At 36.4% G+C, this 72,089-nt stretch overlaps 1 protein-coding gene across 1 annotated transcript; it reads right to left on the bottom strand.

Moving 5' to 3' along the window:
- Positions 1–33,871: 33,871 nt before the first annotated feature.
- On the bottom strand, positions 33,872–59,892 carry LOC139741290 (adhesion G-protein coupled receptor G6-like). Its single transcript, XM_071651880.1, has 10 exons — positions 59,758–59,892; positions 58,685–58,831; positions 58,197–58,283; positions 45,784–45,861; positions 44,364–44,756; positions 43,689–43,841; positions 39,322–39,446; positions 38,341–38,624; positions 37,793–37,859; positions 33,872–34,457 (listed from the first exon to the last, which is right to left on the bottom strand). The coding sequence occupies exons 1-10, from the start codon at positions 59,890–59,892 to the stop codon at positions 33,872–33,874; spliced, it is 2,055 nt and encodes a 684-aa protein (XP_071507981.1).
- Between the last annotated feature and the right edge of the window lie 12,197 nt (positions 59,893–72,089).

Below are 72,089 nucleotides of genomic sequence, written 5' to 3'. Positions count from 1 at the left end.
GTGAAATTCGGATCATTTAAATATTCAAATGACACACATAAGGCCTTCTTGGGCCAATATTTTCAACTCGAACTGGATGTAATTGATACCCCCACCTAAAACTTAGAGAGTTAGCTCAATTCATGATATTCTTGTATGCCTTTTGTTGAAAAAAAAGTACAATGTAACAAAAGTTGTTACCATAGCAAGATTACTCAACAGTGAGATCAGTGTGCGACTCATTTTAAGATTACACTGGTTACATGTGCGAAACCTCAAGTCAAATGCTAGAAAACTGAGGGAGCTCACCCAATTCACAGTATTTTTTGTTTGATTTTCATTTTAAAAGATGGTTGCCATTACATTAGCACTCTGTTCAATATTTCATGCCAGATGCTCAGAAACTGAGGGAGATTGCATAATCAACTGTTGTGTAAGTTTTTAATTTGAAAATGTCACTGCCATGATAACACTTTCTTTGACCGATACAAAAGATGACATTTGCACATTAGCGCACTACAGTGGTCACGTGCCAAATTTCAAGTCAAATGCCTAAAACATGAGGGAGTTATGAGTCAATCACAATATCTTCGATTGCTTTGTATTAAAAAAATAAGTTAGCATGGCAACGAATTGTTTAACATTGACGAGAAAAGTGTTTTGCACATCTAGAATTTATCTTGTCACAATATATAGGTGTCATATCTCAAGGTTATTGCTAAAAATTGAGAGAGTAAGCTCAATCCACTTGTAGTTTATATGATTCTCATAACAAAATACCATTAACTTGACAACATACTACAATATTTGACAATGACGAAAAATAAAATTTGCACAGGTACATAATACAGTGGTCACATGTGCCAAATTTAAAGTCAAATGCTCAAAATCTGAGGAAGTTAGCTGAATCCACATCGTACTTGTGGATGATTTGTATGAAGATGCTGTTGCCATGGAAACGGATTTATGACCCCCACAAACAGTGTCTTGCACGATAACATATTATCATAGTGACCATATGTATCAAATTCAAATTTAAATGCTAAAAAAAAAGAAACTAAGAGAGCAGCGTGATCCACAAAATTTTGTATGATTTGTTTAAAAACTGCAATTGCCATGGCAACAGATTTCTGGACAATCAAATTTCAGCAGAATTGATTTAAAACTGAGTAGCTTGATCCACATTCTGTATTTGTAATCTTTATGAAAATTTGATGTTACCATGGTAATGCATTACTCCATACTGACACATGTAAACTAGGACATGTAAAAATTACAAGGTCGTTGTTAAATGTCCCCTGGACTAAAGGTAATCACCTCCTCATCAAAAACTCTCATCGACTAATGGAGAGTACTGCTTCATCAACTGTATACAACTTGTATCATCAGTCTCTATCTCAGTTCCTCCATAGAACTGGACTTGGAGTATCTTCACAGTTTCATTGTCACAATGATGATTCTTCAAGTGTCTTCTAAAACCATTGAACGAATCAAATTATGTCCGTACACAGGCCCCCTGGGCGCAATTTATTGTTTGTCCATCACTCAGTCCATGTTCGTATGGCAAACACTGAAAAAAAAGCAGTTTCAGTGGGAACTCCTAAAGAATGCATCACTTCATTATCTATTTGAAAGTTTAGATCTCGGTTCACGAACTCGGGGTAATTCCAAATGTCCAAAGGTTGATGAGAGGTTTTGCATACCGTAGACAAAACACATATTTAATGTGCTTTGAACAATGTGTCGAAGGCACTCTGAATGATATCACCAGGGCAGGGTAGTACCAAGTGGTCAACAATGAAGTAATTGGTACACATGTATGTTATCCTTCTGACGTCCTCTGTCAAGCAAGCTGCATCTTCTGATCTTCAAGCAAGCAAGCTGCATCAAGAGCTGCATCTCTTCTGCTTTCCCTCTTCAAGTGGTGATCAAAACTAGCATCAGGCTGAAAATGTAAGGAAACAATGAAAAACAAACAGACATTGTATGAATCTATTACAAATAAAAACTAGACAAATTTGACTGTGACCTTTATTTCGATTCCATAATGCAATTTGATAGACTCAGTCATACATAGGCTTAACACATTTTGTTCACATTTATGATTATTTTAACAGATTTCAAGCTATCACACACACGGAGGGATGGACTACTCAAAACCATAACAATTCAGGCACCACTTCTTGGCAGAGGATAATAAATGGATCTTATTCCATTTTACTTAAAGATCACTATAATTTCACAATTAAAACTCACTTATACCTATTTTTTCTTAAAGAAGCTTTGAAATTTATCACTTTTCTCTTATTCGTGACTGATCAAAAAGCAACTTTAAAATTTCAGCCTACATATGGGGAAGACAATCTTTAAAGTTCAAGGATCGACTTTGAAGCATTCACGAGTAAAGTTCTCGTCGACATCAGGACATAACCCTGACAAAGGCAAGTGCGCAAAAATATTCACAACATCCAAAAAAAAAAAGTTAACCTGTGAAACATTGAAAAGCAAGTGATCTTAATAAATTACATAGTCCAACAACACAAAAAAAACCCAGAAAATTTCCCTTGACCTCTAATTTAATACAAAAACAGATCATAGAAAGTAGAAAATGCAAAATCAATTAAACTCGTAAAAATCAATTTCATTTTCAGAATACCAAAGTACTGTGAGTTCTAATTGCCTGTCCAAAATGACTCATAAAGGCTTGTTCAGATATGATGAGTCAAACTCCGGCAACATTTTAGTGCACAAATCAATGCGATATGAGATGGTAAAAAACAAACAAATAAACAGATCAAAATGCAACAAAACAAAACAAAAACACTGAGGCAAGAGGAATATATTTTGCCACACAGTGGCATGAAGTTATGGTGCAATCAAGCTCAAAAGTAAGTGAAGATACAATGTCATGAGTTTATCTTTATCTTATTTTTTTTTTTTAGTCATGTGCATTCATTAACATAATGAAAGTGGCGTGGTTCGGCGCACCATATCTGAACACTAAAAATGTCAGGGGGTTTGTCGCATCATATTTGAACAAACCTTATAGTCATGTAGACTTACCTTTTGAAATCGGATAAGGTAGTCTATAGCCAAAGCCACAGCAATCTTGCACAATCCTTGCGCCCTGGTTCACAGGTGGAAGCAGATAGAGTACAAGAAGGATTTGCAGGTTACTTACATTCTATGCTGTGTTGTAAGAAATGCATGTTATATACAATATATTCTACGACTCATTAACAAAGTATCCAGGTATCAACAGAAATTATCAGTGAATTGCACTGCATAATCAGGGAGCATTAAGTAAAACATATGATCCTTCATGTAGGATGAACCCATGGGTTGTTGTGTGACTTCTTTAAAAAAAAACAAGAAAAAAAAAGCTCTTCTTTATTTCATCAGCATCTCCAAAATAACAAAATTACATTACATATTGATTTGTGACTGTGAACTTTTATACATGTATTACAATTGAGTTTGGTGAAATCCATTCATCTGCCTTTGAAAAATCAAAGTCACAAGATATTTCCTGCATTTTTTTTTCATAATGAAGGGCTCCTGACCCTTGATTATTGACCTCATGACCCTTATCGACTCCAGGGAAACGTTTGATAAAATGTATTGTCAGATGCAAAGATTTCAGCTACTTATAACAGTTGTCACCAATGACAAGTTTTGTGGAACGCCCCCTGGATTTACATAGCCTTACCAAGTTTCATTCACAGATGATTGTTTTCAACTTGCGGCATGATACACAAGAAACGATATTGGATGGATAGACATCTAGAACATAAAAAAGGGGCTTTCAAAACCTATAGTATTGTGCATACCCTGACTGCTACCAGGTCTGGTGGTACACTATTTGATGATTGCTCCAAGTCTCATGAATCCACATCAGTTTTCCGCATGTGTTCTCCCAGCAATCTCAACAGCTTGACTGTGAAGGCTTTCCTCTTGCTAGCTTGACAAGACCTTCCACCAAAAACTGGCCACTGCTCAAAAAAGCTTGGCATCGTTGCCTGGGAGAAGGAGTGAGAAGTACTGTTCAACCTGCAAGTGTAAGGACCATGAACATACATAATTATCAAGTGGCTACAAGTCCACAAACTGTCAAACTGGTGCGCAAGGTGTGATGCACTGGCTTAGGATTCAAAGTACTGAACATCCACATAACTGCACTAGTGTATTTACTGTGGATGATACAAGTGCATGAAACAGATTTATCTTGTGTGCATGAAAGATTTGATCAGAACTGCAGAAAACAAAGGGTTTTGTTCAGGTGGCTTCAGATTAATTCAGTCGGTGATTCTATTATATATACCTACTTGAGATATGCTCATAATTTCAAGTTCGTTTTAATTAGCCACCGGGGGGGGGGGGGGGGGGCAATAATATCCTGCTTCCAGGTATTCATCATCTTTATGCAGTGTACATTTATGCAAATATTATTTGAGGAGAAATGGAAAAATCAAATGCCATTTTGCAATTGATCTACTCTCATTTTCAAGGTTTTTTAGATAGATAATAAAAGGTCTTTTTGCAATTCTGTCATTTTCAAGATTCTCAAGGGCACTATTGCCAATATCATTAAGTGTGGCAATAACATAAGTATGGGGAAGAGGCATATTCCAGAAGGGATTTTTTTTTTCAAGAGATTATTTCAACAAATACTACCATCAAGTAGACGTATATTCCCTCACCTGAATCATGAAAAAAGCGATGATACATGTATTCCATTTTGACTCATTTGTGAAATTTACGATCAGTTCTCAGACAGAGAACAACTGCCAGTTATTAATATGGGCTGTGATTCTGTTTCTCGCTACCCTTGAACTCGCAGTGAGTCGCACCTTACAATTAGATCTAGAGTCTATAGAGTCTTAACATGGACTCGGTGGAAATACCGGTTTTACATGCATGTGACGTCATCAACTTTATAAGAGCATATTCTTATATAATGTAAATTTGTAAGCAGTTAGCAAACTCATAAATAGTAGTACTCATATCAGAAACTAGTTAGTAGATTCTAACGTAAGATCCACGCGCAAACACTAGCGTCCTATATAGGCCCCTACGTTCCTATTGTACGTGTACACTGTAGCTACTGAAAACATCACGTAAACCTGTTGTGATAAACAAAAATCGGGTCGGGAGAACCCCCCACCCAGCCCCTTTAATCGGGTATTCACGCTCTTTTTAGAGCGATATTTGCTACTAGTACCTAGTACTAATTTAAACCTAACAGTTTGGATCTAGAACAGTTACACAGTAGGCCCTACAAAAAAATATAGTAGGCCTAGGGTCCTACCACTTAGTACCAGTATACCTACGAACATGTACAAACCTACGAACATGTTCAGACAAACATTGTTCGAACTTCTTCTTCGTGCACGTCAGTAGCGGGTAATGATTTGCGCGCTAACAAAGATCCGCATCAGAGCCTCAGAGGTAAGAACACTACATCAATAACAATACAAAATGCCACGGAACCTTTTATATTTAAAATTTGATGATATTTTTAAAATGCAATTATTGGACAAAGGAACCCTCAGCGAAATTCGGACTCAATGCACCACTGCAGCGCGTTGGTGTTATGGCCTATTACATGTATGTATGGCAAACACTATAGGCTACATGTACTTAGTATGCTGCGCTACATAGTATACTATAGTATTACGTGCGTGCAAAGACAAAGTTGTCTATAATGTGCGATGAAATCCGTGAAAATCATGCACATCGTTTATGATAGAAAATAACTGGTAAAGGAAATAATTACCTTAAAAGATACTTATCCCCGCTGACAGACTTAGCAAAGTCACCATCATAGATTCAATGTCATTTTTAGCCCCAGACGACATCGAAATCCTGACTATCGCGATGACAGACGTTGACGACTCCGCGCCACAGCAACAAATTTCAGGCATTGGCATGTGTAACCAATGAGATCATCGGACTGCGAACACGTGACTTTCTCTGGTGGACAACTAACACCGATACGGTGTTATTAGTGAAAACCCCCTTTTCATGACAAAACTATAACACCACTTGGGTGTCATTTTAACACCGAGAATCTAACACCCAATGAATGAGAGAATGTTGGTGTTAAATTAACACCGAAGGGTGTCAAATTGTGTCAATTTAACACCAAATTTAACACCCACAGTTTGACACCCGGTTGGTGTTACACTTTTAACACCGCATTTTTTTGCAGTGTATAAACCAAACAAAAAAAAAAATCGAAATATTATTATCTTTCATATTATTCCTTGTTACAATCCAGTTTATTGTGCCTGGGCAAGTGAAAAAACAAACATCGACAAACTTTCTATCATAGCCCTTTGTGGTGAAAATGTTAACCATTACTGCACGTTCGATTTTCTCTCACCTAATCACTTTAGAGCTGTGAATCGTTTGCAAGTCATTTCCTTGTAAGTCTGTGTTCAACTTTTTTTCTTTTTTTTTCTGTGTATTTATATCCGCCAACTCTGTTCTTGTTGTTGTTCTGTGAACATTTTTGTTCTGTGATGGCACAAAATATGTGGAAAGGCAAACCAGTAGTATATACAGATGATATTACATCATGTTGGGGTATACTGGGGAGAACAATTAACTGTATCCATCCCTCGTAAACTCACACACATGTCTTTATATCCGCCAACTCTGTTCTTGTTTTTGTTCTGTGACAGCAAAATGTTGTTCTGTGATGGCACAAAATATGTGGAAAGGCAAACCAGTAAATTATACAGATGACATTACATCATGTCGGGGTATACTGGGGAGAATAATTAACTGTATCCATCCCTCGTAAAATCACACACACAAAATGCAAAAAAAAAAAAAAAAAAATCAAAATTCTTTATTTCCACAACAAATACTATCTCTGACATCGCATGTACATTTGCTTGTTATCTTTAAGAAAACACTCTTATCTCCCATTGACAGTAAAAGAATGTAGTGCAACCACATCTTAATCTAACTTTAAAGTGAGGTGATATAACAAACGCTTGATTTTTTTTTCAGCTATCCGTATGCTTGAGACATGACACAGTTTCTCCCCTTTGCAGTTCTGAAAATGCTGAACCTGGTATACCAAGTTCCCGAATGGAAGGGGATTGTTACATATATATTCTAGATGCTTATAATTGTGTATGTTAATTTTAACTGTGATAGCGAAAATGGCCTACAAAACTGACCAATCTCATCCTTTAACATAGTGTATCTATACATAATAATTCTATTTAAATTCTTGATTATTAAAATGTAACTCCAAGTACTTAGCTGTCTTTTTTAGTTTGATACGCTTGCCACTTTTATGCTTTTACATTTTCAACATGCGCTTATTTAACACAGCTGGTGATCCTCTCCTTAGACATATTGTTTTATAGCCACTAAGACGAAATCCTTTCAAGCACATTCATCTTTTATTTGAATCACTTTGCTTTGGATATCTCGGCCATTTCAAAACAGATTTTCATCAAATAAACTTTGAAAATCTCTTAGAATTATGCGCTCTTTCATGTTTCAAAAGATGTTTCTCAATTTCTGACAAAAACAGTTGGAAACCTGAAGTCCCATATATCAACCAAAACTATACATCCCTTTAAGGAAAGCGCCTAATATCATTACTGCTTTACCGTATATAAAGTCTTGAATCGATGAGCTCCATCTTGTTTAAGCCCTGCAGCTGTTACGTGAAAAGTCACTTACGAAACTAGATAATGCCCTATCACGCTCATTGTTCATCTCCGCACCTTCACAGAAATGCTTGCAGAATACAAAAAGTACATTTTCCTCTTTTGCCAGTTCTCTTTTCAACAATCTTTTAAGGTTCATCCAAATATATATAACTGTATTGAAATGTTTAAAAACAAACTCCATCAGTTATTCTAGAATTAGTACCTGCCATGTGACGAGCAATTGATAGCTCTATCTTCGGCACATTAGTTTGTGTTCGTTACTGTATCACTTTAGCTGTAATTGCTTATTGCTTTTGTAATGTACTTTCGTACCGTCATTTCATAGATGAACTTTACTTCTGAAAATCTCATTTTTAAAAAAAATCTCTGTATGCATGTTTTTCTTTCTATAATACAACTTAATAAAGTACAGAAGCACTCTGAGAGCGCAGACCTCCGCCAAGCAGCTTATTTCCACCACTGATCTTGTTCTTCCATAGAGATCAGTAATGTCCGCCCATACGCTTATAGAATCCATAAAAACTCCCGGATCGCTCCCGAAATTTGATACTGGTAATCTGTTCCTTGCGCTATTCTCAACCTTTTTTGTAAGTCTCATCCAAATCCGTTTTCAACTTTTTAAATTATTTTGCACACGGACAAACCAACGCCGATGAAAACGTAACCTCCCTTCATAGCGGAGGTGATAGATTAATGATCAAAATGAATGAATATGATGACTTGTGGTTGATGGCTCATTCAATGTATATTATACTGTGGCACGTCACAGTGGGAGGAACACTGTTTTGCCACAGTTCAGTTGTAAAGATTGGATGACGCTTGCCAAACATATGCATGGTATGTCAAATAATTTGACCGGTTTAGACTTCATACTGTAGATGATTTTCCTTTTTCAGTTATTGGTATCACAGAAACTTGGCTGCATTCTACTTCAGCAAATCTATTTAATTTAACAAATTATCATATGGTTAGAGCAGACCGTGAAGGAAGAAGAGGCGGAGGCGTAGCATTTTACATTCATGAAAACCTGCAATATACAGTAAGAGCTGATATTTGTTTTGAAGAATGTGAAGTATTATTTGTAGAAATAGAACGTTCCAAGAATAAGAATACGATTGTCGGTTTGATTTATAGACCCCCGAATACTCATAATGAATTATTTTTGGAAGATTTGGAAAAATGCTTTGCAGCGTTTTCACGTGAAAATAAGCGAATATATCTAATGGGTGATTTTAATGTTAATTTGATATGTGATTATGACAAAGATAGAAACTCTGAAAAGTTCCTTCAATTGATGTATTCAAATGGATGTTATCCACATATAAACAAACCAACAAGAATTAATAATATTTCATCCACTTTGATAGATGATATTTTTTCCAATATTTCTGATAAAGAAATTGTTAGCGGTTTATTATATTTTGATATATCTGATCATCTTCCCATATTTGTTATATGTTATGATGAGTCTTTTGTTGAAAACTCATCCAAACCTGTAATGTATAGAAAGGAAACGCCTCAAAATATTGAATCATTTAAAGCAGATTTGGCATCTGAACAGTGGTTTGATGTTGATGTGATGTGAGTTTGATGTGAAAACCTCTTATGATAATTTTGATACAAAAATACAATATTATTATGACAAAAATTGTCCATTGGTAAAGTTTAAAAAGAATAATAAACATGGGAAGAGGCCTTGGATAACAAAATCGATATTACGTTCAATACATACAAGAAATAGGCTTTATAAGATTTATATAAATGATCCTACTGATTCTAATTTGAGAAAATATAAGATATACCGAAATAGATTAACAACAGTGATAAGATATTCACGAAAAGTATATTATTCTGATAAGTTGAGTCAAGTTAAGTCAAATATGAAGGCCACATGGAAAATTATAAATGATTTGGTTGGGAAGAAAGAACAACAATTACCAAAAAAAAAACACGATTGTATTATTGATCAGGAAAATGTAGCAGAGGCATTTAATTCTTTTTGTGTTAATGTTTGTCGTAATGTGGCAAAAACATTTGATGATGTAAATGAAGATTTTTTGAAATTTTTGCCAGACCCTATTTCCTCATCGTTAATTTTAAACCCTACAAATCCCACAGAAATTATTAATATTACGAAAAAGTTGAATTCTAGTAAGGCAAGTGGATGTGACAGTATAAGCACATTAGTACTCAAACAAATTATATATCAAATTGCTGATCCACTTACTCACATATTTAACCTTTCCATACAGTCTGGAAAATGTCCCAATTCTTTAAAAATTGCTAAGGTAAACCCAGTGTTTAAGAAAGATGATACTTGTCAAATTAGTAATTATAGACCAATTTCTTTTCTTCCTAGTATTTCCAAAATTCTTGAAAAAATGATATATGATAGGTTTTATAAATTTTTTCAAAATCATGCAGTTCTGAATTTACATCAATATGGTTTCCGAAAGAATTATTCTACAGATTTGGCTTTGGTCCAGCTGTATGATCAAATTACAAACGCAATGACAAATAGAAAACATGTTATAGGAGTTTTTATGGATTTATCTAAGGCGTTTGATACGTTACAACATGATATTTCACTTAAAAAGTTACAGTTTTATGGTGTCCGCGGTGTTGCACTTTCGTGGTGTAGGGATTATTTATCATGTAGACAGCAATATGTTATACACTGTAAAAACATCGGTGTTAGATTTAACACCACGGGTGTTAAATCTAACACAGATCAAACTTCAATAAAGGACCACACCCACAGGTGTTAAAAATGCACTGTGATGTTGTTGAAAAGTGTTCACCTGACACTTCGTGGTGTTAATTTGACACTTTACCTGGTGTTATTTTGACACTGTACTGGTGTTAATTCAAAAATGACACCACATGGTGTTGATTTGATATTTGTTGGTGTTAATATCACTGGTTTAACACCCGTCCAGCTTCAATAAGAGACCACACCAGCTGGTGTTACTTTGGTGTAAATTTATTTTCACATTTTTTCAAAAATCTAGTATGTTAATGTAAAATTCTTGATCGTCTTGTTTAAATTAAAAATCAACAAGAAGTGCAGTTACTAAGAAACTCTTCAAAAAACAGTTTAAAATTTGGAAATGACACCCGGAGGTGTTAATTTAACACCATAAATGAGCACCGAAAATTTAACACCAGCTCGGTGTTCAATATCTAACACCGGACTTTTTGCAGTGTACATAATGACATGTCATCAAATTTTTTACCGATGAAATGTGGTGTGCCCCAGGGCTCAATATTAGGTCCCCTTCTCTTTTTGTTTATCAATGATATTGTTAATTCGTCGTCTATATTATCATTTATATTATATGCCGATGACACGAATATTTTTTATTCCCACGATAATATAGAAACGTTGGTATCTACACTTAATGCAGGGTTACCAAATGTTTCCAACTGGTTTAAGAATAATACATTATCACTTAATATTGATAAAACAAATTATATTTATTTTAAGCATATGAAAACTCACACAGATGATCTTGTAAATAATATTAGGATTGATAATGTATTTCTTGAACGTAAAAGTTCTATTAAGTTTTTAAGTATTTTTATTGATGAAAAACTAACCTGGAATGATCATATACGTTATGTTACAACCTGTATTTCTAGAAATATAGGTGTTCTTTCAAAGATGAAAAGTTATCTTCCTGAACATACTCTTTTTATGCTTTACAATTCTTTAATCCTACCATATATTATGTATTGTAATCTAGTGTGGGCTACAAGTTCAAAAACTAAACTCAACCCTATTTATTTACTACAAAAGAAAGCCATTTGCATCTGTACTGGATCACAATACTCAGCCCACACCAGTTCACTTTTTTATCAGTTACAAACACTGAATATATTTGATATAAATACATTACATTCTTTGCTTTTTATGTATAAGTATTTGAACAACTTACTTCCAAACATTTTTCACGATTTCTTTAAACTGAATTATACCGTTCATTCATATCCCACTCGTAATTCGCAAAATTTTCATTTAGTAAATCCCAGATTATTAATTGCACAAAAATCTATAAGACACAATGGACCAAATCTTTGGAATACACTCCCAGATTATGTTAAATCGTGTAAAACTTTATATTCTTTCAAGGCTAGATTGAAAACTACATTACTGTCAGATTACAATCTATGAATAAAGCATTTGAATATATATTTTGTTTTGTATGATCACATTTCTTTTCCTGTAAATTGGATTTAAAACTACAATAAATATACGCAATGTTTATGTGTCTATCATTTCATTTCATTCCCATTATCTTCAGCATCACCACTATCACTTTCATCTTCATTGTCACATTTTTCTTCATCATTACCCTGTCAACATCATCATACATCACCATCATCATCATCATCATCATCATATTTCACGTTACTCTTATTCGTACCTATGCACTATACATATATAAAAAAACATAATGTATTTACAGTGTTTTATATTTTGTAGTATTTCTCCATTCCGCAAACAATATACTTTTTTGTGTATTATGTAGATAGGTCCCTGGGCTGCCACGTGCTCAAGCTTTTGCTTATAGTGGCAGTCCTTCTTCCGCATAATTTCTCAGATAATTATTTGGAAAATTGGTAATACGATTTATAATTTGTTAATGAAATTAATTTACACATCGATTTTCCTTCTTTGAATCATGTACTTGTAATCTGCTTACTGATATTCCATGTGATATTACTGAAAATAATTTTGATTTATGTATGAAATTGTGTTGGAAGAAAAATAAATCAAACAAACAAACAAACAAACAAACTTCTTCAAAACTGAGTTTACGGCCAGACGAACTATGGTACTATTATCATTTTAGTTTGTTTTTCTTTTTCGCTATAATATAGAAAATGGTAATTGAAATAAGGAATAATCCATTTAATAATCTGTTCCTTCCGTCATTTTCGACATTTCCTATAAGTTCATCCAAATCCGTTTGCAACTTTTTGAATCATTTTACACACGAATAAACCAACACCGATGAAAACATAGCCACCTCCCTTGGCGGAGGTAATACATGAATGATCAAAATCAATAATATGATGACTCGTGGTTGATGGTCCATTGAATTTATTATTGTATGTCACAGTGGGAGAACACTGTTTCGCCACAACTCAGTTATAAAGAGTGGACGACGATTTGCAAAATATATGCATGGTATGTCAAATAATCATGTCGGTTCATAGACTTCTTCGAGAATAATGAGTTTCGGGCCAGACGAACTACGATACTATTATTTGTTTTTTCTCTTTCTCTCGATAACAAATGTACATGCATGCATTGATCCTGTATAACCTGTGTTAACAATGCAGGGTTAGAGAACTACATTTTTTTTCTCCTGAGGGGACGGATGACAGAGAAAACAGGGGGATTTATGGAACACAGACAGACAGACAGACACACATACAAATACGTAGTCTACATGCAAATACGTACATTCCTCTGTGTGTGTCTGTGTTTCTGTATTACTTTTTCGGCGGGGGGGGGGGGGGAAGAGTTAGCTGTAAGAATTTGGTGGGAGAGCACGTAGCAGAATATACAGAAATATGAATATCAACAATGGCTGGCGCCACGTGTTGATTAGTGGGGGTCCACGTTATTTTTTTTTCTGATGCCACTTCCGGGTTTCATCAGCTGACAAGAAATTCAAACAAAATAATAATAAAGACCTTCAGCGCTGCAACTTCTGGTGAAAAAAAGGTCTACAGCCCAACTTTCTGACTCTATTTCCGGGTTTCTTCGGCTGACAAGCGACAAGAAAAAAAAAGACGTTCCCGCGCTTGTAATCGGCGGGTAAACGTCAAAAGCTTTACCACATTCTATGTTTTGTTTGTTTGTGCTTTGTTCTTCCTTTTTCTGGTGCCACTTCTCGAATGAAAAACGTGGGGGTACAAAGTGGTTACACTTATGTATTTCTATGTGTTGTAAAACAAAATGAACCCCTCCCCCCCCCCCCCCCCCCGCCGATTCCGCCGGCACTGTTAACTAAAAGAATGTTTATTTTCAAGTGCATAATGAGAGGAAAATTAAGGTTTTTGGTATGTATGCTGACCTAAGATGTAACATTGTGAAAACAGTCTATATAATAATATGTTAACCTGGAAACTGCAGTGAGTATATTGATGGTTTGCAGTGGTCTGATTAACCAGTCAAGTATCTTGGAGTGTTCTTGAATATTCATGGTGACAACTTTTGATAATTGAATTAGTTTAGAGAGATTGAAAAAAAAAAACCCTGAAACGAATAATCAATATGAGGAAAATAAGAAACTATACATATCATGGTAAGATGATAATCATCAAATCATTCATAATTTCGTGAATTATTTATATAGCAACAATGTTTACGATTCCCTCAAAATGTATAACTGATATTAACAAAGTTTCGTTTGCAATACTCTGTAATTGCAAAAGAGAAAAGTGAATAGAAGTGTAATAATTAATTCTCCAAAAGACGGTGGTCTTGGTATGGTAGACATTGAGTCAAAAATAAAAACACTCAAATTTTCTGATAATTATCCTCTCCCCTAAAAATATTAGTGATTTTTGGCTTAAAGAATGGCAAAACCCCCCACATAACACCTTCATAGGACAAGTCCACCTTTTAAACATGTGGATTGAGTAAATGCAGCAATATTAGTCGAACAAATCAGTGAAAGTTTGAGGGAAATCCGATAGACCGTTCAAAAGTTATGAATTTTTAAAGTATCTGCACAATGACTGCAGGATGAAAAGAATACTGCAGTGTATGCCACATGCGTAGAACGATAATAAGGAAAATAACAAAACTTTACTTTTTGAATAAAGTGCACATTATTTTCTTCGACTTGTTACGTGCGTATGTTAAGGGACTTCTGGAAGAGAGTAGTCGAGTGTCTTTGTTATGCGAGAAAAGTGACAATATGTGACCGTGCACCTCAAAACGAACATAAAGTCGCACACACTGATTTTGCGTGAGGACTGAAAATAAGTGAAATGGGTCAACATAGCCGAACTTGACTTTGTTCATATTTTCTAAAAGAGCGGGTCTTCTTTTACATTATGCTAAAATTTGGTATCATAAAACGGGCAGGAAAGTGTGTTTTTTAAGCAGTTTATCTCGAACATTTTTGGTAGAATAGTGTGATTAGGTGTGTCTTTAGAATCCCTTTTTCATTTCTGAAAAACCTTGTCCACACTCTTCACTTTCAACTCTAATAACTTTTGAAAGGATAGTGCTACTGCTTTGAAAGTTGGCATTAATTATGGACAGAATGTGCTTATGAGGCACCTTTAATTTCAACTTAATTTAATAATCTCTTCATTGTTTTTACTCTGGTGGTTTACTTCCTGTTTTTTGTCCCATTCATCGCACAGCCAGCACGGTTTTGTAAAGATTAAGCGCTTGAATAGGCAATGTAATTCAGAGCCTCTTTTCTCAGTTCACATTTTTCCTGAGTTTGTGCTTTCTTTCCAATATTAAGATAGGTTAGGAGAGTCCATTTGATTTGAGTTATACATCATTTTAAAGCTTAAAGTCTGTTCTTTCAGAATATGGTCTTAACTAAAAATTCATGTCTGGCGACTTTTTGTTTGTTTTGAGGTGCAGAGTCACATATGTTGAATATTCTTTATACTTTCTTTAATTTGTGTCATGTGACATCACAAGCTACAGTAGTCTTCTCATCAAGCCGTGACTGAACAGAAACTTCAAAAATGTATAACTTTTGAACGCATTATTCAATTTTCCTCAAACTCCCAATGATGTGCTATATTAATATTATTCATCATCACTCAACCCACAATGTCTACGAAGGTGAATTTGACTGGTAGAATGCCTTGTGAAATGACAATTCTTCTCGAAATGCTGTGTAATTACACCTTTACATATTTCAAATTTGTTTTAACACTCAAAGAAATAACTACGTATGCAAAGGAACAATACTGATTATTTGCGTAACATTATTCAGAAAAGATTTTCTACGTAATTATACTACCTCATTAAATAGTGTTAAAGATCCCCAAGTATCCGAAGGTATACCCCATTATATACTACGCGAAAAAGCTACCACTTCACTGCATGACTGTGTTCGGAATCACAGTCTACCCAAGTTTGAACGGAAAATCCGAAGTCACACTAAGCTCTTTTTAAGCTGTTTTACCAAAATAACACAATCAGATTTTTTTTTTTACTATGATCAGAGCAATTCATGACTGCCAAACTAAATGGATCATAAGTTAGGCGCTTTTCATTGGGTTCCATGACATTTGTTCCTGAGACAATTGCTCCTTTGATATATCTGCACGCAAAAAAGTAGAAATAAAACCCTATCACAGCCCTAACCCTAATATAACCCTAAGTCCTTGGAGAAAATACGACTGGAGATATTGTCGGAGGAGCAAGATGAGGTGTCACCATTCTTTATACTAATACAGTGCACTTGAGTTATAACAACTACGGTTATAACGAAATTACAACGAAGTAAAAAATCAGGCCGGTAGGTAATCGGCCCAATGTTTCTTGTCGTCTATTTGTTTGGTTGTAACGAAATTTCAATACAACGGAAGAAGTCTGCCTGTCCCGAGGACTACGTTATAACAGAAGTACAGTTTATTCACAAGTGACAGACTTAACATGAAATGAGAAAATCTCAAACTCGTCAGGTAGTTATATGAGTAAAAATACATCCAAACAAGTTGAGGTATTGACAATATGGGATGTAAGGGGAAAATGGATTCAAACATAAACCGGGTAATTTCCAATATTTGAATTTCATGTCCGCATTAAAAACACAGTAATACTTGTACCGTTGACTTCGCTTGATCTTATTTCATCCATTTGTCATAAATTCAACTTGAGCACGGAATGACGTTGTACACGTGAAACTTTCTACCTTATAGCGAGAGTGCAATGATATCCGAATTTGGAAAGCGACAAGCAACATGCATAATGAATATTGAAGAAATGACGCTCAAACAATAGAGTTAAGAATAAAACCATTGGTGCATACGTACCGTTGATGTGCTTCAGTGTATGCCGATTATATCTCTGCCGGAGAGCATAACTGGTGGTTGGAGAACGAAATAGGGGAAAAAAGTGTCGATTGCCGAGTTTTAACATGTGTATGGGTACAGTGAGTTGTTCACGTACAGCTCGCTGCACTTTTATAATGTGAGCGGTACTTCCTGCTGGAACTCTTATTATTATTACACTATCATGCCAACCACCCTCCACCCTCTTTCTCTCTCTCTCTCTTTCACACACACACACACATACACACACACACACACACACACACGTTTCGAACCTACCCCTATCGTGATCAGGCCTTAACAAAACGAGTGAAAAAATGGGAAAGACAACCTAGCCTTATTCTATTTAAAAGAAAACGCCCATGCATGAAAGGAAGCATCAGACTTTGACCCGATGGTTTTGCTGTTCCACCCTCATTATTTACATCACCGGTTCAAGGGCTCGTTTTTATATCAGAGCACCCTCTGTATTCCCATTCATTATTTTTCTTTTCTAATAAGGATATTTGAAATACGAAATGTCCTATATGGTAAGATGTTTTGTGATACAACTGAATGACATATATGCATCAGATATGATATCTGTAACTTTTTTTTTTATAAATCACTGCTCCTAATGGCAAAGAGTACCTTCTACAGAAATCGATATATCATCAATAACGGCCCTCCAAATAGTCCTGTCATTAGGATTAATCTGGATTAATCTCTAGATATACAGCCTATAAGAACTAACTTTTTCGTCGAGACCAACATATTTTTCGGAAAAAAACCTTTTTGTTTACAAAGAATTTTACACACCTTTCAGACAAATCAAGGCATTTTTCCTGTTTCCTCAATTTAAATCTAGTTGTACTACCTTAATTATCTTAATCAAGCCATCTAACAAACTTTATTTCGAAATGTTTCATACGGGCTAGATTCTTGAAAGTGAAAATATTACAAATGATTTTTTTTTTCCTTGCGGGAGGGGAACGAAAAAAAAAACTGCTGCAGAGTGAATATGAAACATATACTTCATTTTGTCATCGGCCTAGTTAGAAAAAAATATCTAAGTAAGAAACAGTGTTTAAAGAGCAGGGGCGGTACTCTACTGTAACAGCAGCAATGGATATTTCAACATAATATACGATATGTGCATACAAATAGGCTACAAGTGCGCAGTCGATTTTTTCCCTGGTAGTCACATAATGATACCGTGTCTGCATTTTACCGAAAAAAAATCCCACCTGATTTATAATACAGTCAACTTCGGATACCTCGAATTCGTCGGGACTGAAGAAAATGATTCGACGTACGCGAAATTCGGGGTACGCGCACGTCGAATTTTCTTCGACTTATTCAACGTTTATCGATGTTCAACATGGTATCTGTTATAGTGCCTACCGATTGGTTGCATGCTTGACAATTGGAATTGAATCGACTTTTATATGAATGAATTGAATGAAAATGGGAATTGAAACAAAATGTTAGAAATGAAGATTTTGGTGGCCCTATCGCACCACCACAAAAAAGGCGGATGTTTGCCTTTACTTTTCAAAATGAACAATAACAATTGGCTCCGTAAGACGCTAAAATGAATGTCAGATGTTGCTTTTAATTTTGGAAATGAATAACGGTAATATTCGACTCGGTAAGATACTAGAATAAATATCGGATGTTTGCTCATACTTTTGGAAATGAAAAACGATAAGACTCAGCTCCGTATGGTGCTAAAACTAATGTCAGATATTTGATTTTGCGTTCGGAAATGAATAAGGATAAAATTCGGCTCCGGAAGACGCTGAAATAAATGTCGAATATTTGCTCTGACGTTCAGAAATGAAAAACAATATTAAACTCCGTATGATGATTAAATAAGTGTCGGATGTTTCCTTATACATGTATGTCCTTAATGATTCATTTCAATACCATGCAGGACAGTATACAGAAAGATGATGCAGCAATTTCGGGGGGGGGGGGGTGGGGTGCTTTCATTCTATGGGCGAGACGTTTAGTTTGAATCAATAGGGGCGATGAGGCTCGCTAAAGATCTCAAAGTTTTGGCCAGTGTGACTGCAAACTTCCCTCCCCAATTAGGGATATCCCCCCAACCCGCCTAACTTTTCAAACCTTGCGAGTGTGACCACACCTATTGTTGCTTCTATTTGAACAATGGTTTGTTTGACTTTTTTTTTCTCCAGGAATTCCACAGATATCTGCGTTTTCACCGGCGTGTCCAGGGTTGAATGCCTATGTAGGAACAATAACATGTGCCCTGCCCTACTTCGGCAAATGGAAACAAGTGACATTTTGATGAATATTGACTTTTACAATGATTTGGCATATTTGAGGCGTGCTCTATTTAAGTGAACAATCCAGAAGTTACAATTTAGGCCCATTTCTGAGATATTCGGGTGGCAAAAGGAAGCAAGTACACAAAGTTGCATTAAAAAAAAATTGGCAAAAGGAAGCAAGTTGCAACCTCATATGATTGTCACTTGCTTCCCTTTGCCACATCATTTATATTTATACACAATCTAAAATTACTTTGGCAAAGGGAGCAAGTAACATCCTAATGACAAAAAATCACTTGATTCCTTTGGTCATTTTTTTTTATATTTGCTAAAAATCTATTATACTTTGGCAAAAGGAAGCAAGTAACATTCTCATTTTATGATTGACACTTGCTTCTTTTTGCCAGATTTTTCAAAATCTGAAAGAAATACTTTGGCAAAAGGAAGAAAGTTACAACCTCATATGATATGATTGTCACTTGCTTCCCTTTGCCAAATCATTAATGTTTACACATAATCTAGAATACTTAGGCAAAAGAGAGCAAGTAATATCCCTATGATATGATTGTCACTTGCTTCCTTTTGCCATTGTTTTTCATGTTTGCTACAAATCTATTGTACTTTGGCAAAAGGAAGCAAGTAACATTCTCCTCATATGACTGTCACTTTCTTCCTTTTGCCAGATCTTTTATGTTTACTAAAAATCTGAAATACTCTGGCAAAAGGAAGCAAGTTACAACCTCATATGATATACAGTGCAAAACATGTAGATGAACTTGAATTTCATCTAAATAAGGATTTAGATTTTGTCAACAACTGGGTACAAGAAAATGGCCTCACACTTAACCCTAGTAAGACACAATTTATGATTTTTGGAACACCTCAAAAACTAGCTGCCATTCCAAATCTTGTCAATATAAAACTGGAAAGTCACACACTCTCGCAAGTAAAGTCTTACAAATATCTTGAGGTACACTTAGATCCAATTCTTAACTGGAAGGAACATGTATATCATACAAGTAAGAAAATAAGCTCCAGATTAGTCTGATGAGTCGTCTGAAAAAAATCCCTACTTCGAAATTCACTGAAACTCCTTGCAAACTCCTTAGTTCTCCCATTGTTTGACTATCGCCGGTACAGCTCGTTTTCCCGAAGGTTCGTTATTCCGAAGTTTTTTTAATCCGAAGGTTCGTTATTCCGAAGATTCCTTATTCCGAAAATGATATAAGGTTCGTTATTCCGAGGGTTCGTTGATCCGAAAATGAAATAAGGTTCGTTATTCCAAAGGTTCGTTTATCCGAAAACGAAATAAGGTTCGTTAATCCGAGAATGTAATACGGTTCGTAATTCCGAAGGTTCGTTGATCCGAAAATGAAATAAGGTTCGTTATTCCGAAGGTTCGTTAATCCGAAAATGAAATAAGGCTCGTTATTCCGAAGGTTCGTTATTCTGAAGGTTCGTTATTCCGAAGGTTCGTTAATCCGAAAATGAAAGAAGGTTCGTTAGTCCGAAAATGAAGGTTCATAAATCCGAAAATAAAATAAGGCTCTTAATGTTCCGAAAATAGAGTAAAATTCTTGTTATGACAAAATATGATGTTGTAATTAATGTCTTTTGCATTCGTTGATACGTGTGCGCATATGTGTAAGTGTGTGTATTGAGGTCAAGTACATAGAACCTTTGAAATTACCGTTTAACTGCCCATCTTATCCGCTCTCACCCCCATTATCGTCGCCTTATAGCCTCACGTTTATCGGTAGTCTAAAATTCATCATCATCATAACAATTCAGGAGAGACATGTTCACATTGAAAAGGTGATGCCAGCATACTCATACTCTCTTTGGACACATAAACACATACGAAGACACGTAAACAGGCACACACAAACACACGCAATTCCATATAAACTTTTATCGGCGACGTATAGAATACCGTCGTAATTTATAATTTCATTAGTATATGTATACTAACGATGAAAGTAGAGGTATTTTCTCCTCCGGAGGATGAGTTCGCCCCCTCCCACTCCTTCATTTCTTCGTCAGTGTCACGGTAATACATTCATTATTAGAAATAATTACCATATTCTGCGACTCAAGCAGGAAAAAAGAAATCAAAGAAAGTTCTGGTATTACGCCTGCAAAAGTTGTCAAATTTCGCTCCCAAATGTGTACGTAAGCTTAGGAAATGTGCAGGATAACGATGTTATGACAAGATATTCGATGGGTAACGACGAAAATGCGAAATATTAACCAAAAAGGTCCAGTCTCAGTACAAGTTACCCGAACGGGGTCAGGCTAAACTCGGACTCGGGGATAACTCGGCTTCGCTTTGACGGCGGGATGAGTTGTAATGGTTGTCCCTCTGATTGTACAGTGTTGTCCTGTGGGAGCCGCCTGTATAAACTAGCGCTTCGTGTTCTGGCTACTCGCAGTAATGGTCGAGTTGTTACAACGCGCGCATCAAAAACCTCTTTTGCGCGCGTGCAAAATTAGTGTGCGCCGATCAAGCACCTCTAAAACAATCAAAGGCGCTTGATAAACAACAACAAAAACTCCAAAGACCGCGCGTCTCAGCAACTGAGGACCGCGCGCTGTCATGGTTGTTTTGTTTGTACAGGATTACGTTAGCACGCACTTTCCTGTCCATTCAGTTAGGCCTCATTTGGTATTATGCAGTGGCCAGTAGAGTGTGGCGATCACGAACTGCGTGTGAATTGTCTGAAGTAAGGTCGAATTTTTCCCGAGACCGAGTTAGTCTGGAGCCTTCTTGAATAAAAGTCGGTTTTCCTACTATTATCATTTTTCTCAAAATACTCCAAACCGACTCATTATTCCGGCAAACCGCGTCAGCCAGGTAAGTTTCTTAGTGGACTCTTTCGATATATTGCAAGAAAAAATGAAATGGTGCTAGACGGGTTCTCAAGCACTTACCGAAACTTAGTTTTCACTTTAAACAATCAAATATATTCAACAAGCAGATCTCAAAATGTAACATCTCTTTTAATAAGCTTCACTGTGAAGAGTGGAATGTAATCGAACTCCTACCGATCAGTCGCTAGGTTAGAAATTATATTTGCATTAATTCAATGAGAAGTTGAATGCAGTTCTCCACTTTTTTGTGTGACATGGTAACACATGGAATTCGTGTCGTTATGGTACCTTACAAAATGTAAGCCAGTGCTTACGACTCTGTATTATTTCTAGCTCTCGTGACATTTTTTTACACTCCATTATGATAGCCTTTGCCATGACACTAGTTGTATTACGTATTACCAAAAGAAATTGTAACTTTTTTGTGTAAAACCCGATTTTGGACACATATTCAGGTGTACTGTCTGGATGTTCAAGTTACGTTACCCATTTATAGAAGTGAAAAAAAAAACCAAGTTGTCAGTTTGCATGCATTTCACTTTCTTTAAACATATGATTTATTTTTTTTTTTTGGGGGGGGGAGGGGGAACCGCGGTCACCGACTTAAAATAAAGGAAGGCATTCAAAATTAAAGGGATGGTATAGTATTGGCTGAGATAGGGCATTAGGTTTCCAACTTTTTTGTGAGAAAATGAGAAACTTCTTATGAAATATGAAAGAGCACGTAATTGTACGATGAATTCAAAGTTTATTCGATGAAAAATGGTTTTGAAGTGGCTGAGATATTCAAAACAAAGGGATCCTAATAAATCGTTGGACCCACTTTTTGTTTGGCCCAATGTTTTACTACATTTGTATGTTTTTGGATATTTCGGCCATTTAAACCGTTTTTAATACAATACACTTTGAATTTAATTTTAGAATTGTATCCTTTTTAAATTTCACAGGTGATTTCTAATTATCTTGCAAAAAGTTAAAATTTGAATCTCCCATCTCAACCAAAACTAAACTATCCCTTTAGAATACCTCGCCTGTATGAAATAAATCTCTTTATAAGACACTAATACCCCAGACGATCGATAGACACCCCCAAACACATACACACAGACACAAAATAAAAAAGGAGACTTACTGCAAGCACCTTGCAAAAATAAAATACGCCCCGTCATTGGATATTGGTATAATTAATAACAAAAACAAATAAACACACATATAAGTATAGATGTTTGCGATTATATTGGTCGTTATCATACATAATGAATATGATACCGAGTGCTGAAAAATAACCATTATGAAGGTGGACGATGTGAGATCATAAATATTTACTCAGAGCGGCTGCATGTTGAAGATCCCGACTACAGTATGGGGAAGGTGGGGCATTACCAGTCACTTAATTTCAAACTTGCAATATAACGTCGTTGCTGTTATTATCATTGAAAATGTGAGGGTGTCTGAAAATAGGCTATAGAAAAATCACACAATCCCTTACGCTCTAAATCCAACCGCTCAGGTAAATAATTATTCAGACTGAATTAAAATCAAGATTCTTGATCTACGCAACTTCTTCACGCAACACGACGTGCTTTACCTGAAAATATACACGTGTATCATCCTCCCCAGAGACAATATGGAATTTTCATTGTGTAATATTCAAGCATTTGTTTTTTTCATTACGACGTATTTTGTCATTACAGTGAGTTTATCTCATTTTCGAAATTACGAACCTCATTTCATTTTCGGATTAATGAGCCTTATTTCGTTTTCGGATTAACGAACCTTCGGAATATTCGGACCCTATTTCATTTTCGGATCAACGAACCTTCGGAATAACGGACTCTATTTCATTTTCGGATCAAGGAACCTTCGGAATAACGAACCTTGTCATATTTTCGGATTTACGAACCTTCGGAATAGCGAACCTTCGAAATAGCGAGCCTTATTTCATTTTCGGATTAACGAACCTTCGGAATAACGAACCATATTTCATTTTCGGATTAACGAACCTTCGGAATAACGAACCCTAGGTCATTTTCGGATTAACGAGCCTTCGGAATAGCGAACCCTATTTAATTTTCGGATCAACGAACCTTCGGAATAACGAACCTTCGAAATAACGCCACAAATGTTCGGATTAACGAACCCTTTTTCATTTTCGGATTAACGAACCAATAGGTATTGGGAATTTGCGTGTTTCGGATCAACGAACCTTCGGAATAACGAACCCTCGGAATAACAAGCAGCACCCGGTAAGGTTAACTTTACGTGCTTAGTTAGTGATGTATTATCATAGAGTGAATGTGAACATCCGCGGCCATGTATACGAGTTCATCCTTTTGCTTTCTTCAAGTCTGATTCTTCTATTTTATATACTAGTAATATTCTGATCAAGCGAAACAACTTTTCGCACGTACTAGTGTTTTGTTTGTAAATGTCTCCTATAAGTCAAGGGTACTACAAGTAGCAAAGTGACAATATCCCAAGTTCGTAGTGGTTTCAGAGAAGATACCTTTCTACAAGTCATCGGGCAGTCGTTTAAAACAGGTGTCAGTATGGTTGCTGCCCTTGTGTACACTGATATTCCGGCGACTTGACGTTGTTTATTACCCGTTTCCATGGCAATGAATGGATGTCGTTAATATCTATGTTATGTTTAGACAGAAAGATCCGTCTGTCCGGAGGAGTCTTTCACTTGTTTTTTTACGTTATCGCTCTGTGAAGCCAGACGCTGTCTCCGCGGAATATATCCCCTACGACTAACATTTAATACAGATCGATCTTTCGGTAAATGTTATGTTCTGCCACCACGTGATAAGATGGATTGTTATCTCACATGCACTTTGTTAATTTTTTCTTTAAGCTCTTTTTATGACATAAAAAAATCACCCTCTATATTTTCATTTAAAAGGAGATTAAAGTTTTTTTTTATTGCAATTTTATGTTCCTACAGAAGTGAATCAGCCTGTTGGCTCATTTTAATTTCTTTTCGAAGAATTTTGATTACCAATAATATACTGTCACATATTTTCTTGTCCCTGTTGTCCTGAGACACTTACTGAGTAGATTCAATTCTACTTGTATTACCTCCACATCTATTTCTCTCTATTTTTCTACATTTCTGCATCCCTTCCACGCATCCCATCATTTTTTCGATATAGTTCTGTCGAGGATCGCTGGATCTGTTTTTCCTTTCTGTCCGTTGTATTGTCTTCCTATTATGTTAATCTTGTCTCGTTCTGTCTTGTATTTAAGTTCCCTTTCATAAGTTTTGTCGTCTCAGTCTCATTTAATGTTCATTCACCTGTGTATGTGTGTCTGTCTGTTACTCTGTCTTCTTATTGGGCTTCCAGACCTTTTTTTTTTTTTAATCTGACTTTATTCCCAATCTTCTTTCCCCTTTTTGCATTAGTTCATTTTCTATTGACATTTTGCACCTAAGGGGCCCACATTCTACAAGCATTGCCTTTTTAGTGGGTCCCTCCATTTTTCGATATGTTGTGTAATGTTATATCGTCTATATCACTTCAGTCAATTTTCATTACAACATTATTTGTTACCCCAAGGTTCCACAATTATGTTTTTTCCAATTTTACTTTGTTTTGATTACATGTAACCTTATTCTCTGTTACCAAAGAAAGTGAAATATTTATGTTCTTTTCGAAAAATGAAATAAAGTTTGAATTGAAATTGAAATTGAATTGAAATATATATATATATATATATATATATATATATATATGTGACCCTGCACCTCAAAACAAACAAAAAGTCGCCAGACGTGAATTTTTAGTCAAGACCATATTCTGAAAGAGCAGACTTTAAGCTTTAAAATGATGTTTAACTCAAATCAAATGGACTCTCCTAACCTATCTAAATTTTGGAAAGAAAGCACAAACTCAGGAAAAGCGTGAACTGAGAAAAGAGGCTCTGAAGTACTGTGTCTATTCAAGCGCTTAATCTTTACCAAACCCAAAGTAACAACAATGAAGGGATTATCAAATTAAACTGAAATTAAGCATGCCTCATTAACACATGCTGTCCATAATTAATGCCAACTTTCAAAGCAGTACCACTATCCTTTCAAAAGTTATTAGAGTTGAAAGTGAAGAGTGTGGACAAGGTTTTTCAGAAATGAAAAAGGGATTCTAAAGACACACCTAATCACACTATTCTACCAAAAAAAAAAAGATAAACTGCTAATAAAAACACTTTCCTACCCGTTTTATGATACCAAATTTTAGCATAATGTAAAAGAAGACCCGCTCTTTCAGAAAATATAAAAAAGTCAAGTTCGGCTAGGTTGACCCATTTCACTTATTTTCAGTCCTCACGCAAAATCAGTGTGTGCGACTTTATGTTCGTTTTGAGGTGCACAGTCACATATATATATATATATATATATACATATATGTTTTTTGTCCCATTCATCCCACAGCCAGCACGGTTTGGTAAAGATTAAGTGCTTGAATAGACACTGTACTTCAGAGCCTCTTTTCTCAGTTCACACTTTTCCTGAGTTTTTGCTTTCTTTCCAATATTTAGATAGGCTAGGAGAGTCCATTTGATTTGAGTTATACATCATTTTAGAGCTTAAAGTCTGCTCTTTCAGAATATGGTCTAAACTAAAAATTCATGTCTGGCGACTTTTTGTTTGTTTTGAGGTGCAGAGTCATATATATATATATATATATATATATATATATATATACATATACATATCTTTCCTTAATAGGCCCTATGTCTTGTTTCGTTCTCTTCCCTTGTGTTGTATGATAAATATAGGTAGGCCCCAAAGTCTAAGTAATATAATCATAGGTATGGTATACATATGACGAAACACAATATTTGTCGTGTGTGTTTAAACGTGTAAATCTTCACAGTCAAAATCCGACATGGTGTGCACTTGCAGTATAAAATGCAGGTACCTCTATGATCGTAACTGGCCAAAAAATCGAAACACAAGAAAGTACATGACGTTAAAAGACGAAGTTTTACTGTTGTGAAACCTAAAAATTTTCTGACATTTGAGTTCTATCTTTTATTTTCAAATCCCGTTGATTATCCAGTCCAGAACCATTATGTATGGAACTGATACAGTCCAAGGAAGATGCAAAGTGTGACGTTGGTATATCAACGATGTTGGCCCTACACTTTGTGAAGGCTCATATGAGGAGGTTCTTCCCCTCTTGTCAAATATTATTAAAATAAACATTAACTTGTCGTGCTAATACTGCATTTGAGTGGTTTCTCATTTCATATTGTCTGATTTCACGAAATGCAAACTTGGTTACTTTTCACTGCAAGATCATTGCAAGCGAATGTAATGTAGAAAAGTCATCGTTCGTAAGGCTTACTCTCACACACAGACACATGCAAAGACATCTTTGTTTGCTCCTTGTGATGAATGAATGAAATAGGACCTTTTATGTGCGTGGATTGCGACTATTTCACAGACGGGACCTCAATTTCATGTCCCAGCTGATGGAGAGTGTTTTACCTATACATGTAGTATAGGAGATGGCCTGATAACACACATTATCATCTATATAGGACGTTTTAGCGGTGCATTAAAAACGCGTATTGTAGTCCGCTCAATTTTTACCGTTCAATATCAGAGCTTATTGAACGAATCGCATAGACCAACGTATTAATTCCCCATAGGCTACCGTTGTAACTTGCCGTTCAAGATCACACGATATTCAATTCTGTCTCGTTTATTGCGTGAGCGCTTGCTGAATGCGCAAACGCTTGCTACTAGTGCGCGTCATTTTGTTACATTTTTCACAAGCGCGCAAACATCTTGCTAGTTGTTTGTTTCATACGCAGTTTTAGGGGCTTCCCCCTTTTCAGCGCTGGGATGGGACTGCCGAGTCAACTTCAAAGACGAGTAGAAGCCGGGTAATTTTGTGCAGTTTATGCTTGCTCTGCTTGATTGTATAGATGATAATAATTATATTGGATGGCCTTGATTCATGGAAAACCAGGGAATATTGCACTCGTTAGGGTCAATATTGCACTCATCTTCGATTCGTGCAATATTGGCCCTAACTCATGCAATATCCCCTGGTATCCCATTCATAGCCATCCAACATAATATAAATGTTGCACAGTAAGACTCACTTGGATTCGAACCCACCCGTGAAAAGAAACCAGTTGATTTAAGGGTAAATAATACACTACAGACTGAGCAACCTCTCTGCCCATTCACCCTAATCCGAACACACCACCTCTGAAAACACTTTGGTAAACACACATGCACATGCAGCATACACGAATACAAACACAAACGAACAGGGTAAGATATCGTTTATAGAACAGCCAAAATTGACAATCTGCATTGCATAGCGTCAGGAACAGAGAAGTGATATTACTGCTGTCTGAGCCTCATAAATCTTGTGAGATTCAAAGTCAACTGAGAGACACCAAACCTTCCTAAACGCTGATACACCACCAACAAAACTTCCGAGTTCTCCTTGCTTACAAGACGATGCAAACGGCAACATAACAGATGGATAACCTATGTTGTAACAATGTTTTGACACATCACCAAGGGATTGGGGATTTACATTATATTACATAATAATACCCACCGAAAAAGTAAAAATAACGCCCTGTAGTTTTAAAAGACGTAATCGCTCATTAAAACATAAAAATACATCCATGCATGTGGTTTAAAACTCTTATAAACAATTTACACACTTGGGCGTACATCAACCTAACACGGTGTTGACTCATACATAATTATCATGATTATTATACGGATTGATATTTCCTCTAATGCTATGTTTCTCTCACATTGATATTGATATTGTATTACTGTATATCTATCATGTCTATATGTACCTATGTTACACGTTTGCTCTGTATGTATGCATTCTGTGTATGTGCCGATGTAATGTGCATTCATGCAAACAAAACAGATTGTCAGAAATGGATACAAAAATCGAATTGAATGGAATTGAATTGAAAAAAAAAAACCCAAAGTGGTCGTTATAAAAAAAAAAAAAAATTGGGGACCAACTTTTACTGGGACCACTTTATATTTTGATATTACAGCAAACTTTCATCTAATAAATCACTCATAAAATATGAAAAAGCGTACACTTCTGAGAAGACTTCAAAGTTCATTTAAGAAATTCGCTTTTGAAATGGCTAAGATATTAAAAAATAAAAAACAAAGAGAGCCTAATGAAAAGGTGGGACTCACTTTCTATTAGAACAACATTGTTTTTGTATATCTTAGCCATTTCAAAACCAAATTTTCATCAAATAAACTTATAAAATAAACTTGGAATTCCTTCCGGAGTTGTGCTCTTTAATATTTCATAAATGCTTTCTTACTTATCTTACAAAAAATTGAAAACCTGAAGTCCCATAAATAACCAAGACTATATCATACCATCTTTTTAAACATGGTAAAGTTTGTGCAAATTCTAACAACAAAAACTCTATAGACTTAACATTCCACGTGGCAGACTTTCCACAAACAGTTTTTCATACCACGGTCATGTTTCGAGGCCATATCTGTGTTCATCTGAATGCCAAACGTAAACGTCAGCAGTGATAGATTCAAACAAAAAGAAAGAAAAAGAAAGAGAGAGAGAGAGAGAAAAAAAAAACCAATTAGCCATATATCTTTGTCAGGCGGGAACATACAATGCCTAACTGCTTTATTGAAAAAAGATTACATATCCAATACTCACATTTGTTTGACAGTTATTACATGAATTCACCTTTCATGCTTGTCTATTTCCATGTAACATGTATGTGTTCTAAAGTTTGTTACACCAACTGAGAACATTGTACCTTTGGTATTGAAATGTTCGAAAAAAAAAGCCAAACTTTACAATCACAAGCTCCAGAATTCGCGCTCATATGGTAATGCATACACCATATATGACTGTTATACTGTGCAGTCAGTTGATGACGGATTCGTCAGGTTAATAATCATATAAACTCTACATAAAGTTAAATGTCAACCATGTATTTGGGGCTCCACATGTTAACATGTTATCATATTCATACTAAAAGACGCCTTTTTGTAACCATTCATAAGGGCACCAGTATAATTTATTTATTTATTTATTTCAATATTCTTTTAGCAGGGTAGCCCTTTCAGTTGGTTAACTGTTCTACCAAGGGGTCCTGCTTACATTATGTACAGATAAAAATGTCATGATCATCAAAGTAAAGTACAAACAATCAAATAACTTATACTACAAATCAACCACTACACCAAAACAAGTATACAAACAAACTCAAACATTAATACAATTACAGCTTAATAACAGCTTGATAGGGCAATCAGAAAAGTATTGCCACTTCACCTACTATCAATAATCACACCTAAATATTTAAATGAATCAACATGTTCAATACTACAACCTTTATACACAATATGCAACTTATTCTTCTTTATCCTCCCTTTCGATCAAATTTACATAACTTTCGTTTTTTTGATATTCATAATAATACAATTCATCTCCAACCATTGACCGATTAAATTCATTTTATCTTGCAAAAGTTGACTTAATTCCTGTACATTTTTCGAACGAACAAACACTGCAGTATCATCTGCATACTAACACATTTTTGAATCATTTCCTAAATCAACTGTACAAATGTCATTTACAAATAGCGTGAAAAATAATGGATCTAACAGGGAGCCTTGGGGTATCCCAATAGAAACTTTCCTATAAACACAGACTGGGCCCCATTAATACAAACACATTGTTCTCTATTTCGGAAATAATCAACACACCACTCTAATTCTTTACCAACAATACCATACCCACTCAATTTTTCAAACAATATAGTATGATTCACTGTATCAAAAGCACGTTTTAAATCCAGAAATATCGCCCCAATAGCATAACTTTGATCAATACAATAAAGGGATCGTACAGTTTTGGTTGAGACCTAATTTCAGGTTTCTAACATTTTTTGGTGAGATAATGAGAAACCTCTTGTGAAATATGAAGGAGCATGTAATTCTATGAGGAATTCAACGTTTATTTGATGGAAATTGGTTTTGAAATGGCTGAGATATCCAAAAACGAGCGATTCTAATAAAGTGTGGGACCCACACTTTATCACGATCGCTTTGTTTTACTTTGTTTTTGGATGTTTCTGCGATTCCAAACCCGATTTTCATCAAATAAACTTTAAATTCCTCTTAAAATGGTATGCTCTGCACTATATCATAAGTGTTTTCTTGGTATCTCGCAAAAAGTTAAAAGCCCAATTCTCATCTCCACCAATACTGTACTATCCCTTTAACATATATTCATTCAAATCAAGCAGAACTGTACTTGTTGAATGCAATGGACGAAATCCCGATTGACAATCGCTTAACAAATCAAAATCATTCAAATAGCGATATAATTGACCATGAACTAATTTTTCCAATGTTTTCATTATGACTGACACCACAGATATAGGTCGGTAATTTTCTGGTTTTGTCTTTTCACCTGATTTAGGCCTATGTACTGGTGTGACTCTCGTCTGCTTCCACTCACCGGGTATTATACCTGTTTCAATGGATACATTTGACAAATGAGTAAGAGGCTGTGTGACAAATGGGATGCCCTCTTTTAACAGCCGAGGGTGAATGTCGTCTAATCCAGGTGCCTTGTGAATAGACACATTATCTAGGGCTTTGGCCATTTCTGCCTCTGTTATTTGAACAAACATAAACTTACTGTCAGTGAACTTAGGGGGGTTATTAGAGCCTGTATTTGACTTCGGTATCTCATTGACTGTAGTGAAGTGCTCATTAAAAGCATTGGCAACGTCACCTACATTCGATAATTTGGTACCATTGATATTCAGGTCAACCTGTCTAGTCTTTGAACTAGTCGTGAATGACTGCAATGCTTTTCACGTCCTTCTAGAATCGTGGCTGCAAGAGTGAAATTCATCAAAATAATATTGCCGCTTTAACTTCTTATTCATGTTATTAAGTGAAATACGGACCCTCTTATATTTTTCCCAATACATTGTATTACCAGTGTCATCAGATTTTCTTTTCAGAAAGTCTCTTTCTCTAGACAATTCAACATAAGTGTTATTTATCCAAGGCGAATTTTTATTCCGTTTTCTCATTGATACCTTGGGGGCATGCTTGTCACATAACTTCAAAAAAGATTCTTTAAAAATTTTCCATAATTGATTTACGTCACGTTGCTGATAATATGTGGACCACGACAGCTCATTGCCGTCGGAACGAAATTGTTCTCTGTGAAACTTTTTAAACGAACGAAATATGCGACTCTGAGAAATATCATGAGGTACTTTGATTTTCAAATTTACATGTATGAACGAATGATCACTCAGCCCCATTGAAATTACTCCTGAGTTTACATTGCTCTTCCCATTTGGTACAAGAATAAGGTCAATGCATGTACGACTACGATCAGTAATTCTCGTGGGCTTGTCAACAATCTGTTGCAACTGAAGGTAAGTACGTAGATTATGAATCTTGTCTGACATTGGGTTTTGATTTAACATGTTGACGTTAAAATCACCAAGTATTACAACATTTCTGGAAGTATCTAACGCTGTTTCTATGCGTGATTCTAGCTCATCGAAAAACTGTGCTGTACTATTTGGTGGTCGATATACCACTCCGACATACCATGGCTGGGATTGTTTTATATTAATCTGTAACCACAGGAGCTCCAGTTGCTCACATTCTAAATCACATCGTCTTAAATACAACAAATTTGAATTTATATAACAGATCACTCCACCACCACAGAGGTTTCTGTCTTTTCTTTCCAAATCATAACCATTCACTTGCAGTTCATCGTCAGATATTGTGTCATCTAACCAACTTTCTGAAATGGTTAGCACGTTAATTGGGTTGTGTAATAAAAATATCTTATGTGATCCATCTTATTTCTTAAACTTCTTACATTCAAATGGCCAATCTTGAGGCCCGTGCCTTTAAGTTCACTGATGACAGGACTATTATCCATCTCAATCGGCGGACTAACCTTCATGCAATTATTGCTTGAAATTGATTCAAATTCATATTCTTGATGAGCAGCATCAACAAAAGGAAGTTCCTTAAATGTGCATGAATTACAAATCCAATCCTGATCACTCTGATATACGGCGAGTGGTACATTGCAATTGTATTATGAAATACAAACGGAAAACTTAGTGACATATTTCAATTACATGCTCATTATGTGAATATATGATTTTGTTTTTCTGTTGTCAGTTAAGAGAAGACAAGCAGAAAGAGAGAGAGAGAAAAAAAAAGACAGATATTCTTATGGTAGACCTGCCTTTTCCAAATGAAATTGAGGTCTAGACACACGAAAAACATAAACAACAAAACAAACAAAGAAACACCACAGACATAAAGAGCCGAGATATAACAATGAACATTTTCGTTCAAAAGAGTTTGAAGCTTCTCTTTTTCAATGTAATGATAAATCTTATATCCCATTCAACGTGTTCATTATTTTCTTGTTGGGTTGTTCAGCAGTATCCATAACATTAAAGGTATGGTATAGTTTTGGTGGAGATGAGGATTGGGCTTTTAACTTTTTGCGAGATACCTGGAAACTACTTTAAGATATGAAATAGTTTATATTTTATTTGTATAACAGTATGTATAGCATATCATTTTAAGAGAGATTCAAATATATTTCATGAAAATTGTATTTGAAATGGCTGAGACAGCCACAAACAAAGTTAAAAAAAAATCAGAATAAAAGATGGTCCCACCCTTTATTGGGATTGCTTTGTTTTGGGGATCTAAGCCATTTCAAAACCAATTTCCATCAAATAAGTGTTGAATTTCTCTTGGAATTACAGGCTCTTTCATATTTACAAGAGGTTTCTCACTATCTCACCCAGAAATGTTAGAAACCTGAAGTTAGGTGTCAACCAAAACTATACGATCCCTTTAAGATATTTTTTAAAAATACTGTTCCCTATATAAAGCCCATTTCTGTTTCCATAACACCGATATAGCACTGCAATTCTTTCGTTTCACGTTTCAAATCCTTGGTTTTGGTTTGGCATCCTCCGCATTTCATCTGGTAGAGTCATTTCAAAGCTTTCGGGGCGGAATCCTTGCGAACTCGAGTTGTTGCGCTGCTTAGCGTTTCTCTTTCTTCCTGACGGAAGGAGCCTTCCAGCATTGTTCTTGAACGTTGAACTGGTGTTATCAGAAGTAGATCCGAAGCTGGAAGCCCGCATGGACTCGGGCAAACAGCACTGAAGTTGGTTGCTCCAAATCCTACGCACTTGTGGCTGTCTCACGCAGTACAGCATGAAGATGAAGCATCCCTGTAGCGAGTTAAGCACGGTGAAGACGGCGAGAACAGCTTCACTCGCCGGACTGATGATGCTCAGGTACCCGAGGGCCCAGGTGAGGCCCATCAACAGCAGAATGCAGATGGCGTTTTGGAAGCGTCGGAGGCTCTGTCGCTTTTCTGTCTCTTTAATCTTTCGACCTGCGAAAGTTTCGTTCAATCGTCTTATTACACGAACGAAGACTACGAGGTTGAAAATCATGATTAGGCCGATAGGAGCCAGCACGCCGCCAATCAACGGCCAAAAGCGCAAGAAGCAACTGCAGGTCCAAACGGGAGGAAAATAAAAGATTCTCATTTTAATCATCATCTTTTTTTTTTCCTTTGCATAGCACCTCATGCAGTGTGAGTATAGGGAATGCTTTCCGTGACAAACACATCTTGATAGTATTGCATCAATATCGACAACAAAAATCGATTTAAACTTATGATTCAAATTGATGATTCTTGCGTCGAGTTGTTTTTATTGCAACTGATTTTGTCACACAGTTGCAATAAGTCAACTTGTCTAAGCCTACTTTGATCAATGAGAAAGGTGCTTTGTATCAGGTCTGAATGTGGACTATCAAGGTGACAGATTTTATATCACATGTGTTGTCTGAGTGGTTGATTAGCACTACGAGTAGAACACAGGACTGAGCCTCGACAATAAACGTGTAGTATAGAGTAACTTCACCTTGTTACAATCAGTTGTGTTCGTGCCATTTATTGTGTTAGGTTGAGCTTCATAGGTTGGAAAATGGATCACAAAAGGATGACATTGACTACAAATGTCAAATTAGGGCTACTTTCATTCCCGAATTTACAAGTGATTGGCAATGTATGAAATATAACAAATCTTCTGTTCTGTAGACTTAAAAGGATATTCATTTTCGTTGAAGTTCAGTGATTAGGGTCTATCACAAGCTTCGGATGTTCAAACAAGATCGCGGTCTTGAGTTCGAACCCCCGTCCCATGCATGCTCTTGTGCCAAGGAACTGTTTCGTAAAGAGATGTAATTGATCGTACGCTCTTTTTATCACTCGCAACCCGGTGAATCTTGATTGCTGTTGTTCATTTTCCATCTGTGAAGATGGCTGGATAGCCCATATTCAGCTACACTAAGCTGGTCTTCCGTGGGGTCCAGTTGGAAGTGGGATGGGATTACTTCACCGGGTTAGACACCCTGCTCTTTGCGATGAATGAATGAAGCGGGATCTTTTACGTGCATGAGCTGTGACTCTCTCATACACAGGACCTCCATTTTATGTCCTATCCGAGGGACAGAGTGTTTTGCCTCTTGCTATAGAGGGGACGGTATGTTTACACACAACATTGCTCAGTCCAGACTCGGGTTCGAACCCGGGCCGCGTGATCGTGAGGCAGACGCGCTACCGACTGAGCCAACTCACCGCCCATCTTGATCGTAAGTCTGCTTCATGAAGATACTTACGCTTGATTCCAAGAAAAATCAAGCCCAGTTTTTAACAGGTTGAGAGTAACTTTACGACTGATAGGTATGAAGCGTGAGTCCAAGGACTAGATATCAATCAACACGGGATTTAGTGTCGTGAACAGTTACGGAACACTAATAGAATATAGTGCCGTTACGTTATACTTTCTCTTTAATCAGGCTCACACTCGATCAGACTAAGTTAAGCCTAGCGAATTCGATTATGAACTTATCAATGAGACATTATGAACGATCATTCACTTAACAAGTGCTTTTGGTTACGAACGGTTGCCGTTTATTTCGTGCAGTGCTGTGGGACTCCAGTCTAGGTTTATGTCACGTTCACTTTACGTTCATCAATTATATCAGTTCGACGTACTTTCACCATTCTCATTTTGTGTAGACAATCCAATACGCACAATGATGTTCCACTTACCCCCAGTACGTCGGGGTAAGTGGGACAATGGAGTAGTTATGAATTATAAAGTGTAATCTTGAACTTAATTATGAATAATATTTACCTAAAACAATACCAAATAATTATTTGCATTGTGTTAATGGTCAAACTGTGATGCTTGAATACTTCTTGGCGCGTTTTATTTTTATTTTAGATTTACGAATAAAGGCTCAAGTGTTCCACTTACCCCACTTTACCTTACATTTAGGTAAATAAGTATAGATACTCCATGAGGTATTTCTTTTAGTAATTTTGGTGCAATGTTGTAAACTTCAATTTGAGAAAATTACCCCGAAACGAAAGTTCGTTAGCGCCGAAATGCCGCTTCAGACGATAAAAGGTTCGTGCAAATTCATTAAAATAGCATTTAGTGCAGAAAATCGAGCGCAACTAACAATCAATGGCAAAGTTTATTATGAACGCAAATTTGTGATTGATCGTAAGCTGCGATCAGCAGCAAAAGACTTGAGGGCATGATTAATCTTACACTCTATAGGAAACAGGCTCCAGACTTTTTCTCGTCATCCAGCAAAATTGGTTCTTACGGTCATTGCTGGGTAATCGTAATAGCAGGTTACCCCTTCAGTATTTTACACCACTATAAAGAGGCTACCCTTGCCAATGTTATCAATACTTCCTAAAGCTGATAACATTTCTAGGTTTTCCAGGCGTAAACTCTTTTCTATTTCCACTTAATGTACATACATATTCGTAAATTTGAAGCAGTGGAGTGTAAGTTGATCAAACGATTTCAGGTTCAGTGTTTTCGTATTCGGTTTTTGATACTCAAAGCAATTGTCATGTGCACTAATCCAAATTCGGATGTAAGCATCTAAATTCGTGTTCGAGCATGCGTTTGCAAATTTGTGCATTTCAAATTTAGTGCGATGGACTTTCAAATTCGTTTTTGAGCGATCGATTATGTCCAGTTAGTCACTGAATGTGACTTTTAACTTTTATCTTCTATTTCATCATTATGATCAGTATTTCTCTATTTGAACATTCAGACTTGTTTTCTTTAGGTCAACATTTGTGAACTGCAATATGGGCTTAAATCCTTCTTTTCATTATGATCATAGCAATTTTTATATCTTTACCTTACATCTACATTTTCATCATGGTCATAATGTGTTTATAGTCTTCATTTGATGTCTTCAATTTTTCTTATAATCATTACGTATTGTTTTTTTGATCTTCATTTTGTATATTAAATTTGTCATCATGATGAGTGATGTGCATCGAGACATTTTCAACGGTAAATTTAGAATAAAGTTCAAGTAAGCAACTTTTTAATGCTCATCTTATGCTGGTTTAATTTGAAATTCTCCTTTTATACATTTGTTTGCCTATTAGCGAATTTGAATCTTCGGAGTGAGCTGGCGACAGCTTAAGACGAAGTTGAATAACCTTTGCCGAAAATGTATACGTGCATTTAGCGAATTAGAACATGCAAATGTGAAATCGGTTGCCGCATGCGTTAGTTTAAAACGCAAACGAAAACGGAAAACAATTTTGAATGACCATATTTGGATGCATCATCCTATTTGACGAAAAGATGGCTTCTTATATGAAATTGAATGATAAACAATAACATTGGCCTGGGAAAGCTATATCATGTAATAGGCCTGTCATTGTTCCCAAAGAAGGCAACCAAGAAATTCACAAAGTCTGTACCGATACATTTTTAGGCACGAACAAAACTTACTAGTCAGTTTCAGCGTAAGATTGACGTGCCGCTCCAGTAGTTATGGCCACGATGAGGAGAGGACACCCTGTATTCAATAATCAAGGCGTACTTTGTCTCAGTTAATGCAGATCGGTAATCTAAATATCTACTACAATACTGCAAATATAAGTTATCGTTTTGATTTTCATTCATCCGGGACCATATACAGGAAATAATTCGCGACTAACTGAATTATTTGTTTAAAGAGACATTATGTGAGTAGGTAAATATGTCTCTGCTAGATGCTAAGGAATAAAAAGAACATTCACGTGCACTAAATACGCAGATTATCAGAAGGATCCATGAAAATCTCGTCACAAATCATAAATAAATGATATCTTGCCATGGCAAAATATAAACATGAAATGTTGGAATATTGACTATATATATTACCATGCACCTACTTAAACCTCTTCAACTCCAGGAACTGAAGCGACGGTAACGTGTAGATTAGTATGCTGACCGTTGGAAGAATTGAAAATTGATATCGTAGTGTTGCACACGTCATACGGATAAACCTCACTCACCCCATGCAACCAGCGACGCCTTACGTAGGAAGTTAGGCGTATAGTTATTGAACACGCGCACAAGTGAGTTGTGCATGTTGTAACCTTCGACCCCCATCCAGAAGAGGGACGCCAGCATGAAGAATTGAAGAAAGCCCGCCAGAATGCAGCATGGGAGAAGCTCGACCTCTTCCACCCCTCGCTCCGTGTCAAAGGTGATCATCACCACAAAGGTCACATACAAACCAAGGAGTGCGCAGCACAACGAAATCAAGATTTGGTTTGGTTTGTTATTACGTAATTTCCTGCAAGACATAAGCAATCCCCAAGCAATTACCGTTAACTCCTCACATACATTTACCGTGCATATGACAAATTATTTCTAAGCGCTATATTATATAATTATAATTTCAAAAAGCTTTCCAAATGTATTCCTTCTGCCAAACTTATATATTAAACGATTATTAATTTCTATAACTCCGACAATTATTCGACAGCTGATATCATCATTCACACAATGCATGATCTCAACATGTCATTCTGACCTCATTAAAATGTACACATACCGCCATATGACTTCAAAATTTAATTCACACACGCGTGAGAGAATTGTAAAAACTAAAGTGACAAGTTCTGGTCACAGCATTAAGATATAATGTTTTGGTATATAAAGTATGTATATAGTACATATAACATTATAATATATAAAGACGTTAAAATTCCAAAGTTTTCTGTGCACGTGACAAAGTAAGAGCCTCGCGTTTTGCAACCTAATAGCCAGTCAGTGGACTTGTTGAATATAAACGTTGTTGATATGTACAGGTAGTATAGATTCCATTGTATTTGTCTGCGTTGATATCTTTCGTTGGTTTTTCACACATGTCATTTTCAAAAAGACGATCTGAATTCCGGCCTGCACTTGTAATAGTATAGGCCCTATGTCTCTGCGCTTCACTATTACACGTATCTTGACGGTTAAAACTGCTGAGATAAAATTTCAACCTGTTAAAAGTGTAAGTTAGAATGGTGACTAGCAGTCCCAAGATAGATATGCAACATCCCACGTAACTGATGATTTCTAGGATGAAGTCAACTTGGTCTGAGATTGCAGAACCTCCGTATATATCCTGATAGAGAAAGAAAGAATGAAATAAAAATAGAATTTGATTTTCATTTATACATGAAACGTAAAGCAGGATTGATCTTTGGTTTTGCCATAGTCAGTTATTTCCTTATCCATGTTAATCATAATGAATGTTGACATAATCCTCATTAATCATCAACTTCATCATTCTGCTATGACAAAAATCCATCTTTGACTTAATTTCACTTTGTTTTTCATTCAAGACACCTGAATACTCGTCAAACTCTTCAACTATGCATAGCATTCCTTGGTGCTATGGAACCATTATAGGGCTCACACCCATAAATATTTCCCCATAGGGATGTGTGTTAAAAATCAAATTTCAAAAAATTCTGTAAAATAGCTGGGAGAAATGAGGTGTTTCAGCTTCACTTACCTGGATAAGTTAGATATACCCTTTCATCCATCAAATTCTCAGGGTGGATAATTCAGTTCAAATTCTGTCCAGGGGTCCGCAAAGCCAGACTACGAGTTCTTGTCACTCAAAAAATCACCCATTTTCCGTACACGTACCCAATGAAATATAGTCCCCTCAAATTCCACCAGAAAAGCTTTCATCTTCCAATTTGTAGAGGAATTCATACTCAATATCTACAGCTATTCAGTTTTTTGCCAAACTACATCATTGATTTTTAATCAATTTTTTCTTAATTTATTTTGGTATCTTTGGTACGAATTTGTGAAGGGGTCTGGGACATTCCATTGTATTTACGGGTGTGAGCCCTATATATGCACAGGTAGAGGCACGCAAAGTGGTTTAAACGTTGTTGATACAGACACCGTTTAATATCACTTCATCAGAAAGTTGTCAATTATATAAAACTTATTTTATGCTGGTATATTCTTTGCCTTATTTCTCTATACGTTCATTTCACGTCGTCTGTGCTGAATGATAAAGATTGGTTTGGACGTGCATACGTCCAACATGACAACGTCATTGTCCCTTTGGACTTGCGCGCTAAATGTAAACACGCCGGGGAATAGACAAATCTCTAAAACTGCATCAACGGGGAAATTAGAAAACTCTTTCCGGTTCGATATTAGCAAGTAATGTACAGACATCCGGCAAATGTGCAAATTATCTATTTACCTATCGATGATACACTCGATCTGTATCGAAACTGTGCATATATCTTCAACCGTTTTCATTTTCTTCTAAACCTCACAAGGGATTGCCACCAAACTTGACAGACGACATTCTTAGGGTAATAGGATCTCAATTTATTAAATGAGATCCCCCCCCCCCCCCATGGGAAGGTGGCGAATCAAAGTCCCTAAACTATACATGAATATTATTTTGATCTTCTTTAATAAGATAGAGCTAAGATAGTGCTATTATATCAATGACTGTAGTTTCCAGTTTGCTTTTGGGGGATCCAGGGGTGCCCTGCACTGGGCACGGGGGATATGATACACAATTATATGGCAAAACTTTCACATTTTCACTCCTTCTTGAAACCTTATAACAGCTTTTTCTTGAAAACCCCACAGCGGATTTTCACTCACCTAGCGGATAACATCCTTAGTGCAGAAGGATCTCAATTTGTTGGGAGGGGCGCCAAGTTCATAGATTTGGGGTGATTATTTAAACAAATAGATATCCTGTGATCCTAACTTGCCTAAGAATGCTGTCTTCTAAGTTTGGTGACATCCGTTGTGGTATTTTCAAGAAAGAATGTGAAAATATGAAGATTCCGACCCCCCTCCGCTTTGGGCATCTCCTCATCCGCCAAAGCAAACTTAAAACTACATTTAAAAATGCATCCCCAGCCCCGGCGTGCAGGGTACCCCTTAGATCCGCCTTAATAAAAACTTGAAACTACAGTCACTAAAGGACAAGTCCACCTTCATAAACGTATGGATTGAGTGAACGCAACAATATTAGTAGAACACATCAGTGAGAGCTTGAAGAAAATTGGAAAACCCGTTCAAAAGTTATGAATTTTTGAAGTTTCTGCTCAGTCACTGCAATGCTGGATGAGAAGACTACTACAGCTTGTGATGTCACATGTGTACAACGATATAAAGAAAACATGACGAAATTCAACATATCATTTTCACTTTTCTAGCACACTAAAAGAAACGCTTGACTTGCCTCTTTCAGGAGGCAGGGGGAATGATATTACCCTTAACATACATTAGTGACAGATTAAGGAAATGTGCACTTTTTTCACAATTGAAATTTTTGTGAAATTCTCTTTTTATTTTCCTTATGTTGTTGTACGCATGTGACATCATACACTGTGGCAGTCTTCTCATCCAGCAGTGACTGCACAGATAATTCAAAAACCCATAACTTTTGAACGGATTGTCCGATTTTCCCTAAAGTTTCACTAAATGTGTTCTGATAATGTTGCTGCATTCACTTAATCCAAATGTATATGAAGGTGAACTTGTCCTTTAACGTCTTCATAGTACTAACTAAGCTCTATTTGTGTGTGTCAGTGTGTGTGTGTGTGTGTGTGTTCTTAAGAAGATGATTAGAACAATTCCAGTTTAGGGATTTTTTAGGCTCAACCTCGATTTATGCATGCTCTCAGTTAATGAAGCACCCGAGTGTAATTTTGTACAGCATAAAAAAGTCTTGAGAAATCACCAACACTGAATTACTGTAGGGGAACGTGGGGCAGGATGGGCCACATTTCACTAAATGTGCTTTACAGTATTTCAAATTTTACGTCACAAACTACCACATGAAACAGGATTAACAAAGATTGTGTGAGGCAACACTATCACACGTAATATCATCTTAATTGTCTACTTTTATTTTTCGTAATAGCCATCTCAAAAAAGTCAAATCTGTCCCATCCTGCCCCACATACGTGGGGCACGATGGGACAAACAATGAAGACGCATATTCCCGTGTTCTACTTGAAACGGTCGCTTTTTCTTTTGTAATTCCGGACCATTCTGAAACTGGAAAAAAAATAAAACATATACATTAACCACATCAAATATGATGGGGCTAGATGGGACACCCGCCCATCCTGCCCCGAGGTGGATGTCCCATCCTGCCCCATGCACACACACACTACACTTCTAAGCTCTACACAATACATGCAATGACATACAGTCTGCCTACATTTTGTGAAATAAACTGGATGTATATAATACTATAAAAACCACACGATATCAACGTTCTACCTTAGTCTTAACTGCAGAAATTCTGCCGTCATCGATATAAATTTTTTGCGTTTGTCCACCAAAGCTCAAGAGAATCTCAGCTTCATAGAGCGTAAAGATGGCTTCCTGACTGCGTGCTTTTATCAGTGCAGATTATAGTGCCCTCTGATGCTTACTTAGATAGTTATCGCATTGTCCCATCCTGCCCCGGTGTCCCATCTTGCCCCACGTTCCCCTACTGTACATTTTATGTCACTCGTGCCCTCGTGCTATAAGCTGTCTATTCAATTCTTTTTTTTAATTATTCGATAGTTTTAACGTCTAACAATAGATAATTGTGAACAAAAAGCCCTTCTTTGTTGCTTTTTTTTCTGGGGGGGGGGGGCGTTTCCTTTTTCTTTCCTTGCTGTTTACTTGTCCATCATTTTCTACGTCATTTTTTTCTCATCTGACGTTGATTCTGATCTCAGTTCGATGAAGTAAGTTGGCAGACTGAAGTTTTTTTTTTCTTTTGCAAAATTATCATTAATGATACCATTTAGCAGAATTATTCTGTATACCAGATAAATAATCCTCCATCTTATTGACACGACTTTATTTTGTTTTTAGAGGTTTTTAGAGGTCTTGTAGAGGTAAGTCTGTACAGAGTTGAGCTGAACATTGTTAATCTTTATCCTTTCTCATGTCTTTCGGTCTCTCATTATTTTTCAAATCTTGTCACACTTGCCCACTTTTTCTCCCCTTCTATCCTCTTTCTGTCAATCATTTTGTTTTTCCTTTACGTCATTCTATCATCTTCTCTTCTTATTATGTTATGTTATGTGTTATTTCTCTCTGTATATTATATCGATCGGTTTTTATCCCTTGATATGGACTCTTTTCGATGTGTCCCCTTGAAGACACCATGCAGCTTTTATGGGCTAATTTCGCCCCAGCGAGCCGCGCAGCGGTTTAGCAAAAGCCAATAATAATTTGCACATTTTGTCGAATGCATTTGTACATTTCCCGGCTCCATAGTACCTCTTTGGGTTCGTTATCATTATAATTATTGTTGTCATGATTGTCATTACTGTAATATTCAGTTACAAAACATTTGACTCACCATGAGAATACCGAAATTTGTGAGATGGTCACATTCACACTCCGGTCGTTCATCGGTACTGGAATTGCTCAGCCGGCAGCCCCTCGTGGACCAATTACCCGTGCCGTTGTTAGCGTCAAAGTCCCAATACACGCAGATTGGATTCGTAGCATTCTATATGTGATTTCAAATTTTGCATTTCATAATTATATACGGCTAGAAAAAGCGAACTAGCCTATCAAGGAAAACGAATTCCTTTTGTCATTACTACAGTCTCATTACTAACCACAAGACAATTTCGAAGAAACGTGACGAGCTGGGATGTGCAACGGGTCATCTGTTGTAGCATTCTTTCTCCACTAATTTGCAATGTACTATTTCCCTTGATTACTGAAGACTAACCATGAATTTGTTTTTTTTTTGTTTCGAAGTAACCCGTCCATCCAACCATAGTAATATTATTTTATCCATCTTTGATAGGGCATTGGCGGAAGAGATGCAAGTTCAAATACATTTTGATTGCATTTCTCTACATTTTTTCTCTTCTCAGATATGTATTTTATCAATTAGTACTTCCTTTTGTGTTTTGGTGTTTCAAAGGTAAGACGATGATAAAGAATAAAAAAAAAACAGAACAACGCACTACTTCATCAAAACAAAACTGAGAAGGACGCTATAAAAATCGCGATAGCTTACCTGTATAAGTGGTACGAACGAAAGTCGGACAGACTGTTCTAGGTTTTCTAACACCCGATTCCCTACAGACGCCGCTATGACACGAGAATTAACGATCCTGTTAAAATCCGTGTTAATAACGGTCCTGTTATGTCCGGTGTTATTTTCATTCCGGAATGAGAACGGAAAGAGCGATGGGTCACGGAAACCGGTAACGAACAAGCGGGTTGTGTTTACATTCGCGACAACCTCACCCGGAACGAAAATGCTTGCTTCCGGCGGTACAATTTGGTTCTTTGTGGTATCTCCCTGCTCGAGACGAAGATCATTGGTTGTAATGGTATCATCAACACCTGTCACTGTCAGAAGAACTGAAAAACCATCCTGACTTTCTTCCGGCTCAACATCATCAACCTTATAAGAAAGATTATAAAGTGCGTGTGAGAGAGAAAAAGGCAGAGAGAGAGAGAGAGAGAGAGAAAGGAAAAGAGAAATTAAAATTATGGCCTCATCGTTTATAATTGGTAAAATTCACTTGGTCATGAAGCAATCTTTTTCTTTTATTTCACATCTTAAATACAGTTGTAGCTCTACATATCCCTTATTGATATATCCTTGACTTGTAATTCTTAGAAAAAAATACAGACAATAATAGGTAATGTTTTGTAGAACGGGGTGTCGATTTGCAAAGATCATGATCGATTGGGTTCATTCCTAGCATACATGTAGGTTGAATAAGCACGCGGCATACTTATAGCCAATGCTGAATATTTGGTTTTGACCTGTGAACAGTACAGAAAATACAACATGATTATTATATTTGAGGGCACGTACGTCTGTGCTAGAGTGGATAAAAAGAAAAATAAGTAATTTCTTCAACAAGGCATATTGTGCCATACGCTTGAATGAATAAGTAATTAAATGCTGCATTTACAGGTTGTTCCCGGATTCCACGGCAATCACGTTTCAGGCCACCGTGGACAAAACGGGATGGACGTGAGACAACGCAGTCGTGATTGCCGTGGGTGCGGTATCAGATTTGAAACTGTCAAAAAAAATGCCAAGGCAGTCCCGGTGATAATGAGAAACCTTGTATGCCGTAATAAAAGAGGGCAACGAAAACAAAACACACCAAACAAACAAACAAACAACACGACGGCACGTAATATGCCGCAACAAAACTTGGAGGCGGTCCGAAGCAGGACGCGACTGAAAATATTGATGGTCTAGCCTGACTGGGCGCAGTGAGAACAGCGTCTGATAGCTATCACTGGGGCGTGGACTTGAACAAACAAGACTAGCGTACGAAGAAATTTGGAAGAGGGGGAAACAGGAGAATATCTCATTTACCCACGTCGCATTACGTTTCGATCAAACGGAACTGCCGTGGCCGCCGGGAACATGGTATAAACGCAGCATGTCTTCACTTTGATTGACTTACCACTGCGACTACGTTGGGCTCCGTCACTGTTAGCGGTTCGCCTTCAAGGAGCTCGACATTAAAGATAAAATGGAGTTCCTGTTAAGGTGCATTTCACCGAGTGAAACCATGATTCAAAGTATCAGGATATAACTGCTAGTCAGTATGATGCTTAGGGAGCATTATAACTCATGTTTGATTACTAGAACGTCAATTTAGATGAGAACTGCAGTAGTGACTCTCGCAAAATAACGGCTCGTTTAAACGGAAGGATTTGGTCTCGAGCGCATGATTCACAACGCCCCCTTGCGGTCCCGAGAAGAAAGTCGGTTTTCGGATACTACTGATACTATACTACTTACAGAAGTCTTGAGAGAGCTCTGTGATATACTACTGAAGTGTACTGTACACAAGCGCGACCGCATCCCAGTGCAGAGGCTACGATCCGCGATCCGTTTATAGCAGAGCAAGCTGTCGACAACTGCGTACATTGTGTGTATAGCCACTGTGTGCGTTTTATGTCCGACGTCCAGTAGTGTACGATCGAACGATACCCCTGTGCGGTGTATGTTGTGTGTACGTATCATGGGGGCACGGATGGGCCAACCGTATACAGTGCATGTGGCCATGTGGTGGGTGGCCATGAGCATGCTATCTAGTACCCATATTGTACACATGCCCCACGCGCTTTCCCCACTCTTTGCCTTCCACCAGGGAGGGTGAGACCTCCCTGCTTCCACCAAAAAGTCGATACTCCTTGCTAGTCATGCTTCCACCAAAGAGTGGATTCAGTCCACTGAACAATGTAGTCCGTGGCGATATCGTACTGGCTTCCGTTCGCTATGACAATGCTATGCCAATCACTGTACTAGTGGATGGTACATGCGTGGCCATGGCAAGCGAGCTGGCTTCGTTCGTTCGCCCCGTTGCAAGCTACTAACGTATATACACGTATTATTACTTGGGTACACTACTGTTAGTATTCATACGACCAGCTGCGAGCTGCGTGTTAGTGGACTGTTCTGCAGATCTATATAGAGGCGGTCCGAAATGCATGTTCAATTGCCATGTTTTCATGCTATAATAAACAATAAGATTCTCTCGCCATATTATGTGTTGACAAGAACAGATAAAATAACTGAAACAAACAATCAAAGGTAGCCCTCCCATTTTTCTTGTTTTTGTTATTCTGTCGATAAATGAGCTTCCAAGTAAAAAAAAAAAAAGAGTAAACAATAGTGGGCCTGTACGTTTTGTGAAGGACATGTTTGTTGTTCGTCGGGTGATTTGTTGACAGGCCATGGACCTAATATAGGCCTGCTAGTACAAGGACATTCATCGTACACATTTTTGCACACGCATAATACCTTCCCTACAGGATATACCTGTCCTCTACGAATACCGATCCTTTTTTTTTTCCTTCTTTTTTTTTTTTGTGCTCTGGAATATGCTACGGAAAAGTGAAATATTGAGATCACAAGTGACAATCATTCTTCCATCATTTCTTTTAAAAACTGCCTGCTTTTCCCTAGCGAAAGTGTTTGCTTTGAGGTATGATTTCCTAACATACACCTCAAGACTGCACATTCACTTCATTTGATTTTTCTGCGTTATTTTCTTCTGCGCATATAGTTTTAGATTTATCGAATCTCCATCTTGTTCTTCTCCCGGCTTGCTTGCGGTGACAATCATGGGATCAAAGCAGTACCCTAAAGCATGCTAAAACTGTCTTTGAGACGCTTTTGAGATGTAGGCCTACAGGTGGCCGTGCATGATTGACACAAAATTTCTCATGATCTCAGGTATTGCTGCTCCTCATCATCTGTATCTATTCAAAGACATTTCTGTCTGAAAAAGGCACATCTGCAAAACAAGACTGAAATGAGGGAAACGATCCTTTTGTTAGTGACGATACATGATCACACAATCAAGTAAAGAAAAAATGCCAAGTAAACCTAAGAAAGAACAACAGCTCTCATGTATTTATTACTGATGATCATCTACACAGCCAAAGTTGCCATGCAGTCGGTAGATGTTGACGCTTCCGCACGTACCACATGCTGTTCATTTCTAATCTTAATTTTTTTATTTATTTTTTTAGTTGCATAGGCCTGATTGTCAGAGAAAGACATAATCCGAAATCGAAAGGATTTTTGTTTTGCTTTTTTTCTGTTTGTTTTTTTTTTTACTGATTGTTTGTAATTTTCAAATTAGTGGGGCCTATTGAGATACGTTTTGCGATTGTAGGACATGTTTGTTGTTGGTCAGGTGATTTGTCGAGAGAACTGACAACCAAATTTGCTAATCCTGTTTGTGTTATTGTCGTTTTAGGTTTTTTTTTTTTTGTTTTTTGATTTGTTTGTCCAGCATGGTAGGGCCTACCTGTGTTCTGTGCGTAGTTACTGCGGCCGGCGTGTAATGGCGACAGGGTCTTGTTCAATTTGCCATGGTTTTTACACTATATCATTTATGATGAAAGAAAAGCAATTCTCTCGCCGTAAGTGCTGACAAGCCAAATCAAAAAATCAATAACAATCTTTGCATCGTTTTTGCCAACTCTGTCCATAGCCTAAATGAGCAGTCCAATAAAAAAAATGCACTAAATATCGTCAACTAAACCTACAGAAGTAAAAACAGCTTGATGATCTACACACGGTCAACGTTGCCATAGTTGACGCTTCAGCCTGTATATGCTGAGCATTTCTTTCTTAATTTCATTCCTTTTCTTCTTCTTTTTTTCTCAGCGTACTTTTACTGATTGTTTTTCAAATTAGTTGGGCCTATATGCGTTTTATGGAAGACGTGTTTAATTGTGTTTTCGTTTTGTTTTGTTTTGTTTTGTCAGGCGATCTGTTGACAGAATAATATTGATGACCACTAATCCTGTTTTGATTACTATTAATATTATTTTGGGTTTTGTTGTTTGAAATCAAAAATTGTCTGCACTTTTTTTCCCTTTTTTTTTGGCCGATTATGTCGATAAATCAGCTGTCAAGTAAAAAAAGAAAACAATCGCCGACTAAACCTAACTAAAACATCAACAACAAACCAACAACAACAAAAACAAACCCAGCTCGGTTGTTACTGATGATCGTCTATACACTATACGTTGCCAGAGTTGGTGCAGTACATGACGCTTGGCACGAAGCATTAATTTTATTCAAATTCATGAAATTCTTCCGTCGAGATGTTTTCATTGCAGCTGATTGACAAATTGCCCTACATCGACGTATATCAGTTGCAACGTAGCATTTATGCTTGACATTTTTCCATTTGTCCATTTTTTCTTAGCGTAAATAGCATAGGTCTGAGTGTCAAAGAATTATATGGATTCCGAAAGGTTCGGGTTATTTATTTTGTTGTTGTTGTCTTACAGATTTAGTAGGGCCTATATGCGTTTTGTGCAGAACGCGACAATGTTTTTTGTTTGAGCAGATAATTTGTCGACAGATTGTACAGAAATGCTAATCCTGTTTAGATTATTATTGTTTTCGGGTTTTTGTTTTCGTTTTTGTTTGTTTTTGCTTCATTGCTCCATTCACGTGGTACCTGTGTACTGTGTGCAGTCAAAGAGTGTGTAATGGAACTGTGCTGCAAGATGGTATACATGTAGCGTTCTTCTAGAATAATGTTCAATTGCCATGTTTATATGCTTATCGAAGAAAAACACTTCTCTCGACATATGTGCTGTCAGGTCAAGATTTAAACAAAAAAATGAAACAAATTATTTTAAAAAAAAGTCTTCACAGCCTTTTTTTTTCTTTTGCTCATTCTGACAATGAATGGGCTGTCTAGTCAAAAAGAAAAAAAAAATCGCTAACTAACATAATATAGAAAATCCGATTGTTAATGACGATTATCTACATGGTCAACGTTGCCATCAGAGTAGGCATAGGCCTATCATGGATATTGACGCTTGGCATGTAGCATTTTATGCCGGACATTTTTTTCTTATTTTTTTTTTTCGTAGCGTAGTATGCGCAGGCCTGATTGACCAAGAAAGACGTATTCCGAAATGTTATGTTTTCTAGTTGTTTTACTGACTGTTTGTTTTTACAATTAGTAGGGCCTAATATGCGTTTTATGTATAACATGTTTGCTTGTTGTTTGGGCAGGTGATTTGATGGAATTGATTACCACAGTCATGTGCTGGTTCTGTTTGTATTATTATTATTTTTGGTTGTTGTTGTTGTTTTTGCTTAGCGGCCAATTTTGTGGAGAGAATTGGCAGAAAAAAATTAATGTGAAGAGGACTGGTTTGTTTACTTATCAGGTGATTCTGTGAGACAATTTTGTCAACAACAACAACAACAAAGCAAATCAAAGACCTCTTCCATCTGTGATTGTGCGACCGTCTTTTCCCTTTTTTCATAATGACAAATGTCATGACAAGAGCATAATCTTATGCAATCTCTTTCACATAACACAATCCCAATGGCGATCGAGGGGGCTTCGTGTTATAGTAAGCTATAATCAGTAGTGATCGAGGTGGCTTCGTGTTCGACCGGTATAACAAGCAACGGTGGACAGCTCTACACGTATGCCATCAGGTATGTATCACACGTATATATATATATATATATATATATATATATATGTATATATATATATAAGATATATATATTGCATCCTTTCTTTTTTATTTCTTTCTGGTGCCCCACTCGGGATTAATCGGCTGAATAGGAAAAAAAGGCTCCCCCATGCATTTTTTCCCCTTCAGTTTCTCGTGCCACCAATGCCCCCTCGTTACGGGGTCGTTTCCTTCCTAAAAACAAATATCAAAAAATAATATACCCGTGGTCACTGCAGAACCTTGATGATATACATTTTAAAAGAAAAGAGAACTAACTATACCCTATAGGGGGCATGGGGGCAGTTTTCTTTCGTTATAACGAAGTTTCGTTATAACCGAACAAATACAATATTAAACGAAAACAAGGAAACCACGCATATAAATTATGATGTTCTGTTTGCTGAATACACTGGAAAGCTATGTAAAATGGAATGGGACCTTTTAAATTTCGTTTGAATATTACAATTAAAAGAGAGCATGAAGTTGTTTGTAATGTCCGAAGGTTCGTCGATCGGAAATTAAAATGATCAGGTTCGTCATTCCAAAGGTTTGTAATTTACTAACTGAGAAAGGATCACTATTCCGAAGGTTCGTTGTTGCGAAGGTTTTTTAATCCGAAAATGTAATAAAGTTTGTCATTCCGTGGAAGGTTTGTTAATTTAAAAAAAAAATGACACAGGTTACGTATTTCGAAGGTTCAGTTTTCTTATAAGACGATTATAAGGTTTGCTTCCTAAGATTTGTTAGTGGACTTACCTTTTCTTTTCTGGATTAACGAAACGTTTTTTGTTTGTTTGTTTTTGGGGGTTTTTTTGTTTTGTTGTTGTTTTAGGTTGTTGTTTTTTTAATGTTCCAATTAATGAATGTTTGGAATTCCTATCATTTTCGGACAAACGCACCGTCGTAATAAGAACCATATTTTTATTTTTTTTTTCGGAATAACGAATCTTTGGAATAACGCCAAAATGTTCGTGAACAAACACTGTTTCATTTCCGAACTAACGGACATTTAGGTGTATCAGAATCTTTGTGTTTTGTAATAAGGAACCTTACTCAATTTCAGATTATTGTCAGATTGTTTAACAATAATGCAAGTTCTCCTCGAAAACTTGTGCGTGACACACGGATCGAAAACGCAGTATTGTGAAGCATTCGCCCACGCAGAGACGCTATAAATGCTTGTTCCGCTACGTATTTTCGGAAGCGATCCGCATTTCGTTATAACAGAGCACATTTCTTTTGTTTTTCTTTGTCAGTGGTGCTCGGAAAAGACTTCGTTATAACGAAAATTTCGCTATAAACGTGTTCGTTATAAGCGAATTTTTTTAACACAGACTTTAATGGCGAACATTTTGGGAACAGAAGTTTTGCTTCGTTATTACCGTGTTCGTTGTAACGGGAGTGCAATGTATTGCAAATAAGCCATAAACATCACATCTCATTATTATTGTCATAAATTATCAGAGGATTGTAATTTCCTGTGCACATATCGTTATGTATGTTTTTTATATTGTTTTTAACAGATTGAACAACGCTCCGTAAAAACATGACATGCTGTCCCTATATAGCACCTGTAAATGAACGTCACTGGAAACACGTCCTGATGAACTTCAAGATGATGTCAAGTCAAGTCGCATCAATGATCATTGATGTACCGCAAAAAATATGAATAACACATTATCCCTTCCCACACATTGTCATAATAGTAAATTAATCATGGTGACGTTATTTTGTTTTTCTTTAATCCGGAACAACAGAGAAAACGTAAACTTTTCACCTTTGTCACGCTGAGTGAAATAGGTCAGCTTCTAATTATTTTCAGCATCCAGAAATGTACGGTATGACATTAATTTTGGTGAATGTATGTTACTAAAATTTGTAGATTCTTTGCAAAATGGTAACATCAAGGCGATGGAAATGTCCGACCACTATACCCTTTATACCATTGGCTAATGTTTCTTTTGTGTCCATGAGTATACGTATGTATCAAAGAGAGGTCAGTCTTTATGCTCCACTGACATTAATTCGCTCCGCGAGAATGTGCTCCACAACATCACCCCAACGACATCTGCTCCGTCGACAATGATTGCTCCGCCGACGACTGAACCACCAACACTTGCTCCGGTGATGTTTCCTTCGAAGACGCCACAATGAATTGTCCCGCGCCCCGGCGACATTTTACTCCAAGGATACGGCAATAACATTGATCTACCATTAGTTCCAGTGGAAATGGCTGCATTTCATTTACCCAAACTCTGCTGGCATGTCCTCATGAACGAGATCCGAAGATATTTTATGACATCTGCTGAACTCAGCTCAATATTGAAATTGTTCTTATAACTCACAATCTCATGTTCGCATTATATCTTGCCACATTCAAAAAATATGCAGGAATTGTTTTGCACAAGACGTATAGTTGTTTCTTGAAATACTTGAGGGGTGCTGCCGATTATTTATAGGCAATTATTAATTCGTTTAAATGTTTTATTGGTTATTTAGAAGGCCTAGCTAGTATACATATGCTACGATTGTTTTGGTTTATAGGTAATGTTTAGGCACTAATCTTCAACATATATCCGAAGAGTGTTCTTCGTAAAATAGCATTGCGTAAGCTTGTGATTCTAATTCATCGGAGTATCAAGCCTTTGTACTTCATTGTCGGATATCACCTTCGGAATAAACATTCTACATCCGGCACTGGTGGATGTTTCAGAAAATTATTGTCAGACGGGAGGGGAAATCTTAAAAGCAAAAATGAATGTCATTCTTAGTTTGATATGTTTCCCCTTGGGCAGTGGGAGATATTTGATTGTCTGTTAATAAATGATTCACCGTTAAGTCCCAAGGTAACAATGATACATTTCAACTATAATAACATGGTATTATAACCAAAGGTAAACGTATGGATTGCCCTGCTCGCAACTCGACATTCATGGTCGTGATGGTCTTCCGAGGAATCCAATTTGACATGAATAATAAAATTGATTGAAACTCCATTTAAAATGAAACTCTTATTATACGCACATAATCTACACATAACGAAATCATAATTATACAAAACAGTATTCGAATACCACCCACGAACAGCCCTCTTCATGTAACATAATCATTTACATTACGTCGGGATACCAGATCACATACATTTTCATAACATCCAGTGCAAAACATAATTATTAATTGCTTTCTTATATAGGAATTACACGATGGTGAGGGTGAGGATATCATCCAAGGTAACAATATTGCATAGATGCCCCACGATAGGCGAACATGCGTTTATTCTGTTCTTGTTTATTTTGACGTTGTTCATTTCTTTTTCTTTTTCTTTATCGAGCAACGAGAGACAGACCTATACTTCCGAAGTAGGAGCCTTAGTATTGACGGAAGGGGGAATTGGCGGGAAACTAATCTCCCTTTTTGACATCGTTAATTTCTTTGCACGGTATCCATTACTTTGGGGGATAAGTACACGTCATGTATAAGGTTCGTCAATCCGGGTCCCCAAATTCCTGTTCCAGATCCATTTGTTGCTCCGAATATGAAGGCGTTAGTTATAATCCGAACATTTTTATTCTGAAAACGAATTAGGTCCTATACGTTGTACGAAATTTATTTCGTTTCAGGATGAACGAACACCCGTGATCGAATCAAGGAACCATAAAAATAGCGAAAGTGTTTCTCTCTCAGAACAACGAACTTGCAGAGTGACGAACAGTAACATGATTTTCCCTTTTTATAATCAAGCACCTCTGAGTCACCGTCAGAAAAGAAAGAATAATGATAGAGAATCTTCCCCCTTTGGAGGGCAGTGGGATATATTTCAGGAAAGATATAAAGAAAATAGAAAAAATGACATTATTTTACGTCAATTGATTGAAAGAAATGTAGAATCAGGTAACGATTGCAATCCTGCCAGTGGTCTTCCCCGGAGTCTTCGACTTGAGCTCGCTTCGAAACATCCTTTTCATTCCCGCAGGCCCCAGACTGTTTATGACCTCAGCAGGAATGCGCCACCGCGCGGATTTGTGGTTTACCCCCCGCCCTCCCCCCTCCCCCTCCCCTTCCCCCTCCCCTTCCCCCTCCCCCTCCCCCTCCCCCCCCTCTTTGCCAAGTCTGTGGCACCTTGCTATCGTGGGATTTTGCTCTTTTCTCTTTTCTCCGCCAACGAAGTGGCCGGAGGCATTGTTTTCGGGGCGTCCGTCCGTCCGTACGTCCGTCCGTACGTCCGTCCCGTTTTGTTTTTGTCAATATCTCAAGAACCGTGAGGTGGTTTTGCATCAAACTTGGTATGAGGGTATATCCTGGGGGATAATACTTTGTTTGGATTTTAGGGTCACGGGGTCAAAGGTCAAAGGTCACAGGTTATTTTGTGAAAAAAGGTTGAAATTTCATGTTTTTCTCCATATCTCGCAAATGGTTCAAGGTATCTTCATGGAACTTAGTATATATATGAACCGATGGGCAGTGATTATCTAGGGAAGTTGGGGGTCATGGGTCAAAGGTCAGGGGTCAAAGTTCAAGGTCAACTCCTCAAAATATCACTACTTTTCTTATATTTATGCAATGCCTGAAGGATTTTTTTAACTTGATGTATGCATGTATAACCCAATATATATTCTGCGGGAAGTTTCGTGCCAAAAGGTCAAAGGTCAAGTGAAAGTGCTAAATTGCACTTCTTCCTCCATATCTCAAAAGTAACTCAAGGTATTATCATGAAACTTACATATTTATGCATGTTCTACCTAACAGTGATTCTCTTTGGAACTGTGAGGTCAAAGGTCAAAGGCCAGGTTTAGATAATACTATTTTACCATTTGATACTGAATTTATATTTTTTCTCAATACCTTGAAAATTACTCAATGCATAAACTTATAAAAGGGTCAAAAGTCCAGTAAAAATCATCAGTTCCCCCAAATACCTGCACTCTGACGTTTTAATCATTCATCCAATTGATAGTTCTAGGAAAGTGAACATTCAGCACATTTGTGGCAAACCTGTCATTTTAATATCTTGCCAATTGTGTGAAACTGCCATCACACATGGTCAAGACATTGTACTATAGACCTGCATTATTGCGGAGGCATACACCTGTCGCCGTAGCGACTTTTTTTTTTTTTTTTTTTTTTTTTTAAAGAAGATGTTCGCACGCAGTGTCTTTTCCCCGTACCACTGCGCGTTCTGTTTCAATTCGTTTGGGTTGTAGGTTTTTTTTTCCTTGAATTTTCACTATGCCCTATAAACACGTGGAACACGCACCAGCCATACACCACAGGTAGCTCACCGCAATTTTTGCAGCCAAATACTCGACTTTGTCAACATGAAACCCCCTAAAACAATAAAGAGATGATGGAGTACCTTGTATCGATGCATAAACGAAATACCATTGATGGAGAATGAAATATTCTTAAAAAAAAAAATAAAATAGAGTTCAGCCAACATATGAGTTTGTCGTCCCACAAGTTTTACACGTGTTTTTCACAAATTTGATAACACTTACATAGTTAGAACATGCATGTCGCCAATTCTCGAGGATGTCGCACACAATGTTGCAGGCTTCTGTTGTGTCGCACAATATTATTACAGCGACATGCTCATACCCGTGGCTACACTGGCGTCGTAAATAGGTAGTTCATAACTACAATCAAACTGAAGCTTACTAAGGTACTAGTATACCACCCACAAGATCTTGCGATATTCCTCTGAAACTCACAGAACTTGGATTTACTTATGTTACCTCAACCTCGGTATGCGCAGCTTGATTTTCCTCCCTTTGGAGTTGAATGTGGAGGTTTTGTGTTTCTCTGAAGGAAGAAGAGCGTGTTCGAAAGAAAAAAATAATAATCCGGTAAGTCCATTTTCCTTGAAAATCAATCGATTAATGATTTACACTGTCAATCTGAATATAATCTGTATGTAAAAATAAAAAATAAAAAAAACTAACACGTAACTCCGATTATTTTCAGTCTAAAATCATGTTTTGGGGCCAATAGGCCACTTATCATAGGCCTACTATAATGCACCATCTGCATAATGAAAACATCAACGTAACTTTGAAATACAAAAAAAAAAATAAAATAAAATAAATAAATGAATAAATTAGTGCAGGCCGAACTAAAGGCCAAAGAGTGACCTACATATCCTAAGCCCGCCGCACACTATTGGAATACGACTCACGACTATGACTGACCGACTTTGGATTTGAAAAAACAAAACAAAACAAAAAACAACTCGTTTATGCTGAAGCTGCTGTGACTTGCTCAGGATCCAAACTCTGTCAGTCCTATAGTCGTGAGTATGGGATGGGCTTTATTCCATCAAGGAGCTTCAAGCTCTGATTCCATCGTCGACTGTATCATGGAGCTACTGGCACTGTTCTCCACGATTGCGTCATAACGAGGCAGGTTTGTGGAAATGTGTCTTTCCCTCTTCCTCTCTCTCTCTCTCTCTCCCTGCAATCTGATCACTCCATCTCTGGCGTGGTTTCTTCTTCCTCTTTTTTTGTGAGTCTGACCCGACTCAAGGTTAATAAACGTTCGATCTATTTCTGTACCCGTGTCAAGACAGGTGGACTGGAACACTCCCTGGTGTCAGTGTGCTTGTGAGTATGTGTGTGTGAGTGTGTGTGTACTGTGTGTGTATGTGAGTGTGTGTATGTGAGTGTGTGTGTGTGTGTGTGTGTGTGTGTGTGTTGCTGTTCCAAACGTAAACCAGCGCGAACGGGTATTGCATTCATGCATGCATCTGGTCGGGCTGGGAGCTGGTTGAGGTAATGTCTTCCTTCATGTACAGTACTGAATGAATAGAGAGTTCCCGTCTCCCCGGTAAACCACCTCCCTGGTAAAACGATCGACTGCTGAACAGGGCATGCTAAGGCTGCTTACAAGGTAGATGTCATCTATCTCATAGCAAGTCCGCGTGATAGTCTAGCACTGTGGTGGAGCCTCTAAAATCACGAGAGTTTACCAACATATGAATTCAGACAATATTAAAAATATCTAACTGCATTAAAATATCATGTAGGAACTACTGTCTTATTTGGCAGCACAGCAAGTCACTTCTCACCACCGCAGTGTTGTCAAGTTGTGTGCGCGTACAATCTGTATGTATAATCCGTGCTTCGCTGCATAACGAGCCTCGATCTAACCAGGGTGGCCGGTGGTGAGTAAAACGCAGCACCCAGTAGTATACAAAGTATACTGATGCATATCTGATCGCCTCAAAGTTGCCGCAGCTATACTCGTCTTTTTTTCCCCTCCGGCAGGATTGACCACTGTTTATGGTCTTCGTATTTGTTTTTGTTTCCCTCCTGCAATGGCTGCTCTATGTCAAACCCGTCTTCGTGTACCATACTACTAGTCCTAGTACACACAAGTCGTACATCCTCGCCTCATGTACCATAATCTGTGATCACGCATTGTCGGCACTGTACATACCGCTCGCATGCATGCACGCATTACCGCATCGCACAAACAGCTTCAGAGGAGTGTTAGCGCTGCGGCACTGCCCGGATAACTGGCGGTCACAGAACTCTACACAAGTTCTGTGCTGGCGATCCGGTTCTCACGAGTTACACGCAGAATGATCGTTGAGGGAGCTATATAAAGATTCGAACGATTCGAACGAGCCGTTAGTATTTATTGACGTTGTACAGCGTCGATAATATCCGAAACCATTATTGCATGATTACTAAGATATGAGAGCACTTTGGGGCGAGTAAGTCTCACTGTGTTGGTTATATGAAAGGTACTTTAACCTGAAACACAAACTAAGACAAGGCAATCTCAGGGAAACTTTGTAAAGGTACCAAAACTTCATATTATCTTTAACAAACTGTTCCTCCATAGATTGTACTGCTCTGCTTACAGCGCCGCTTATCTCCTGCGCCATTTGCAGTTCATCATCCGATGTGTCTGCCATGTTGCTTACAATATCCACCACCAAAATCGTTACCTGTTCAAGTTAAACGAAACATTCATAAGCGATATGGTGTGAGATTAACGAGGTTAATGAAGGGGCTCCCCCTTGAATATACGGGCAGAAGCCCGCAAAAACTGCTGGTACGTGGATTTGAAGGTTTTTCATGTACAAATGTGTTTTAGCCCCCTCATCCTCATCCCCCGATTCGGCGGTCTATGCCGTGTTTCAAGACATGCTGAATTTCAATTGCATACTGATATCAAAGCATATGCCAAGAAATACTAAAAAACGTCCACGAGTGATCTTCTTACAGAAGATGGAAATTGTGAACAGGTTATTTTTATTTTTGGTATAATACGTGAGACATATTACATCATATTTTACTCTGAAAAACAGTGTGGAAGAAATGCAAACAGCAAGACTGTAAACAATACCTCGACGTCGGCGGAATCTACACTAGCGATATCCTGGAGAATTTCAGCAACCGTTTCGAGCCCTGTTGCGGTGAGACTTTCTGTGTTTTCCGTTATTTCAGCAGCTTGAGTCGCAACCATCTCTGCATTATCAGTGGTCACTTCTTCCTATACAGCCATTAGATATGAGCAATCGCAAACTGATTTTTATGAATGAACAATATAGTTTGATCTGGAAACCTTAACACGACCTACAATGACAATACTCAAAATAAAATGGAAAGCGATTTATTATTATTATTTGAGTTAAACTCAAAGTTGTCGGATATTCAGATTGACATATCGAAATAGCACTTTGAAATGTATGTGACAGTTTAAACTAAAAGCGAGTTAATTGTCCAAAAGACTTATCGCATGAAATCTTCTTCCAATTTTCATGTAAATCAATTTCTGTAACATTTGCAGGAGCTTGAAATAACATTGAAGTACACTTCCTTTATGATGTACTTTAAAATAAAATACTGCGCTGCATCGAATTCCTTTGGATTATCTTCAACACATTTGCATGCACGGTGTTGTAAAAATTGAAACGTGCAAATCAGATCTAATCACGCTAATGTCAAAGCTGTTAGATTATTGATAGCAAAGACCGATAGTACAGATTTTTGACGATTTTCAGAGATACATTTAAATTTAAATCACAAAGACTACAATTTAGTTATCTATATTATGTGTTTTAACCTTTACTACGCTGATGTTAAAATGTAATACATCACAAAATGTTATAGATTTCGCTCGGTGGTGTGGTGCTGATGTATCGCTACCATGAATATGCACAAATATATATATATATATATTACATATTACACAGCAATTTACTCAGATTAACAATGAACTTGAGTGGATGAGTGTAACGTCACAACTGGATTTGGTATTTACTGATATTGTTATTTATTATATCTTCATAGTACACAGAGAGCAAATAAGGGTACCAATTTCTTCTCGCTAGTAAGACTTGATTTCATACAAAAGAAAGATGTTGATTTCGGTGTTTAATTGTAACAACAATCCATAAGAGGCCCGCGCAGCTTTACCTGTTGCAGAATTTCCAGGAGCTCATCGGCAGTGAGGTCTCGTCCACAGTTATCTTCCATCATCCAATAACTTGGTGATATCGTATCTCCTTCACACGTTGCTGCAATGGCAGGCTGGCCACCTGCCAGGTGCATGGTCAATTATAACTGAAGTGATCATTCTTAGTACTTGGTCAACACTGCTCTAATGCTGATTAATATCAATGAATATTTTTAGTCTTAATGCTAAAAGTTCTGAGAAATACTCCCCCATCGCTTTGAACATATCAAATGATTGAATTACTATAGGCCTAACACTAAAGATACATTACACGTTATATCCATGTCAAGGACAAAGATGAAGCTATATGATATAGAAAAAAATACAATGTGAAGCAAGTTACACAGTTTCTTCTTTATAGACGATAACTTAGGAGAAGTTTCATTGAAAACATAGTTCTACAGACTACAGTAGCTGAATGCCACATCCACATTTCATTTTATTTGAATATGTACCTAGGACCAATATCACGATTTTGGCAAACTGGAGAATGATGAGATGGCATAATTTCTTTTAAGCTTCATATAACTAGCGACAAGTGCTGGGTAAGACCAACATGGTGTGTGTAAGAGGACGAAAACAAAAACAATACTTACGATTTATTTTGGTGTCGGGACAGACTGGCCCAACTGTTGCATTGATTCTGCTATTAAGGTCACCGTCCGGAAATGATGCATTTCCGTATTGAGTTACAAAAGTCGTCGGAGGGCATGTGACTATAAGGTGATATGATAAGTTTGTTTTGTTTGTTTGTTTTATTTCCGTCATAAACATACATACAGATATAAAAGACAACATATGAGGTACAGGGAAAATGATACATCATGCATAAAAATGAAGCATACATACATAGCAAATGAATAATGTGACACATCATCGATATACCAAAAAAAAAAAAAAATTGAGGAAATAGAATGTACAGTAGGATTATATAGAGAGATAACGGCTGGATAGCCCATAATCAGCTGCACTTTTCTGGTGCCGCTGGTCTTCCATGGGGACCAGTTATAAAGGGTTGTGGAAAAGAAAAAAAAGAGTAGAAGATTACATAATTATATAAATACAACATTAAAATACATTTGTAGTCTCATGAAAACTTATAATGCAATAATCATACAAAATCTCAGGGCAAAGTACGCTTTATTGAAAAGTGTAGATACATTTCTCGTGTATCAGACAAAAGTATATATATATATATATATATATATATATATATATAGATATATAGATATGTTTACGCAGATGAAATTAAACCAATTCAAAAAGGGACCGTTTAAAATCCTTTAGTGACTTGCAGTCACGGACAGCATGAGGAAGGCTGTTATATAGTTTGGCTCCCCTGTAGAAAAATGCACGTTTGCAGAAGTTTGTCCGAGGTTTTGGAAGGCTGAGGCTATAGTACCGAAATTGGTAGGGTTTGGGGGAATAAAATATATTTTCGTGTAAATAGGTAGGTGTTAAATCATTCAAAATCTTGAAAATCATTACTCTGACATGAAATTTTTGACGGGATTTTAACGTTTCCCACTGTAATATATCATGTATTGACCTGACAGAAAAATGTAATTTAGGATTGACCTTCAGAATAATTCTTCCTGCTCTATTTTGCAGTTTTTGCAATTGATTTATATGTTTTTCACAAGAAGACTCCCAAATAACATTTGCATAATCCAAATGAGGAAGAATAACATTGCGATATATCAAATTCAAAAAATTTCTGTTTATGAAATATGTCAAACGACGAAGGAAGGAAATCATACGGCCTACTTTTTCACACAGATAATTTACATGAACGTCCCATCTGAGTTCATCATCAATGTACAATCCTAAATACTTCAAACTTTTAACCTGATTAATTTCATATCCTTTTATACTTAAATCCAAACTATTATATCTTTTCAACATATATCGATTACCAATTAACATACTCACAGTTTTATCATAATTAATTTTCAATTTGTTCTTAGACATCCAACTATCTAATACAAATAGTTCCTTATTCAATATTGTTTGTACTTTTTGTGGGTCTTTGTGAGAAAAATAAATAACAGTGTCATCCGCATATAAATGCACATTACATGAATCAAATATGGAAGGTAAGTCATTAATAAATATGATAAACAACAATGGACCCAATATCGATCCCTGTGGCACACCGAGCTTAATATCCAGTTCTTCAGAGGTACAATTTCCTATACTAGTTACTATTTTTCTGTCAGATAAGTAATTTTCAAACCATTTAAGGGTGGGGCCGTTAATACCTATTATGAAAAGTTTATGCAGCAGACATTTAGGGTTGATCATATCAAAAGCTTTTTGCAAATCTACAAAAACTGCACCAGTGTATAATCCGTTATCCAAAGACTTCAACCATTCATCGGTTACTTTAATCAGTGCCGTGGAGGTTGAATGTTTTGGCCGAAATCCGGATTGTTCCATTATGAGTATATCATTTCTACTTAAATGTTGAAGTAATTGTTTTTGTATAATCTTTTCAAGAATTTTTGATAAACACGATAAAATAGAAATTGGTCTGTAATTATTTGGAATCAATCTATCACCCTTTTTATGTAGAGGAATGATTTTTGCTATCTTCCATTTATTTGGAACTTTTCCTTGGGTTATAGATTTATTAATCAAAAAAGTTATTGGTCGAACAATTGCATCCTTTGACATTTTTAGGATCTTTACTGATATTCCATCTAATCCGACTGACTTCTTATTTTCTAATTGTTCTATTTCCTTTGAAACTTCACTTTCACTTACAGTAGAAAACGTTAATGGATATTGCACACATGGTTCGCAAGTGGCAGTATCAGTACAGATTCTGTCTACAGGTTCTACTACAGTATCAGCTGATTCAGAAACCAAACTGGTTGCAACATTGGCAAAATGGTGATTAAATTCGTTTGCCATACTTTGACACTGACTGGGTGGAGGCTGAGAGGAAGAACATTTTTTGGGTAATACTGATGATAATGTTTTCCATGAGTTACTATAACTTTGATCTTTAGTTAATTGTTCCGTAAAATATTTGCGTTTAGACTTCATAATAAAAGATGTTACTTTATTTTTTGATTTACGATATTCTTTCCAGATACTCTCATCTTTGGTTTTTATTGCTTTCCTTTTTAATAAATCTCTTTCCTTCATTAGTTTAAAAATTGTTTCGTTTAACCACGGTGATTGAGTTTTCCGAACTCTCTTGGTTTTTACGGGCATATGCTTATCAACAACTTCAAATAATAATTTTTCAAATTTTCCAGTACATTTATCATAAGTATCAAAGAAGAAATCATTGTTATTGAATTGCATTGAGATGAATTGAACTGAATTTTATACCAATTTAATTTGACATCGGGCATTAAAATAGATACAGATAAACCAAAATTATTCAAGTTGAAATGGTGGAATCACAAAAAGCACATAACAACTGCTTGTTAATCGCGATGCCTTGATTGCAAGTAACACATATCTAATTTGCAAAGAGACATTATTAATCAAATTCATTCATAAAACATTAAAAATAGGAAGGTTACAGGAAAAGGAAACAAAAGAAATTCCGAATGTAAATTTTATGAAATACATTTAGTCGTCTACAGTCTTACCGAACTGTTTCGTGAAGACATACGAAGACATTTTTTTTTCGTAGAGTCTTTTGAATTGATTGAAAATCTTATTACGCTTGATTAAATCTGGTAAATTAACCCAAACAGTTGAATCATGGTAAAATATACAATGTTATGATATCGAAGTTCGATTAAATAAATGGATGTTTTGGGCATTTCTTGATTTCATGTGTTGTATTTACTGTGAATGAATTGATTGAAATGTATACATTTAACTGTGCAAATGATATCAGATGATACAAATGAAGTTATATAATTAATATGCATGCATACTTGCAAAATATGCAATGTTATGTTTCAGTTGAGGAAAAAAGGAATTGTGTATAGATTGTGAACCACTCAAAGGAAAATCTAATGAGATACTTGATTGCATAATATACTTAGCACAAATATGATTTAAGACAAGACGGAACAAAACAGGAGACACACAGCAACAACATGCACGACTGGACAGAATGGATGGAAAAATGGAAGGAAAGAAGGAAAAAAAAAAGAGACGACAGAGACAGGGGGAGGGGTGAGGGGAGGGAGGGGCGGGGCTCCAGAATCTCGGGCGTTGACAGTATGATTGAGACAAAAAAAAAATATCCCATACATTTTCTGCGACGTATAGTCTACAAGACTGTAGAGCTTACATTTCAGAAAATTATCATTAATGGTAATTGTTGATTAATTGATAATGCTAGAGTAATTCATGCTTATGGTAACTTATACATAATGCATGTGCGATATCAGACTATTTGCTATAAACACTAAATAAAAACAATAAATGAAACTCCGAAAAAGGCATATTAATGGAGTTAATTTGTGTTTTAGCAAATGTAAGTGAAGAAAGTTGTGCCATGCAAGGAGAAATTTTATGTTTTTTATTGTTCTTTAACTTCTGACGTATTTCTCCGCTTTTCGACTTTTGTTTTTACTTTTTTTTTGGTGGAATATCTCGGCGACACTGAATTGAGCATGGAAATATATAATCAATTGATTTTAATCAATAACAGTATAAAAATAGAAATAAACAATACCAAAATAATCGTGCTTTTATGAAATTTGACTGAAAGCACAATTTACATTGAGAGGATTATAAGGTATCAACAAAATGGCATTGACATTTTACTCTGATGGAGCAGATCCGTGTAAGCAATGAAAAACAAAAAATAATAATTCAAATACAATGCGAGATTCAACAGGTTACCATGGTTACCCATGCATTGAGAACGGAACAGGGGTAATGTGGGTATTTCTTCTGGTAAGGGTAACAATACGGGCTGCTGGATTTTGCGTATGTTTTGTTTCAGCTTCAGCCATGAAAGTTGAGATTGTGGTAGCTGAAATAAAAGTGCTTTACCAAAGTCAAGTCTGGACGACATAAGGGCATGAACTATTATTTCTGTGGCAGAACAAGTTAACCAGATACGTGCGAACAATGCCTAAATTACGTAACTGATACCTTACAGATTTACAAAGAGGAGAGTTTTGAACAGACGTGACATTGTAGAACCAAACAATACTCCGAGATTTCTACATGATTCAGATGGAAAAACAGCAACACTATTGTCAACCTTAAGAGAAGGAAGACAAATCTTATTTAGGAAAACTTTGGAGCCATTGAATAAGAATTCTTAGCTTTTCTTGATTTTATTTCAAAGAATGAGAGCTCATCCTCTTTCCTGTTCTCTTTTTATATCATGGATACATGCCTCGATTTGGTTTCTGAATGTCAATGACATTGCTCTTACATTATTCTTACATTTCAATTTTGTCGTTACGAATACTAAAGTCTTTGAATAAGTGTGTGCAAAGACGATGATACGGGCTTTGACACAGTATAAACACTAATGAAATTGATTAATTGTGTAAGCAATTTGACACATTTTCGACATTTTCGCTCTATATTCAAACTTGGAACAATGAAACGATACACATGATTACGTACAAACAGTGTTCGAATTTAATATACAATCTAGGAGCGTACATTGGACAGTCCTTTGCAATCAATAGTAAAATTGCGTTCACTTCTATTTTTGGGCTATAACTCGTGAACACCTCAATGAAGCAGCAGGCTACTAGCCGTATACCTGTTGTAATCGTAGTTGTTTCGGCTGTGGTGGTCAATTCTGTTGATGGCGACTGCGTGTTTGCACCTGTTGTAGTGCCTTCTGAAGTTTGATTAGGAGTTACAATACCGAATTATTTTAAAGCTGCATGAAACTTCGACTTTTAGCGGTGGATGTTCGATCGTGCTCACTTTTAATAGTAGTCGTATATGATTCATTTTCATGGCGGTAAATAATCTATAAATCTTGAAGTGATGGCATTTTAATATCAGAATATGTTTCCAAGGAGGACGATAGATGTTTGGCCATTGTAAACAGAATTTTGACTTGTTAGTCGCTGTAAGCAACTTGACACATGTTTTCAAAGTTTTCTCTCTCCTTTCCCATGCACTTGTAGGAATATAGTACTAGCTCAGTGCAAATGATATACGAATTGCATGTACACAATCCATGAGCTTATATCGAGTTCTACTTTGGATTACTAACATTGTGTTTAATATTACTTTTTGGCTAAAATGTGCTTTCCGTACCTGTTGTAATCGTAGATGATTCAGCTGTGGTTGTCATTTCTGTTGATGTCGACCGTGTGGATGCAACTGTATTAGTGCCTTCCGATGTGTAAATAGAAGGTACAATACCGCACTTTTGTAATGCTGAGTGTGCGAATTCTAGTTGTAAATGTGCATTCATACGCACTTTCAATAGTATGCATACAATTTACTTTTGTTGTTACAAAAAAACCTATTAATGGAAAAGTGATGGTCTATAAAATAATATGTGCGTAATATGAAAAAATACAAGTTTAGACATTGTAAATATAAAACAAACTTGTTAGTTGCTCTAAGATATTTGACATTTCTTAACATATTCCCTCTCTTTTTTCATCTGCAACTATGGTAGAGTGGTACTTACTTTTACAAAAGAAAACGCACGAATTGTAAAAAAAAAACAATAAACAGACTGGTTACTCGGTGTAAGCAGTGTGGCACTTTTCCTTCCCCTTTTCCTACTAACAACAATGATTAATGGTAGTAATTCCGTAAAAAACAATGAACAAATCAAATAGACAATCAAGGAGAATAATCACAATAGTACTTTGGAGTACTAGAACTGTATTCATTATTACTTTCCCTTTTTATGAATAAGTGAAATGATCATTCCTGGACAGTACATTGAAAAGCAAATTGGATATTGAACTCTCTGTTTATTTTTTTTTTTATTTACTGAACCTTGCAGGCAAACTCATGTGAAGTTGTACTGAAGTTAGCCCTACCTGTTGTAATCGTAGTTGTTCCAGCTGTGGTCGTCGAATCCGTTGGTGTCGACCACGTGGTTGCAACTGGAGTAGTGCCGTCTAATGTTTGAATAGGGGTAAAATACGGCTCTACTGTAATGGTGCCTGAAACTTTGCCTGAAAGTACTTAAGATAGGACTCTGGATTATTGAAGTTGCGTTCGATGTTTTTTTTGAAGTATTTGCCTATGGACCCTTGTCACAACAGTTCTTAATTTCAGAACATGGAATATAAGAAAATAAAATTCTGTTGTTAACTCTACCATGAAATAATTTTCCGAATTTGAATTAAAACGATTAAACAACAACTCCGCATGTCTGATCTGGCTTTTGAAATAATTGGATGAGAAATAACCTTGTCTCTTTTTTAATTCAATGAAAGTGAATGGATTTTTTATTCGCTTCTGCAGTGTAGCTTCTGTGCATGACATGCTACGTTCGTGAATATGTGATATAAGTAATATTCAGATGATGAATTTTCACGGTAATGTGTCAATTTTCTCGTCCCAGATAAAGTATGATAGTTTTCGCTATCTTAACAACCCGATACAATTAATGTCATAGTTTACATACAAAGGGAGACATTAGTCTCATCAATATCTACTTTAGGACCAGCACATTTTTTTTTTTCGAAAGTTACAGCTTTCTGAACTGCAACATTTCCTTTCTCCCCCGGACAGATTTTACAAAGAGACCGACCTCATCCGGTATTTAAGAAATCTTTACTTCATGATTATGAAAACAGTTCTCAACATAATATAAAAACACTGATACCATTAATGTTCTTATTTGAACTTGCTTAATGCCCTAAATTCTTTTATGGCTTGTGAAATCCAGTCACCATTGATCACTTTCTCTTCCACATTGGTATACAATACTTTCAATAAATGATCATATGAAGTAAATCATTTTCAGTGTTTCAAATAAAAAGATAAACGCTATGCAGTAACAACTGATGCTATTTTTCTTAAATTGTGCAATTGTCAATAATCCTGAACCAATCTTGAATTGTATGAGGCAGAACGCCCTGTGGTGTAACTTCGAAACAATCCTAGCTACAAAACTCGTGTTAAAGTCTTATTTTGATATGTTTCATGATAATTGTCGTATCTCCACTTTCAGTAACAGCTTAAATATGAATTTTCCCTGACATTTTAGGACATATCCTTCATTCAATCTTTTCATTGATAAATCTTTGATATTTTTCCAAAGACATGTATCAAATCCTAAATTCAATTCATCACTACCAGGTGCTGATCATTTTCCATTAAAAGCACACCCTAAAAATATTCATTTTCTGGCAACAAAATTCTTCATAAATGAAAGCATCGTCTTTCAGCACTTTCTGTGTAGTATCTTTCAAATATGATTTAATATTCATATTGGATTAACAATCATCTTTACAATTTCAGTTTTATTCGTATTATTGTTTACAGTACGCAAAAATCTATTTTTCTCACGATTTATAGTTTCTTTCTTTAGAAAATATTTTGACGTCTCTCCCGAGTCAATTCATGTCCATGTAGTTCTGATGTACGCACCTTTGCACTTGTAAATGTTAATATTCATTCCGATTCTTTCAATAAAATATCTTTAAGTTTGATTTCAATCTATCTCTTTATTTTTTTTTTTAATTGAGATCACCTTGCATTTATATTATCTGTGATTTTGATTTTGCACATTTCCTACATTACTTGTAGGCTTATATCAAAAGCTGTAATCTCACTTTCTAAATCTTCGGAAAATGTTTATCCATTAAAGGTGCATAGTTAAATTCACAACAACCTTTTCTTTGCCCTACCCCTTTTTATAAATCTAAAAAGACACAGCAACATGCATATATTTGAGAGCTTGGCGTATATCTGCATAACGTACTGCAGATTACAGAATACAGAGCTGTTGAAACCAGTCAATAATGTAATCTGGAATGGACACTAATACAGTTCTGCGGGCAAGTAAATTGTTTCATTTTTGGAGAAGTATTCCTTCGAAGATTAGTCATTTTTCTTTTGTTATAGCATAATTATGTATGAATAATTATTGATATTAAGATTATCTTATATACACGAGAGGCGCCATGGGTATCAAAAGAAGTTTGTCTTGCATTCCAGTCACCTCCACAAAGTAATGTATGCCCCGTTTTCTTGCTTTTGTAAAACCAGTGGAGCAAAAGCTTTGAAAAATAAAAAATTGTCAGATTTGTGGGTGCATAAACATTCACTGACAAGAGACAAGATTTCCTGTACATCAGTCTATCAAAGTGCAATAGCTCTTCTATCATATTTGCTTCAAGGATGATACACGGGCATTTAGCTATTGCAAACACAGAACAGACTTGTAAGTTGATGTATAACAAAACAATTTTACACTTTTCCCTCTGCTCTCCCACCTTAAACAAATATATATACATTGGTAATGATTTGGCACAAGCATTCTAAGAATTTAATAGACAATCCACGAGAGCACACTGTACTTTGGAGAACTAAAATTGTGTTCAATGTTACTTTTTAGCGATACTTAATTTTTAAGCATCTCAAATAATGCAGAACTTATTCTACCTGTTGCAATTGTATTTATTTCAAGTTTTACCTCTTCTTTCATTGGATTCGACTGCGTTGTTGCTTTTGGAGAAGTCCCATCTGATGTTAAAAACATATTTACTATACCAAACAATTGTAATGGTGATTTAAATTTCAATTTCACAACTGGTGTCTTTTCAATTCTCAATTCTCTGACCTTTTGTCTTTCAGAGTCCGCTGCGAGACGTATTAGATTACAATATATGTGTTACGTTTGGAATGTACTTGTATCTCCACTATGAGGCATAATTATGATTTCTTCAATTTCTTGTGACTTTCAGTAATGTTACTACCAGAAGAACTGTCGTAGATACTAATAAAGAACGTTACCTCTACACGTCGGTAGGGTCCATGTTCCAGCTACTGCACAGTTCAATGTAGAGTCACCAACGATATAAAAACCTTCCAGGCACGAGTACTCGCAAATGGTATGGTCAGAAATTGATCCAGGGAAGCAATCCAGTGAAGTGGTGACCAGATTAGGGGGAAACGTGGGTATAGTGCAGGTAACTAATGAATATATTTTGAGTAGAACATATTCAGAACATGGGTAATAGTTTGGTATTATCTACTATATAAAGGTGAAAAAATGATTGTATAAACTAGTGATTTCACTCATACAACTTCACTCTCAGGGAATCTGCACACGTCTAATCGTTTATGTTCGATCGACGCCAGATTTTGAGCTGTGCAGAAGATTTTTCAGTTTGTTGAAATAGGCCTTTTGTTGGTGAAGTATAAAAGTGTTGCTAATTTGATTGCAGTCATTACTTTCTAACATCATTTGATAAGGCTCCAAAGTGTCAAAAAGTACGATTGATTGTTAACTGCTAGCAGATCAATTTACAACACCCCAAGAGTTTCATTACATTCCCTTTATGTTCGCTCAATTCAATCAACATGCTCAAGGTTATCCGGACCTTATGCAATTGAATTGAAAAATTCTTCGTGCAGCTGCATTCCAGCTGACTCTGTTTCCATGAAGTTAATCTTTCCTTTGAGTGTTCTTCCTTTTTTTTACATATGTGCGCGAAAGACTTGTTACTACTTTTATTTTTTTAATTCATGAGATTGAGGAGAAACAATAATTTACTGTAACACTTTGGAAATAGTGAATAAGTATTAAATGAACATTCCTTAAAAGTACCCTTTAATCGCAGTTTGAAGTTCTAATTTTTCATTCAACATTTTCATCACTGTAACATTAAGGCAACTTGAATTGTCATGACTGTAGGAGTATTATCTGTATATACCTGTAGTAATCGTAGTTGTTTCAGATGCGGTTGTTGATTCCGTTGGTGTTGATTGCGTGGTTGCAACTGTTCAGCCAACAAAAATAGGGTTCGTTAATTATAGTAAAAGAATATAATACGGTTTGTTTATCCTATCAAAGACAAAGAGGTTCGTTATTCCAAAAATTCGACAAATTCCTTTGATTAAATATGCCGCGTAGTGATACTATAGTCCCAAATGATGCTTTAAATTGGTTATAATCTCATGGAAGGATAATGCACATCTATAAGTTACTCATTATACTTCTTTGATCATGTTCTCCTAAATACTTCTTTAGAAAGTTTATTACTAACACAAAGTACTAAGTACGGTGAGAAGAATTCAGGAATTGCCACTGTGCACATCACATAAAAAAGGATAGTTAAATTCTATTCCACTCAACATTCTAGCAACTAACTCCTCAGACAGAATCCAATGTCTCTAAACTCACCTGGATTTACTTGAGGAATGATGTAGATGAAAAAAGACATGCATCCATAAAGGAACATTTTCCGGACCGAGACACATCTCTGATGATTAAAACCCACATTCAGCGTAAATGATGTGATACCCATTGCTGGCTCTTCCGTAATGTTGTCGCCTAAAAATTAAACAAGATGCAATCACGTTTGTTGTACCCTGGGACGTCATCTATAATTATGTTTAAGCAGACCCCTCAAGGAAAACGGATGTCAAACCACAATATACGAGGCTATTCCGGATAAATGAACGTGACTGATAATAACGTATGAATCACAACAAAATAAAAATGTTACGCACTGCCATTATCAGAATAAAAGTCATATTGTGTGCACTGATATTAGTGCTGCAATTACTTTTATTCCGATGTACAGGTAGGACTTACAAGATGCAATTGACAGAAATAACTCGATCACTGTCCTTTCAAATAAATAAAAAGTCATGATTCAATAAGAAATTAAATTCATTTGACAATAACAGGACACCAAAAAAAGAAATCTAACTCTTCAGACAATTTTCTACACTGTTTGTTCAAGGATATGAAAGCATACACTATGTAACCTTTTTTTTCAGGCAATCAATACTAGTATTCAAAATAATTACTTGATTTCTATCCTCGGTATTTCCTAGAGGGATGTTAGAATGTGCATTTGATTTTGTTCGCCGTCATAGAAAGGGTTATTTGTAATAAGCCGAAAGAAAGGGCTAATTGGGATTATGAGAAAAAAACGACTTCTTTCATAATATGAAATGAGTAATCTTAACCTAAATTCCATAGAATTTGAAGTACTTCAACTCTGTGCTCCATATTCAATAGGAGTATAGTGGAAAGGCATCAGTAAAATGTAGGCTGTTGGGAGCCACAAACCGTTCGTGTACAACAAACAAACACATTCCACAAACGCCACGTGGATTACCGTATCGTATCTGATATGTAAGTCTTTATATATAAGTATATATTTGATATATTATATATATATATATA

The sequence above is a fragment of the Diadema antillarum genome, unplaced genomic scaffold, assembly GCF_040938485.1.
Source record: "Diadema antillarum isolate AM-2024a unplaced genomic scaffold, OU_Dant_1.0 seq00000915_RagTag, whole genome shotgun sequence".
Taxonomy (NCBI): Eukaryota; Metazoa; Echinodermata; class Echinoidea; order Diadematoida; family Diadematidae; genus Diadema; species Diadema antillarum.
Note: the sequence above shows the minus strand (reverse complement) of the source record. Positions and strands in the feature narration are given on the sequence as shown.

What these genes read in the sequence shown, in the direction of transcription:
- LOC139741290 (XM_071651880.1), bottom strand. Translation starts at nt 59,892, where the DNA reads ATGCACCTGGCAGGTGGCCAGCCTGCCATTGCAGCAACGTGTGAAGGA. An exon ending in CAAATTTCGGTATTCTCATG is followed by an intron (nt 39,447 to 43,688) that starts GTGAGTCAAATG and finishes TTTCTCTATCAG; the next exon opens with GATATATACGGAGGTTCTGC. An exon ending in CTAACTTACACTTTTAACAG is followed by an intron (nt 38,625 to 39,321) that starts GTTGAAATTTTA and finishes TATGTCTTGCAG; the next exon opens with GAAATTACGTAATAACAAAC.